We start from the raw sequence: 58,769 nt of genomic DNA on the forward strand, positions 1-58,769 counted from the left end.
TGCATCTGGATTCATTCATAAAAAAAAAGAAGAGGAAGACAGGGTTCACCTAGAGGATCCATCATGGTGGGTTTAATTTCCTTCCCTTCTTGGCATGTCAGGTGGGGGGGGTGAGGGTAGGGGGGGGGGGCTTTCCATCCCGCGCTGTCACGCCGTGGGAACTGGGGAGGTGCGGAGTGACAGTGGCACAGCCTGTACCTATGCCCCCCCCCCCATGTATCTTGGAGTCTTTTTTTCCTCGTTCACCTGTTGTTTATTGAAGGGAGAGGGACAAAGAGCCTCGCTTGGGTCACGTGACCCTCCATTCACAAAAATCCCACGGTTTCCATTGAGATGGGCTGAAAGGATCCAGCCGCGAGGCCGTGGATAGGCGTTTGCAACATTCCTCTCCGGGCGCCCGCTGCCCGGCGCCTACCGCCCTGGCGGGGCGGGGCGGGGGCTACAGAGCGCCTCCGGGGGGGCTTTTTCTGCACAGTAAACCCCGCTGCTTTGACCCCCCAAATCGTGCACCGGCAGCCGGCTTCTGCACGGAGCGGCGCCAGCGGACTGTACGTATCCGGGCCCGGCTGCCCGGCTCGGGGCGCGGGGCGCGCTCGGACGCGCGTGGCAGGCAGGTGCCGCGACGGGGCCTTTGAAACTCTCGTGATCCAGGGGAGACTTCCGAGCGGTCCGTGGGGGGGGCTGGGGCTGCTCCCGGAGCACGGGCGGGCGGGCCAGGGCGTGGGGCAGAGGGGGAAGTCGGGGCGCACAGGGGGGGTCGGGCGTATGTATTGGTCAATGGAAAACGGTCCTCTCCGGGCTCCCCCCCCCGGATGTTACATTCATATTCGTGCGGCGCGGTGATGGCGGGGCCCGGAGAAAAATCCGCCGTTGTGCGGACGGGAACCGGGGAGCGGCTGGGGGGGGAGGGATGCCTCCTGGCTCTGCGCAGCGCTGCCCTGTCCGCGTCCCCCCGCCCCGGTTCTCCCTGATCCCCCCCGGGATCGGTGGGTCCACTTCGCCGCGGTGTCTCTCCTCCGGCGAGCCGTCATGTTTCCCACGGCAACCCGCCGTGATGTCACGCACATGCCTCCAACGCGCCCCGCGATGCTGCGCTGCCGGCCGGGGGGGCCTGGCGTCGCCCCCCATCTGGGACTTTGTTCCGGAGCTTGTCTTGAGAAAAACCTTCATTCATATTCCGGAGCGTCGGAAAGGCCTCGCGCTGGCTCCTGATTGGTGGGAAGAGCTTCCTTCCTTGCATCCTGGTGGTCTGCTGATTTTATGTATTTATTCCCCCCCCCCAGCATCAAATTTCTCCAAGCCCGCAGGGGGGAGAGGGGTGCGGGTGATGGGGGCAGGGGATGGGGGGCAGTGGGATGGGGGTGATGGGGAAAGTGTGATGGGGCAGGAGATGGGGGCAGTGGAATGGGGTGATAGGGGGCAGAGGATGGAGAGCAGTGGGGTGGGAGTGATGGGGGCAGGGAATAGGGGATGGAGCAGGGAATGGGGGCAGGGGATGGGGATGGGAGCGGGGGATGGGGTGATGGGGGCAGGGGATGGGGCAGCGGGATGGGGGACGGGAGCGGGGGATGGGGGATGGGGGCAGGGGATGGGGCAGCGGGATGGGGACGGGAGCGGGGGATGGGGTGATGGGGGCAGGGGATGGGGCAGCGGGATGGGGATGGGAGCGGGGGATGGGGGATGGGGCAGCGGGATGGGGACGGGAGCGGGGGATGGGGTGATGGGGGCAGGGGATGGGGCAGCGGGATGGGGGATGGGGGCAGGGGATGGGGCAGCGGGATGGGGCCGGGAGCGGGGGATGGGGACAAGCAGGGAAGTTTGCATTCTCAGGTTTGTTGTTGCAAAGTGGATGGTTCCCGGCAGGGTCCATGGGGGGAGCCATGAGGCCCACCCGGCGCAGCCGCTCTCCCAGGGGTGGGTGCTGTGGTCCGGCCCCGCCCCTGCCCAGCGCCTTGGTTCCCCTGCCTGTAAATTGGGAAGTGGGCGCCGGGCCAGGTCTGCGAGGGGCTGGGAGCCACCAGCTTGTGGCTGGCCATGGCCTCCAGCCTGCACCCTGGCCCACCTGGCGCACTGGGGGGTTCAGACCAGGGCCTGACTCCCAGGGCCCCTGCTCCTTCCCCAGGGCTGGGACAGGCTCCAGGAATGCTCCCCGCCCCCTTGCCAGTCCCCCCCAGGCGTGCGGCCTCCCCCCGCCTGCCCGCAACCTGCCTGAGTGGCAGGGCGGCTTTGGTGGCCGCAGGGCTCTGTATGTGACTGCGCTACGGGGAGAAATGGCTGCGGGCCGCCCTGAACGCCAGGCTGCCCCTGGGGCGGCCACTCAGGACAGGCACCTCCAGTTAACGCGCTCGCCCCACGCGTAAAGCAGCCAGAGCCGGGGGTGCATGAGAAAGGGGGGGCTGGGAAGCTGGGTGTCAGCGGGGCGCTTGTGTTGCACGGAGCACGCGGAATATTGTTTGTGCCTCCAGCCCCATCTGTGGGGCAGAGGTTAGAACATGGGCTGGAAGCCAGTAGGCCTGGTCTCCATGCTGGGGAGTGTTGGCTAGTGGTCAGAACGTGGGCTGGGAGTCAAGACTCGTTTCCAGGGCTCGTTTCCTGCCTCAGGGAAGGGAGTAGGGGACTGGTTCCGTACATGGGCCATGGTTCTGGGGCAGGAGGTGAGGGGGTGGGACATAAGGGGCAGTGCCACAGAAAAGGGCAGTGTGGCAGAGTGGCTAGCGCAAGGCCGTGCCTGGCTTGGGCACTCGCTCCCACCACACGTGCTGAGAGACACTGGGACGTGCACTGAGGTCCTCGGATGGCTCCTGCGCAGATGCAGAGTGTTGGGCCTGCTGGGCCGTGGGGCCGGTGTGAGCGCAGCTGTCTGCCTCGGGACGTGGGCGCCTCCCAGTCAGAGACGAGCACCCTGTTGTGCTGCGTCAGTGAGCTGCCAGGCTAAGTACCACTTCTTCCTTCAGTCTAATCTGTGCCATGGATTAGCTGTACAGACCTCTTCTCCCTTTTCCCTCAGTCCTGCTGGGCTCTTTGGCTTTCGGGATCATCTTGTGGCAAGGAGTTCCACAGGTGAACAATCCATGGCAGAGAACAATGTACCAAGTACCAGTGCCACATCTGTTGCCATGCGGAGTGCCCTTGTTCCACAGCACGGGGACCTGGAGTGGTTTCCAGAGCAAGACAGGAAACGGGAAACATGCCCGGAGCAGCGGGGAGCCGCGTGGGAAGGGCTGGCCCCGGGCGGGCAGGGTGGGAGAGGCGCGAGGACAAGGAAGAACTGGAGAAGGAGCTCAGAGGAGCTGCGCCAGGGGCTGGGGCGCGTGGGGACGCGGAGCGGGTGTCTAAGTCCCTCTGCAGGGTGACACAGGGGTGTGAACAGGCGTCAGCATGGTAGCGAATCACAGTGGCTGCACACGGTGGGCTCGGCCGGAGACAGCTCGGCCCCGCGTTCGGCTGCGGAGCCCACGACGAAGCCGCCCTGGCAGCCGGTTGCATGGAGCCGGCCCCGTTCCCCGGCGAGCCTCAGCCCTCGCCTAGGCTAGGACATGCCTGGTACCGCCCAGTGCCTCTCGCGAAGGGCCCAGTGAGGTCGGGGAGGCCCCGCAGCCAGACACGGCCCCTGGCTCGCCTGGATCCGGCCCCTGAGGCTCAGGCTCCCCCCGGCATTGGGGAGCCCGCGCTGGCGCTCCAGCCACCTGGCGACCCGCCACAGGGCTGGAGCCCCAAATCTACGTGCCTGGGCCTCCCAAGGCTCTGGCGTGCGAGGGGAATGCGGGGAGGGCCCGTCCCCCCCCGGCGCTTTGGTTGGGTTTTTTGCTTCTCACTCGTGTGCGGCCCCCGACTGAGTTCTCGGTGGGTCAGTGGCGCCCGGCCCTGCAGTGGGCAAAGCGAGACCAGCTCCGGTTGGAAGGCAGGGGGTGGTCTGTAACGGCGCAGGCGCTGGCACGTGGCCCAAGCTCCCGCGGGGGCCGGAGTGCTGCCCCCGGCTCCCTTGCTGGACGGGACGCTCGGGGGCCCCTTTAGGGGTGGGATGGTCCCCTGTGGCCGTGAGCACCGAGAGGCACAGCACCCTGACTGGGCCCCCGGGCGGCCCGGTGGAAGCGCCTCGAGGGGAGGCTGGTGAGGCCGTGGCAGGTGCGGAGCGAGGCTGCGGTGTGAGGAGCCAAGCACCGGCGAGAACTGGAGAGTGTCCCTTTGCCTGCCTTGTTGGGGGAGCCGAGACTACCCGGAGAGCCTGGCCTTTGGGGCATGAGAACTCGGCGTGGCCCGGTGGCCCTGCTGCCTCGGACGCGGGCGCAATCAGGGAATCTGCCGACCATGGCGGGCGACCTGCCGGGCTCCATGCGTGGCTCGCGAGACGTGGTGTTAGCGCCGGGCTGCCCGACTCCGTGGGCTTCCGGCCACGCCGGGTTTTCCTGCCAGGGCACCCACGGAGCGCCTGGGCCGTGGCGCGAGGTGGGGGTGGGCTGCGCACGACACTGACTGTGGGAGCCGTGCACACCCGCCACCTCTGATCGCACGGGCGCTGGGCTCCCCTCGCCCGGGCCCGTCCTGCCCTCGTGCGGCCCGGCGCTGGCACGAGGGAATCTGGCCCTGCCCCAGCTCACCTGCTGGTCCGGTGGCCCAGGGAGCCCGGCGCCTGCAGCTGTGGCAGGATGGCGGGGGAGGGGGGCTGGAGCACCAGCACAGGCTGGGCGCCGGGGGTGCAGGGGTTGGGTGCAGTCCAGGTGCCGCAGCCCCGGGGGCGGGAGGGCCATGAAACCCGCAGGAGCGGCTCGGCTGTTTCTGAGCGCAGCGGTTGGGGGGCTGCCTTCGAAAGGGCTCGTCCCGGAGCAGGCCCTGGCCCTAGGGGGCAGAACTCCCAGGAGGGACCCCACAGCGGCTTTGTGTCCCTTTTGCTGAAATCGGTTCGGGCTCCGCCAAACCGCCCTCCTGTTCCAGTCCCGGCAGCGGCTCCGCCCCTGCACACACCAGAAAGTGCACCGCTCGCCGGCGGCCTGGGGCCTCTACCACCCCCCGCTCAGGCCTGGGGGCTGGCTGTGGCCCCAGCTTGCCTGGGTCTGGGCCCCATGACTCAGCCCCCCGCCCGGCTTGGGGAGCCTGTGCTGGTGCTCCAGCCCCCGTCCCCCGCCATCCTGCCACAGCCTACTAGGCTGGGCCCCGGGCTCTGGTGCGGCAGGGGAAAGTGGGGAGGCTCTGCACAGGGCTCTGTATGGGGCTCTGCACAAAGCTCTGCACAGGCACTGCATGGGGCTCTGTACGGGGCACTGCACGGGGCACTGCATGGGGCTCTGCACAGGCACTGCACGGACACTGCACGGGGCTCTGCACGGACACTGCACAGTCACTGCATGGGGCACTGCACAGGCACTGCACGGACACTGCATGGGGCTCTGTACGGGGCACTGCACGGGGCACTGCATGGGGCTCTGCACAGGCACTGCACGGACACTGCACGGGGCTCTGCACGGACACTGCACAGTCACTGCATGGGGCACTGCACAGGCACTGCACAGTCACTGCATGGGGCTCTGTACGGGGCACTGCATGGGGCACTGCATGGGGCTCTGCACAGGCTCTGTACGGGGCACTGCACGGGGCACTGCATGGGGCACTGCATGGGGCTCTGCACAGGCACTGCATGGGGCACTGCACGGGCACTGCATGGACACTGCACGGGGCTCTGCACGGACACTGCACAGGCACTGCATGGGGCTCTGCACGGACACTGCACGGGGCTCTGCATGGACACTGCACAGTCACTGCACGGGGCTCTGAACGGACACTGCACGGGGTTCTGCATGGACACTGCACAGTCACTGCATGGGGCTCTGCACAGACACTGCATGGGGCACTGCACGGGGCTCTGAACGGACACTGCACGGGGCTCTGCATGGACACTGCACAGTCATTGCATGGGGCACTGCACGGGGCACTGCATGGGGCTCTGAACGGACACTGCACAGTCACTGCATGGGGCACTGCATGGGGCTCTGCACTGACACTGCACAGGCACTGCATGGGGCACTGCACGGGCACTGCATGGCATCTGGCAGCATCCCCTCAAGCCAAGCGCTGCACCGGCGCTGGCGTGCTCAGATGGGCGCAGGCTGCCAGGGCCCTGGCTGCAGTATGGAGCACAGCTGATCTGGGGGCGAGGTGGGAGTACCTGGTGTGATGGCGCGTCGGGGACCCCCGACCCTGCACCCCCGTAGCAGCCAGATGTGACTCCGCCAGCCAGTCGAACAGGGAGGTTCGTTGCTTCTCGGAGATGCAGCCCGGCCCGGGTGGACAGCGGAGTGAGGGGCAGGCAGCCTCAGACCCCTTGGGGCAGGGTACCCAGGCCCCCGAACCCCTCGCACTCGGCTTAGTCTGTTCTCTCTATGTTTGCCCAGCCGAGACCGCCCCCCCCAGCCCCCGCACACTCCCCCCCCAGGCAGCCCCCCCCTTTGTTCAAACCCCTCCCTCTGGCCAGGTGCGGAGTTGCTGGGCCATGGCCAACGTGCCGGTCCCCAGGGCCCCCCCCGGGCAGTGCTACAGACACCCCCTGCATAACCAGAGTGGCCACCCCCCCGCGTCACACCTGGTCCCTCCCCGCAGCCAGGCCGGGCCTGAGCGAGCTGCACCCAGGCCCTGCCCCGACTCCCGTTTCGAGGGGGCTCTGGTTGGCGGCGTTGCAGCGAGCGTGGCCCGGGTGAGCCAGGGGCCCGGGTGCCGTTGTGCCGGGGCCCCCCGGGAGGGTGCATGGTCACTGCCTTCCCCACAGGCCGGGCGCAGCCTCTGCCCAGCCGCTCTGGCCCGGGACGGTCATTCCGCCCAGTTTACAGCGGAGAGGCAAAGTGTCGCAACCGGGGTCACCCAGGGCAGACTGTGGCAGAGACAGGACTTGACCCTAGAGCCCCCTCCCCTCAGCCAGCTTCCCTCCTCCAGCCTGGCCTTGGGGCTCTGCCCGGCGGCCCTGGGTGCAGCTGGGCGTGTGGGGCCCTGCCCGTGCCGAGCCACCTGCCCCCCCCGCCCGGCTCCGCGCCGTCAATGATTAACTCCCGCCCCCGCCGGCGAGCAGGGCCGCTGTGTACGACGCCTGGGCAGCCGAGCTGCTGCTGCGGAGGGGCAGGGGGAGGGGAGCGGGTTAATCAGTGCCCAAGTCAGGCGGTTGGCACCGTGGTGGGAGTGGGAGGAAGGGAGGGATGCTGGGGGCAGGGCCAGGCTGGCGGGGGGGAGTGAGGGGTGGGGCGGGGCAGGGCCGTGGGCAGGGAGCTCAGGGCATTGGCAGCAATGGCCGGGGACAAGCAGCAAGTCGGGCTGGGCTGATGCCAGGTGGCACCGCCCTCTAGTGCCAGGGCTTCTCCAAACGGGTGTCAGCTTTTCCCAGGCGTTTTCCCCGGACACCAGGGTCCTGTGATCTCAGCGCGGCGCCGGCTCCGGGACCCTGGACTCCTGGGTCCTGTGATCTCAGCGCGGCGCCGGCTCCGGGACCCTGGACTCCTGGGTCCTGTGATCTCAGCGCGGCGCCGGCTCCGGGACCCTGGACTCCTGGGTCCTGTGATCTCAGCGCGGCTCCGGGCCCCTGACACCTGAGTTCTGTTCTGGGGCTGCTGGGGAATGTTTTCTTGTGACTCGTTTCCCGCTAGCCGTGTGCGCTTGTGCCCATGTCCGTGCAGCCCATGTCATCTGGCCCTCCCGCCGCCCGGCTGTGTGCCCTGGGGCGTCGGAGCAGCACTGCCCATGCCCACTGGCGCATTAGGCTGGGGTGGCAGCGAATGGGGCCAGGGTGGGCGGGCAGGTGGGGGCTGAGGGTTGGCTGGGGAGGGGACAGGGATCAGCTGGGGGACGAAGAGGGAGGCCTCCCAGATGGTGAATGAACCACTTGATGTGGGATGAGATTGGGGGTCATGCTGGGCCGTCCTCAGCCTCCTGGCTCCACGCAGGGAGGGGGCGGGGGGCTGGTGGCAGCTGTGGGGGAGGGGATGAGGCGTGTGCAGGGGGGGTGATGTGGGGGAGGGGACGAGGCATGTGCAGGTCGGGGGGGCGGAAGGAGCAGGGGAGGGGATGAGGCGTGTGCAGGGGGGTGATGTGGGGGAGGGGACGAGGCATGTGCAGGTCGGGGGGGCGGAAGGAGCGAGGGAGGGGATGAGGCGTGTGCAGGGGGGTGATGTGGGGGAGGGGACGAGGCATGTGCAGGTTGGGGAGGCGGGAGGGGCGGGGCAGGGGACGAGGCATGTGCAGGATGGGGGGCGGGGGAGGCATGTGCAGGACGGGTGCAGGTGTTCTGCAGGGTGGGGGAGGGGATGAGGCATATGCAGGTCGGGATGCTGGTGTGGGGCGGGGGAAGGGACGAGGCGTGTGCAGGACGGGTGCGGGTGTGGGTGAGAGGTGGGGGAGGGGACAAGGCATATGCAGGATGGGGTGCTAGTGTGGGGCGGGGGAAGGGACGAGGCGTATGCAGCTCAGGATGCTGACGTGGGGCGGGGAAGGGACGAAGAGTGTGCAGGACGGGGTGCGGGTGTGCGGTGGGGCGGGGGGACCCCGAAGATACAGGCAGTGCCAGAGCAGGGCCGCGCAGGGAGCAGCCTCGGGGCAGGGGGCAGGCTGCACGGTGGTGGGGCTGCAGGGCCCGTGCATTGGTGCACATCAGACAGGAACGTGCGCAGAACTGAGGCGCGTTTATAGCTGCGTGCAGCATCCAGTGCGTGGGCACCTCTGCGGAGCAGTGCGAGCAGTGGGGCTGTGCAGTGTGTGCCCAGGGGTGAATGTGACACATGAGGCTCCTTTGCACTGTGCGCAGTGCACTGGCAATGCAGGTGGCTGATGGATGTGAGGCAGGAGGAATGTTTGCAGTGTGCGCAGTGTGCAAGCAGTGAAGGGCTGCAGTGCAAGAGGTGCCTTTGGTGTTTGCAGTGTGTGCACAATGGCTGGGGTGCAGTGCCTGTACGACGGTGCACGTGACACAGGCTACATGTTAATGAGGCATACAGAGCATGCGCCGTGGTTGGAGCCTGTGAAACAGAAGGATCTTTTAGCAGGAGACGCAGTGCTTAGGAGACAGGCTGTACATTGGTGGGACATGCAGTGCCCATGTGGCAGGGTTAGATAGTGCCTGTGCCATGGGGCATGTAGGCCTGTGCAATTGGCAAGCGATGGCCAGTGCGCAGTGCCCATGCGATGGGTGCATGTGACACAGGCTGTGGATTGGTAGGGTGTGCAGTGTCCGTGCAATGGAGGGCATGCAGTGTCTGTACGAGGGAGTGCGTGCAGTGCCCAGGTGATGAACCATGTGCAATTCCCATGTGATGGCGTGCATGCAGTGTCCGCGTGATGGGTAAACATGACACAGGCTGTGCAATGGTAGGGTGTGCAGCATCTGTGCAATGGAGAGTGCAGTGTCTGTGCGACGGAGCGCACGCAGTGCCCATGAGATGGAGGGTTTGCAGTGCCTGTGTGATGGAAGGCTTGCCGTTCCTGTGCAATGGAGTGCCTGCAGTGCCCGTGCAATGGGTACACGAGATAGGCTTTGCACTGGTATGTCTGCAGTGTCTGTCTGACAGAATGCATGCAGTGCCCATGAGATGGAGCACCTGCAGTGTCTGTGACATGGGTGCACGTGACACAGGCTTTGCATTGGTAGGTGTGCAGTGCCCGTCTGAGGAGAGTGCATGCAGTGTCTGTTAGATGGTGCATGTGCAGTGCCTGTGCGATGGAGCACCAGCAGTGCCCGTGAGGTGGCGTGTGTGCAGTGCCCGTGCGATGGAGCGCCAGCAGTGCCCGTGAGGTGGCGTGTGTGCAGTGCCCGTGCAATGGAGCACCAGCAGTGCCCGTGAGGTGGCGCGTGTGCAGTGCCCGTGCGATGGAACACCAGCAGTGCCTGTGAGGTGGCGTGTGTGCAGTGCCTGTGCAATGGAGCACTAGCAGTGCCCGTGAGGTGGCGTGTGTGCAGTGCCCGTGTGATGGAGCACCAGCAGTGCCTGTGAGGTGGCGTGTGTGCAGTGCCTGTGCAATGGAGCACTAGCAGTGCCCGTGAGGTGGCGTGTGTGCAGTGCCCGTGCGATGGAGCGCCAGCAGTGCCTGTGAGGTGGCGTGTGTGCAGTGCCCGTGCAATGGAGCACCAGCAGTGCCCGTGAGGTGGCGCGTGTGCAGTGCCCGTGCGATGGAGCGCCAGCAGTGCCCGTGAGGTGGCATGTGTGCAGTGCCCGTGCAATGGAACACCAGCAGTGCCTGTGAGGTGGCGTGTGTGCAGTGCCTGTGCAATGGAGCACTAGCAGTGCCCGTGAGGTGGCGTGTGTGCAGTGCCTGTGCGATGGAGCGCCTGCAGTGCCCGTGAGGTGGTGTGTGTGCAGTGCCCGTGCGATGGAGCACCTGCAGTGCCCGTGAGGTGGCGTGTGTGCAGTGCCCGTGTGATCGAGTGCCAGCAGTGCCCGTGAGGTGGCGTGTGTGCAGTGCCCGTGCGATGGAGCGCCTGCAGTGCCCGTGAGGTGGCGTGTGTGCAGTGCCCGTGTGATCGAGTGCCAGCAGTGCCCGTGAGGTGGTGTGTGTGCAGTGCCCGTGCGATGGAGCGCCTGCAGTGCCCGTGAGGTGGCGTGTGTGCAGTGCCCGTGCGATGGAGCGCCAGCAGTGCCCGTGAGGTGGCGTGTGTGCAGTGCCCGTGCGATGGAGCGCCTGCAGTGCCCGTGAGGTGGCGTGTGTGCAGTGCCCGTGCGATGGAGCGCCAGCAGTGCCCGTGAGGTGGCGTGTGTGCAGTGCCCGTGCGATGGAGCGCCAGCAGTGCCCGTGAGGTGGCGTGTGTGCAGTGCCCGTGCGATGGAGCGCCAGCAGTGCCCGTGAGGTGGCGTGTGTGCAGTGCCTGTGCGATGGAGCGCCTGCAGTGCCCACAGACCTGGTGGGCAGGCGGCCGAGCCTCTCACGGAGCCCCCTTGTGCCCCGCAGTTACATGCTTCGGGTGCGAGCTGTGGTGATGACCCGAGACGACTCGAGCGGGGGATGGGTGCCCATGGGCGGGGGCGGCCTGAGCCACGTGACCATCGGCAAGGTGCGGCGCCCCGAGGAGGCCGGGCGGCGGCGCCAGTACCTGATCTGCGGGGAGCGGCTGCGCGACCAGACCGTAAGCCGGGCTAGGCGGGGGGCGGGGGGGCCGCCTGGGCCCGGGCCCTAACCCTCCCCTCCCCTCCCCCGGCAGACCATCCTGGAGTGCGTGCTGCGGAGGGGTCTGGTCTACAACAAGGTGAACCCCATCTTCCACCACTGGAAAGTGGGCGACAGCAAGTTCGGCCTGACCTTCCAGAGCCCGGCCGACGCCGCGGCCTTCGAGCGCAGCGTGCAGGCCGCCCTCGCCGAGCTGGCCGAAGGTGGGCGCTGGGCCGGGGGGGCTGCAGGGGGCGCTGTGCCGGGGGGGGAGAACTGGGGGGGCGCTGTGCTGGCGGGGGGGAGAGTTGCAGGGGGCGCCAGGTGGCAGGGAGAGCTGGGGGCACCAAGCGGGAGGGGAGGTGTGGGGGGTGCCGGGCAGGGGGTGGAGATGTGGGGACGCCGGGTGGGGAGAGCTGCAGGGGGTGCTGTGCTGGCGGAGGGGGAGGGTCGGGGGGCTGCCAGGCCAGGCGGGGAGAGCAGCAGGGGGCGCTGTGCCGGGGGGGAGAGCTGGGGGGCGCTGTGCTGGCGGGGGGGAGGGTCGGGGGGCTGCCAGGCCAGGCGGGGAGAGCTGCAGGGGGCACTGTGCCAGCAGGGGGGCAGAGTTGGGGGGCGCTGGGCTGGCTGAGGGGCGCTGGGGAGAGGGAAGAGCTGCGGGGGTGTCGGCAGGGGGCCGCGGGGTCAGAGAGCGTCTCTCTGGGGGGGCCGCTCGGCGAGCCCCGGGGCACCAGTCACAGACACACCGTGGCCTGGGCCCCCCATCGCACGGCCCTCTGGCTCAGACAAGCCATCCCACGGCAGCTGGCGCGTCTCCCTCTGCCTCAGTTTCCCCCTGTGCCACTGCGATGCGAGCTCCTCGCGCTACCGATGCCCAGGCCACTCCGGGATCTCAGCTGTGGGCAGAGCCAGAGGGCCAGGCGCTGCCCCTGCCTGGGGGTCCCGGCGGGCGCTGCCCCCCACTGCCCGCCTGGCTCTCACGCTCCTGCCTCTGCTTCCCTCCAGGTTCGCTCTCCTCCTCCTCCTCCTCCCAGGAGGACGCTGACGGCGCGGACGACGCGGGGGTGGTAAGCTGGGGCTGGGGGGCCCTTCGCCTGGGGGGAGGGACAGCCGGGGAGCAGCCCCACGCGTGGCTGGGGGCTCTGCAGCCCTGGCCGTTCGGCGCCCTGCACCCCGGGGGCAGCGTGGGGCTGAGCGGTGGGCCCTGAAGCGGGGCGCCGGGGGATGGGTGAGTCCCCGCTCTGCGGGGGGCAGGCCCGTGGCCGGGCGAGGGGCTGGACAGGCCCCTCCCTCCGAGGCTACGTGTGCACTGCAGGGCTCTTCAGACCGCCGCCGGCTGTGCGGGCAGAGCGCCCCGCGAACCGAGCCCCCGCGCACGGCAGCCGGGCCCCCAGCACTGTCCCCAAAACCCCGAACACGGCGGGAAACATCGCGTGACCCCCCCGTCACTGCGCCTTGAAACCCCCCCCCCTGCCCCGCCAGACACGGCAGGGGAGGGGCTCGGGGCACCGCGAGCCTCACTGGCACCCGGGGATGCCCAGGGGCCCTGTGGCTGACAAAGGCCTGGCCTGGCAGGCCAGCGCTCTCCTTGCCCGGGGAGGGACGGGGGGGCAGAGGGGAGACTGTGGGGGAGGGGACGGGTGCTGCAGACAGCAGGATAGGGGCGCCCTCGCAGCACCATCAGCAGTGACCCCAGTGCCCAGGTGCGGTGCTAGGGGGCGCTGTGCTGCAGGGAGGGGGCCTTGTGCTATGGGGAGCAGGGAGGGGTCTGTGGGGGGCGCTGCAGGGAGGGGTCCGTGGGGGCCTTGGGCTATGGGGAGCAGGGAGGGGTCTGTGGGGGGCGCTGCAGGGAGGGGTCGTGGGGGCCTTGGGCTATGGGGAGCAGGGAGGGGTCCGTGGGGGGCGCTGCAGGGAGGGGTCCGTGGGGGCCTTGGGCTATGGGGAGCAGGGAGGGATCTGTGGGGGGCGCTTCAGGGAGGGGTCGTGGGGGCCTTGGGCTATGGGGAGCAGGGAGGGGTCCGTGGGGGCCTTGGGCTATGGGGAGCAGGGAGGGGTCCGTGGGGGGCGCTGCAGGGAGGGGTCGTGGGGGCCTTGGGCTATGGGGAGCAGGGAGGGGTCTGTGGGGGGCGCTGCAGGGAGGGGTCCGTGGGGGCCTTGGGCTATGGGGAGCAGGGAGGGGTCCGTGGGGGGCGCTGCAGGGAGGGGTCGTGGGGGCCTTGGGCTATGGGGAGCAGGGAGGGGTCCCTGGGGGGCGCTGCAGGGAGGGGTCGTGGGGGCCTTGGGCTATGGGGAGCAGGGAGGGGTCCGTGGGGGGCGCTGCAGGGAGGGGTCGTGGGGGCCTTGGGCTATGGGGAGCAGGGAGGGGTCCGTGGGGGGCGCTGCAGGGAGGGGTCGTGGGGGCCTTGGGGAGCAGGGAGGGGTCTGTGGGGGGCGCTGCAGGGAGGGGTCCGTGGGGGCCTTGGGCTATGGGGAGCAGGGAGGGGTCCGTGGGGGGCGCTGCAGGGAGGGGTCGTGGGGGCCTTGGGCTATGGGGAGCAGGGAGGGGTCCGTGGGGGGCGCTGCAGGGAGGGGTCGTGGGGGCCTTGGGCTATGGGGAGCAGGGAGGGGTCCGTGGGGGGCGCTGCAGGGAGGGGTCGTGGGGGCCTTGGGCTATGGGGAGCTGGGAGGAGTCTGTGGGGGGTGCTGCAGGGAGGGGTCGTAGGGGCCTTGGGCTATGGGGAGCAGGGAGGGATCTGTGGGGGGCGCTTCAGGGAGGGGTCGTGGGGGCCTTGGGCTATGGGGAGCTGGGAGGGGTCCGTGGGGGCCCTGGGCTATGGGGAGCAGGGAGGGGTCCATGGGGGGTGCTGCAGGGAGGGGTCGTGGGGGCCTTGGGCTATGGGGAGCAGGGAGGGGTCTGTGGGGGGCGCTGCAGGGAGGGGTCCGTGGGGGCCTTGGGCTATGGGGAGCAGGGAGGGATCTGTGGGGGGCGCTTCAGGGAGGGGTCGTGGGGGCCTTGGGCTATGGGGAGCTGGGAGGGGTCCGTGGGGGCCCTGGGCTATGGGGAGCAGGGAGGGGTCCATGGGGGGTGCTGCAGGGAGGGGTCGTGGGGGCCTTGGGCTATGGGGAGCAGGGAGGGGTCTGTGGGGGGCGCTGCAGGGAGGGGTCCGTGGGGGCCCTGGGCTATGGGGAGCAGGGAGGGGTCCGTGGGGGGCGCTGCAGGGAGGGGTCGTGGGGGCCTTGGGCTATGGGGAGCAGGGAGGGGTCCGTGGGGGGCGCTGCAGGGAGGGGTTCATGGGGGCCTTGGGCTATGGGGAGCAGGGAGGGGTCCGTGGGGGGCGCTGCAGGGAGGGGTCGTGGGGGCCTTGTGCTATGGGGAGCTGGGAGGGGTCCGTGGGGGGCGCTGCAGGGAGGGGTCGTAGGGGCCTTGGGCTATGGGGAGCTGGGAGGGGTCCGTGGGGGGCGCTGCAGGGAGGGGTCGTGGGGGCCTTGGGCTATGGGGAGCAGGGAGGGGTCCGTGGGGGGCGCTGCAGGGAGGGGTCGTGGGGGCCTTGGGCTATGGGGAGCAGGGAGGGGTCCGTGGGGGGCGCTGCAGGGAGGGGTCGTGGGGGCCTTGGGCTATGGGGAGCAGGGAGGGGTCCGTGGGGGGCGCTGCAGGGAGGGGTCGTGGGGGCCCTGGGCTATGGGGAGCAGGGAGGGGTCCGTGGGGGGCGCTGCAGGGAGGGGTCATGGGGGCCTTGGGCTATGGGGAGCAGGGAGGGGTCCGTGGGGGGCGCTGCAGGGAGGGGTCGTGGGGGCCTTGGGCTATGGGGAGCAGGGAGGGGTCCGTGGGGGCCCTGGGCTATGGGGAGCTGGGAGGGGTCCGTGGGGGCCTTGGGCTATGGGGAGCAGGGAGGGGTCTGTGGGGGGCGCTGCAGGGAGGGGTCGTGGGGGCCCTGGGCTATGGGGAGCAGGGAGGGGTCCGTGGGGGGCGCTGCAGGGAGGGGTCCGTGGGGGCCTTGGGCTATGGGGAGCAGGGAGGGGTCCATGGGGGGTGCTGCAGGGAGGGGTCGTGGGGGCCTTGGGCTATGGGGAGCAGGGAGGGGTCCGTGGGGGGCGCTGCAGGGAGGGGTCCGTGGGGGCCTTGGGCTATGGGGAGCAGGGAGGGGTCTGTGGGGGGCGCTGCAGGGAGGGGTCCGTGGGGGCCTTGGGCTATGGGGAGCAGGGAGGGGTCTGTGGGGGGCGCTGCAGGGAGGGGTCGTGGGGGCCTTGGGCTATGGGGAGCAGGGAGGAGTCTGTGGGGGGCGCTGCAGGGAGGGGTCGTGGGGGCCTTGGGCTATGGGGAGCAGGGAGGGGTCCGTGGGGGGCGCTGCAGGGAGGGGTCGTGGGGGCCCTGGGGTATGGGGAGCAGGGAGGGGTCCGTGGGGGGCGCTGCAGGGAGGGGTCGTGGGGGCCTTGGGCTATGGGGAGCTGGGAGGGGTCCGTGGGGGCCTTGGGCTATGGGGAGCAGGGAGGGGTCCGTGGGGGGCGCTGCAGGGAGGGGTCGTGGGGGCCCTGGGCTATGGGGAGCAGGGAGGGGTCTGTGGGGGGCGCTGCAGGGAGGGGTCCGTGGGGGCCTTGGGCTATGGGGAGCAGGGAGGGGTCCGTGGGGGGCGCTGCAGGGAGGGGTCCGTGGGGGCCTTGGGCTATGGGGAGCAGGGAGGGGTCTGTGGGGGGCGCTGCAGGGAGGGGTCCGTGGGGGCCTTGGGCTATGGGGAGCAGGGAGGGGTCCGTGGGGGGCGCTGCAGGGAGGGGTCGTGGGGGCCTTGGGCTATGGGGAGCAGGGAGGGGTCTGTGGGGGGCGCTGCAGGGAGGGGTCGTGGGGGCCTTGGGCTATGGGGAGCAGGGAGGGGTCCGTGGGGGGCGCTGCAGGGAGGGGTCGTGGGGGCCTTGGGCTATGGGGAGCAGGGAGGGGTCCGTGGGGGGCGCTGCAGGGAGGGGTCCGTGGGGGCCTTGGGCTATGGGGAGCAGGGAGGGGTCCGTGGGGGGCGCTGCAGGGAGGGGTCGTGGGGGCCTTGGGCTATGGGGAGCTGGGAGGGGTCCATGGGGGGTGCTGCAGGGAGGGGTCCGTGGGGGCTATGGGGAGCAGGGAGGGGTCTGTGGGGGGCGCTGCAGGGAGGGGTCGGGGGGCCTTGGGCTATGGGGAGCAGGGAGGGGTCCGTGGGGGGCGCTGCAGGGAGGGGTTGTGGGGGCCTTGGGCTATGGGGAGCAGGGAGGGGTCCGTGGGGGGCGCTGCAGGGAGGGGTCGTGGGGGCCTTGGGCTATGGGGAGCAGGGAGGGGTCTGTGGGGGGCGCTGCAGGGAGGGGTCGTGGGGGCCCTGGGCTATGGGGAGCAGGGAGGTGTCAGCGATGCCCCCAGCCCCACACTGGGGCTCTCTCCCCACCGGCCTGTGCCTTCGCCCCCAGCCGCGCACGGACAGCGAGTCCTCCTCCAACAGCCGCCAGGAAATGCTCCCCAAGCACGTCACCATCGTCACCAGCGAGTCGTCCTCCAGCTGCTACCTGCGCTCGCCCGCCTCTGAGGAGCTCGCCTTCGGCCCGGCGCCGGCCTGCACGCCAGGGAGCCAGGCAGGGCAGGTGGGCCGCGGCGGGGAGGGCAGGGTCCGCCCCGCGCGGGCTGGGTCGCCCTCTCCAGGGAAAGCCGGGGGTTGGGGGAGTGGGGTCTGTCCCTTTTGGAAACGCAGGGGGCATCGGCACCCGCCCTCCCCCACTGGGAGCCCACCTGGGGGTCGTGCGGCTGCATTCAGGGGAGCTCAGGAAAATAGCGGGGGGGGGGGGGATTTTGTGCACAGGGCGGACAGGCTGGGGTCTGGGCAGCGCCGAGGGCCCAGGGCGAGGGTGGGGCGGGCTGGCGGAGCTGCCCACGGTTGCGTGCAGCGGGGGCCCCGGTCTGGCAGCCGGAGGACCCGGGATTCCAGCGCCTGGCCTCTGGGTTCTGTTCCCGCACTCGGAGGGCAGCACGGCCTAGCGGCCAGAGCGGCACTCCCGGGGCGGAGGCGGGCGAGCGGGCCGGGCTGTAGCTCTGTCTCCTCTGCGGCAGGTGCAGCCCCTGCAGCCCCTGGCCCTGCCGGCCGAGGAGGAGCTGGAGGGCATCAGCCCGTGCCGGGCCCCGTGGGGCAGCAAGGGCTATGAGGACTACCGGCGGGCGGCCGTGCCCGAGAAGGCGGGCGTGTGCGTGCACTTCGAGAAAGGCGGCAAGGAGCGCCGCTGCCCGGCGGCGGGGGGCGGCTCCCGGGACCCCAAGGGCTCCCCGTCCTGCCAGATCCACGCCGCGCCCTCGCCCCCCCGGCACAAGCAGGCCAAGGAGCCGGCGCTGGGCGGCGGGGGGGGCGCGGAGGAGGATGCGGCGCCCTCCCGCTGCGTCTATTGCCGGGACGTCTTCACCCGGGAGGAGAACGGGCGGGGCCAGTGCCAGGACGCGCCGGACCCCATGGGCCACTGCGTCTACCAGCTGAGCTGCATGTGGTGCGCCGAGAGCCTGCTGTACCACTGCATGTCGGACTCGGAGGGCGACTACTCGGACCCTTGCTCCTGCGACCTGGGCCACCCGCACTTCTGCGCCCGCTGGCTGGCGCTCGTGGCGCTCTCGCTGGCCGTGCCCTGCATGTGCTGCTACCTGCCCCTGCGCGCCTGCCACTGGTGCGGGGGCCACTGCGGCTGCTGCGGCGGCCGGCACAAGGCCGTGCGGTGAGGCCGCCGGGCGGGCGGCGCTCTGGGCTTGGCGGGGGGAGATGGAGGCAGAGCCTGACGCGGCGGCGGGGGGCTGAGGCCCCTGCTCTTGGGCGCCCCCCCTGCGGAGGGGGAGGGGCGAGGCGGTTTTATTCCGAGGGTCAGGCGTGGCCGGCGAGTTTCAGTGTTTTGTTTCCTTTGAGATTTCCACCGGTTGGGTCCTTTTTAGAAAAACTCTCAGACAAAGGGAGGGAAGAGAGAGAATCCCCAAACCAGCGGCGTCCCGGGGCAGCTGCACCCCTTCCCCCACCTGTGGGGGAGAACAGACCAACCCGGCTGTGTGTACTGGGGGCAGGCCCACAGGCCGTCTGGCCCCTCCTGCCTTTGCAGCGCCCGGCCGGGTCCACGGGCTTCCTGTGAGGGTTTTGAAAAGGGGTACAAAGAACAGCAGAAGGAAAGAGAATATCGCACATGGATACTCGCCGGATTTGTGCTTTGGAGGCGGGAGGGAGGGAGAGGAGCGACGCTGTGCTGAAAAATGCCCCTTTTAAAGATCCCAAAACCTCCCCTGTTGTATTAAGTAGTAAACTGCTGAGAGAGAGAGAGAGAGAGAGAGAGAGGGGGGGGGGGGAGAGAGAGGGAGAGGGAGAGAGGGGGAGAGAGAGAGAGAGAGAGAGAGGGGGAGAGAGAGGGGGAGAGAGAGAGAGAGAGGGAGAGGGAGAGAGGGGGAGAGAGGGAGAGAGAGAGAGAGAGGGAGAGAGGGGGAGAGAGGGAGAGAGAGAGGGAGAGGGAGAGAGGGGGAGAGAGAGAGAGAGGGAGAGAGAGGGAGAGAGAGAGGGAGAGAGAGAGAGAGGTGTGTTCACTCGTGGAACTGCCCGCAGTTTGAGTTCCACAGGCTGAGAAATGGCAGCTTGGCAGCCACACAGCCCCAGGCCGTTCCCTTCACGAGGCGACAGGCAGACGGGGTCCACAAGCTGCAGCAGCCCCTCACTTTGGCTCCCGTAATGGCTCCGAGGCTGGAAGGACGGGGCTCCCCTCGGGGTGTCTGGCGGGAGCTGAGGACGACGCCCCCTTCCCTGTTCACGTCCCCTCCCTGCCTCTGTGGTGCCCAGTCACCAGAGCGCAGAGAACTCTCACCAAGGGTGCCTGACCCACCCAGCGGGACGGGGGAAGAGCCTGAGGGAGCAATGGATGGGGGAGCTCTCTGGCCCCCTGGGACTCTCCTCCCCCCACCAAACGGGCAAGGGGAGGCAGCCTGCGGCCACATGCAGAGGGACGGGCGTTCGTAGGCTCTGCCCAGGGCTGTGCCGGCCTCCCTGGTACCACCTGGGGGGAAGCTGGCGAGCTGCTGGCCCAGGGTCAGAGCAAATCTGCATGGAACCCAGCGGGCGCCTCTCCGCGTGTTAGCGCAGGACAGGGCGGCTGGAGCCCTACGGAGCTGGGGGGAGACGTCAGGACTCCGCCGGGTTCTTCGCCCACCGCGGGGAGGTAGGATCCAGTGGGGAAGGGTTAGGGGGTGGGAAGCTGAGATCTCGTCCAGGGCTGTGGTGGGCAGGAGGCAGGACGCGCTAGTGGCTTGGATCAGTGGGACTGGGAGTCCGGACTCCTGGGTTCTCCGCTCTGTGCTGGGCCTAGTGGTTAGTGCAGGGACTGGGTGCCAGGACTCCGGAGCTCTGTTCCCAGCTCTGCAGCTGCTTTGTGTAGCCTTTGGCATGTCACTTAACCCTGATGTGGCTCGGGTCTCGCTCCATCCCACCCCCGGTCTGCACGTCCCTGTGCAGCCTCCCGGGGGGGCAGGGTGGGAGCCTGCTGGGCTCAGGTCAGACGAGGTGGTGCCAAGCCACCAGGAGTGTTCCCGGGGGGTGGAAGAGCCGGGGCTGAGCTCTGCGAACCTGGGGGCGGCGAAGCGAGCTGCCTGCAGGCACTTTGTCTCACGATCCGTGGGGAGGGGAAGGCAAAAGAAATCGAGCACTGAAAGCCAGGGGGAGCCCAGGGCTCTGAGCCCAGCTGAGGCGCCGACCCCGGGCGGCTCTTCGGGGGCACCGCTGTGACACGGCAGGGGAGGTGTCTGCCTTCCCGCCAGGCACAACTGGCCTCCTGCCAGGGGCACGTCCAATCCCCTTCTGCCATTGCATCCAGCTGGCTCTGGGGTGTGGGTGGAGCTTTGGGCTGTGGGAGGGGCTTGCAACAAGCCCCACCTCTTTTGCATTTCTCTATTTTCTGCCTGGCTTAGACAGCTGGTGGGAGGAGGGGGTGTCCCTGCAGCATGCAGCGGGATAGAAAAGCAGAGTCTGATCCGGGGACAGGTCGGGACCCCTGCGTCTGCTGGCCCAGAGGAGTCAGGCACATCCGGATCGGGGCAGTGCCAGTGGCTCAGAGGAGGGGCAGGCCTGATCGATGGAGCGAATCAGGAGCATTCTGTTTGGCTCCGTGGAGTTACACGAGTATTGAGCGGGGGTCTTGGGTTAAATCAATAGTGTTAAGAGGCAATGAAGAGGCAGCAGGAAGTTGTTCTTCACTCAGCGCACAGTCAACCTGTGGAACTCCCTGCCAGAGGAAGTTGTGAAGGCCAGGGCTTGAACAGGGTTCACACAAGAGCTAGAAAGATTTATGGGGGTTCGGTCCATCGATGGTGTTACCCAGGCTGGGCAGGGAGGGTGTCCCTGGCCTCTGTTTGTCAGAAGCTGGGAATGGGCGACAGGGGAGATCACATGATGTTTCCTGGTTCTGTTCCCTCCCTCTGGGCACCTGGCTCTGGCCACAGGGGGCAGACAGGACCTGGGCTGGATGGGCCTTTGGTCTGACCTGGTCTGGCCGCTCTGATGTTCTTCTGTGTTACACTGGGGTAAATCAGTGTGAGTCTGGAGTAACTTGATTTGAATCAGTGGTGATACCCGGGAGTAACTGGATCAGTGGTGACAAGGAGGCCTTGCAGGCATCTGACCAAGGGGTCTTTGCCCACGAACGCTTCTGCTCCAATCCATCGGTTAGTCCAGAAGGTGCCACAGGACGCCTCGCCGCTGCTGCAGATCCAGACTCACACGGCTCCCCTCTGATACTTGGCTCAACGGGGTAATTACAAGACGGGTGCAGCTTCGGGGGCCAGATTCTCCTTTGACAGTGGTGTAATTCTGGAGTAACACCACAGAAGTCAGTAAACTGAGGCTGGGCTGTTTCTCAGGTATCCGGTGCCTAATACATTGGGCGCCTGACACCTAATCCCTTCAGCTCCCAGCCTGAAAGCTGATATGCTCATTTATGTATTTCTACCCACTGCACAGTTGGTCTGCGGAACTCAGGGACACAAGCCCTCATAGGATCATAGGGCTGCAGGAGACATCTCCTTCGAGGCCAAGAGCTTCGCATCCTCTAGAAAACTGGGGTATTTGTGAAAAGCACCAGGAGCTGGCGGGTCAGGAGGAAAGGGCCCCTACAGGCCAGCCATGCTGAAACAGCAGCTCTTTGCTGGCCTCTATTGGAGACAAGAGAATGAACTAGAACAAAACTAGCTTTGATCTGGCGCCCATGTGAACCCAGTGGAGCCACCCCAGTTTTACCCCAGTGTAGACGAGGTCAGGGCCGGGGCAGGCGGGTTTGCGAGTGTTCAGTTAGCAAACTGGGTCCTAGTCCCATTCCTCCACCCTGGTTCTTTTTTCAACCTCTCCTTGGAGAGCAAGCCGAATCCTCACTGTATAAAGCTGGCGATGCTGTGTGCACCACAGGCCCTCTGATAACCGGGGGGCCATGCACCAGGGAGCCCGGCAAAATACAGAAGGGTGGGCAAGCCGGTCGTGAACGGGACTGCTGGAGGGAGATGCTGTCACTGCTATTTTATATCTAAAACACGTGGAGAGAAAAACCAACCAAGACAAAAGTTATTAAAACAAGAATCATTTTTTGTGATTGCTGAGCTAACTTTCCCTTGTTTAAGTATTTTATCAGATTTGTATATTCAATATTGTAACTTCTGTGTATTTACAAAGGGGGGCGGGAGAGAGGAGAATGTTCTATTTAAAAGTGTATGTTGTATATTAAATCTTAGCAAAAGTGACTCCAATTTCTTCCCCCTCCTTCTGGGGTGGGGGTGTCTGGAGGTGCTGGTTTGAGCTCTCTGCATGTACGGGGCCAGAAAGGGATCATTAGGAGCAGTGAGAGCCAGGTGGCTGGGCACGTGTCCAGGCATTCAGAGATGCCAGTCACAGCCCCGTTCGGCGCTGGCAGCTGCTTTTCTTGCAACACCATCAGGAAGAGTTTGCTCCAGAAGGGGAGGCGCTTCCAGTCAGACGGCCTCCCCGGGCCCCTCACACTAGCGTGGAAACAGGAGACCAGAGCTGCTGCTCCTGCCCCGTGCGGGCCGACGTGCCCCGGCCGGCGGAGGTGCCTGGCGTGTTGACGCCCCTCTCGTTCTGGGCCCTGCGCTGTTGAAAGAGCCCTGGGCCGCTCGAGGTGGTCGCTGCGGACACCGACAGGGCAGCGCCAAGGTGGGAGAGGCCAGGCAAAAGGGGAGTGTGGCGAGGGACGCAGGGCCGGCACGTGAGCAGTGAACCTGGCGCACGCGCTCCCAGGGGGGGTCTTCCCACGCGCTCCCACGGGGGTCTTCCCGCGCGCTCCCAGAGGGGTCTTCCCGCACGCTCCCAGGGGGGGTCTTCCCGCGCGCTCCCGGGGGGGTCTTCCCGCGCGCTCCCAGGGGGGTCTTCCCACACGCTCCCAGGGGGGTCTTCCCGCGCGCTCCCAGAGGGGTCTTCCCGCACGCTCCCAGGGGGGGTCTTCCCGCGCGCTCCCCGGGGGGTCTTCCCGCGCGCTCCCGGGGGGGTCTTCCCACACGCTCCCAGGGGGGTCTTCCCACGCGCTCCCAGGGGGGTCTTCCCGCACGCTCCCAGGGGGGTCTTCCCGCACGCTCCAGCGCTGCTGCCCCCGCCCCTGCAGAAGCTGCCACCCCTGCCCCCAGCGTAGCCCTACTGGCCTGGAAACCTGCCCCTGCCACAGGCACTAAAACAAGCCCAGGCCTGAGGTGGAGGGAAGGGAGAAGTTTTGAGGGGGGGGAGATCTCCCTCTTGGCCTTAGAAAACCCCCAACCTGCCGCAGCCAGGCCCGGGGGGGGCGGGCTGAGCCTGGGGAGTTGGCCCGGGGGGGGGGGGGGGCGATATTAGCAGGGAGGGGCAGGAGCCAGGGGGCCAGCACAAGACCAGCAGGTCTCTGGTGCCCATGGAGGAGGCTCGAGACTTGGCCAGAAGTGGGTGAGAGGGGAGGGAAGACAGGTTGAAAGTGAGGTTATATGGGGGGGGGGGCTCTGACTGGCGGGCAGGCAGGTTATATGGGGGGGCTGTGATTGGCGGGCAGGCAGGTTATATGGGGGGGCTGTGATTGGCGGGCAGGCAGGTTATATGGGGGGCTGTGATTGGCAGGCAGGCAGGTTACATGGCTGTGATTAGGTTACATGGGAGGGGGGCTGTGATTGGTGGGCAGGCAGATTATATGGGGGGGCTGTGATTGGCAGGCGGGTTACATGGGAGGGGGGCTGTGATTGGTGGGCAGGCGGGTTATATGGGATGAAGGCTCCTGATTGGCGGGCAGGCAGGTACGAGAGACTGAAGAGGCTCTGATTGGCTGGCAGGCCGGTTATATGGGAGGAGGGTGCTCTGATTGGCTGAACAATCAGTGATAGTGAAAGGAAGGGTCTGATTGGCTGGGGGGGGGTTGACACTAAAGAAACACTCTGACTGGCTGGAAGGAGTGCTCCTTTCAGCCAATCAACGTCTGTGCCTCTCGGGCCCCGCCCACGCTGTCTCGCCGCCAATCGGGATGCAGAGGGGTGGGGCCCGCGCAGGGCTGATCTGCGCAGGCCGGAGGCTGGGAACTTAATCGGCCCGGGGGGGGCCCGGCCATGGAGCGCGAGGCGGCGGGGTAGGGGCGGAGCGCGAGGGGGGGGGGGAGAGGCGGCCGGGGGGGGATGGTGGGGGGGGGGAAGAGGCGGCCGGGGGGAGATGGTGGGGGGGGGAGAGGCGGCCGGGGGGGGAGAGGCGGCCGGGGGGGGATGGTGGGGGGGGGAGAGGCGGCCGGGGGGAGATGGTGGGGGGGGGGAGAGGCGGCTGGGGGGGGAGAGGCGGCCGGGGGGAGATGGTGGGGGGGGGGAGAGGCGGCTGGGGGGGGAGAGGCGGCCGGGGGGCGATGGTGGGGGGGGAGAGGCGGCCGGGGGGCTGGGGGGGGGAGAGGCGGCCGGGGGGGGATGGTGGGGGGGGGAGAGGCGGCCGGGGGGGACGGAGGGGGGTGGAGAGGCGGTGGGGGGGGGGAGAGGCGGCCGGGGGGGCTGGGGAGGGGAGAGGCGGCCGGGGGGGGCTGGGGGGGGAGAGGCGGCCGGGGGGCGATGGTGGGGGGGGGGAGGCGGCTGGGGGGGGAGAGGCGGCCGGGGGGCTCTCGCGGCGGGGTCCGCGGCTCTGACCCCCTCGCGTGTGCCCAGGAGCGAGGGGCCGCTCTCGGAGGAGAGCTTCCTGCAGCTGGCCCAGGCCGGGGTGCGGAGCCCAAGGTTCACGGGGCTCTGCGCCCGGCTGGTGGGGGAGCTCCGGGCCCTGTGCCCCCTGGAGGAGGACCTGAGCCCCACCAGCGGTGAGTTGCCTGCGGGCCCTGGCTTCGCTCTCACTGGCTAGTCCTGGGGTGGGAGCGCTGCCCAGTGGTCACAGACCCGGGTCCGTTTCCCGCTCTGCCAGACTCCCTGTGAGACCCGGACACGCGCTGCCGCTGCTCCGTGCCTCAGTTTCCCCTGTGCGCAGTGGGGATCGCCGCTCTGCCCGGGGCTCCAGGGTTCACCTCCCCGCTGTGCCGCAGCAGGGCCCGAGGACGCCGAGACCTTCCAGATCGAGCTGAGCGGGCTGCTGCAGGAGCTGCACTGCCCCTACCCTGCGCTCACCACCGGGGCTGTAACCGCCCGGCTGGGCAGCCCCCACGCCTGCCTCCAGCTGCTGTGTAGGTCCTGGCGGGGCGGCTGTGGGTCTCAGTGGCGGGGCGGGGCAGAATCTGGGAGTCCTGCTGCCTGCCCCTGCTCTTACCAGTAATCCCCACTTCCCTCCCAGAGACCCACAGGCTGCTCCGCTGGGTCCGCTCCCTGGCTCTGGGAGGGGAGTGGGGGATAGTGGTTAGAGCGGGGGGGGGGCTGGGAGCCCAGACTCCGGGTTCTCTCCTGACTCTGGGAGGGGAGTGGGGGCTAGTGGGTAGCGCAGGGCTGGGAGCCTGGACTCCTGGGCCCTGGGAGGGGAGTGTGGGCTAGTGGGTAGTGCAGGGCTGGGAGCCCGGACTCCTGGGCTCTGGGAGGGGAGTGTGGGCTAGTGGGTAGTGCAGGGCTGGGAGCCCGGACTCCTGGGCTCTGGGAGGGGAGTGGGGGCTAGTGGGTAGCGCAGGGCTGGGAGCCCGGACTCCCGGGCCCTGGGAGGGCAGTGTGGGCTAGTGGGTAGCGCAGGGCTGGGAGCCCGGACTCCCGGGCACTGGGAGGGGAGTGGGGGCTAGTGGGTAGCGCAGGGCTGGGAGCCCGGACTCCCGGGCCCTGGGAGGGCAGTGTGGGCTAGTGGGTAGCGCAGGGCTGGGAGCCCGGACTCCTGGGCCCTGGGAGGGGAGTGGGGGCTAGTGGGTAGCGCAGGGCTGGGAGCCCGGACTCCTGGGCCCTGGGAGGGGAGTGTGGGCTAGTGGGTAGCGCAGGGCTGGGAGCCCGGACTCCTGGGCCCTGGGAGGGGAGTGGGGGCTAGTGGGTAGCGCAGGGCTGGGAGCCCGGACTCCTGGGCCCTGGGAGGGCAGTGTGGGCTAGTGGGTGATCTGGAGGTGGCCGCTAGGCACGGATGGAGAGCCCCTCATCGGAGGGCTGGCCTCCTGCCCCCCACGGCTCACCCCTGCCTCTCCCCAGACTTCCTGAGCTCGGAGCTGCAGGCCGCCCGGCTCCTGTGCCGGAAGCGCCCGCCTGCACCACCGCAGGGAGAGGGGGCCGATGCTGCCTGGCGGGAGCTGCAGCTCATCTGCCAGGCTCTGGGGGGGCTGGAGCTGGCCCCCCCTGCCCCCCAGCTCCTGGGGGACATAAAATCCAAGGTGAGGAGTCGGATGCGGCGCTTGTCCCTGTGGCCGGGGGGTACCGGCTTGGATCCTGCCCCAGAGCAGGACTGGCGGGGGGAGGGGGGCAGGAGCAGGGGCTTGGCGTCTCTGGGACTGGCTGGGGCGGGGGGAGGGGGGTGCCGGCTCGGATCTGGCTCCGGAGGGAACCAACCGGGCACCTTGAGCCCCCCCATCCCCACCCCTGCTGAGCATGTTCTCCCCTCCCCCCCAGGTGGCGGAGGCCCTGTCTGCGCTGCCCCATGACCACCAGGAGATGGCGCCGCTGCTGAGGGCTCCCCTGATGGCTCCGCAGTGGGTACGGCCGGGGGCCCAGACCTGGCGGCTCCACTCTGGGATTGGCTCCCTGCCCAAGGGAGTTAGGCGCTGAGCGGCTCCCGGCACCAACTCCACTTCCCAGGCCCGCTCAGCCCTGCCCCTCACGTCGCAGGGAGCGTCCAGATCTTCCCTGAAGGGGCCGGGCCCCTGGGTCTGGTGCCCTGGCTGGGGCGGGGCCGGGCCCCTGGGTCTGGTGCCCTGGCTGGGGCGGGGCCGGGCCCCTGGGTCTGGTGCCCTGGCTGGGGCGGGGCCGGGCCCCTGGGTCTGGTGCCCTGGCTGGGGCGGGGCCGGGGCCGGGCCCCTGGGTCTGGTGCCCTGGCTGGGGCGGGGCCGGGCCCCTGGGTCTGGTGCCCTGGCTGGGGCGGGGCCGGGCCCCTGGGTCTGGTGCCCTGGCTGGGGCGGGGCCGGGCCCCTGGGTCTGGAGCCCTGGCTGGGGCGGGGCCGGGCCCCTGGGTCTGGAGCCCTGGCTGGGCCGGGGCCGGGCCCCTGGGTCTGGTGCCCTGGCTGGGGCGGGGCCGGGGCCGGGCCCCTGGGTCTGGTGCCCTGGCTGGGGCGGGGCCGGGCCCCTGGGTCTGGTGCCCTGGCTGGGGCGGGGCCGGGCCCCTGGGTCTGGTGCCCTGGCTGGGGCGGGGCCGGGCCCCTGGGTCTGGTGCCCTGGCTGGGGCGGGGCCGGGCCCCTGGGTCTGGTGCCCTGGCTGGGGCGGGGCCGGGCCCCTGGGTCTGGAGCCCTGGCTGGGGCGGGGCCGGGCCCCTGGGTCTGGTGCCCTGGCTGGGGCGGGGCCGGGCCCCTGGGTCTGGAGCCCTGGCTGGGGCGGGGCCGGGCCCCTGGGTCTGGAGCCCTGGCTGGGGCGGGGCGGGGCCCCTGGGTCTGGAGCCCTGGCTGGGGCGGGGCCGGGCCCCTGGGTCTGGAGCCCTGGCTGGGGCGGGGCCGGGGCCGGGCCCCTGGGTCTGGAGCCCTGGCTGGGGCGGGGCCGGGGCCGGGCCCCTGGGTCTGGTGCCCTGGCTGGGGCGGGGCCGGGGCCGGGCCCCTGGGTCTGGTGCCCTGGCTGGGGCGGGGCCGGGCCCCTGGGTCTGGTGCCCTGGCTGGGGCGGGGCCGGGCCCCTGGGTCTGGAGCCCTGGCTGGGGCGGGGGGCGGGGCCGGGCCCCTGGGTCTGGAGCCCTGGCTGGGGCGGGGCCGGGCCCCTGGGTTGTCCCCACTCCCACTGCACCTCGCTGTCTGGCTTGCAACAGGTTGCACCCCTTCCCCCGCCCTGTGCCTCAGTTTCCTGGCAGCGGGAGGGGGCTTTCTGAGGCTGAGCGGGTCTCTCCGCCCTGGCTAGGCGGCGCTGGAGGGGATCCGGCAGGCCCTGCGCACCGAGTACGAGTGCCGCAAGCGCATGATGGTCACACGCTTCGAAGTCACGCTGCAAGCCTTCCTCTGGTCCGAGCGCGCCCCGGTGAGCGACTGGGCCAATCCCAACCAGGGGCGCAGGGAATGGGGCAGGGGCCTGTCCCCTCTGGGGGGTACTGGCTGGTGGGGGGAAATGGGGAAGGGGTCTGTCCCCTCTGGGGGGGGCTGGCTGGCTGGGGGGCGGGGAATGGGGAAGGGGTCTGTCCCCTCTGGGGGGGGCTGGCTGGCGGGGGGGGGAATGGGGAAGGGGTCTGTCCCCTCTGGGGGGTGCTGGCTGGGGGGCGGGAAATGGGGAAGGGGTCTGTCCCCTCGGGGGGGGGGGCTGGCTGGTGGGGGAGGGGAATGGGGAAGGGGTCTGTCCCCTCGGGGGGGGGGGGCTGGCTGGTGGGGGAGGGGAATGGGGAAGGGGTCTGTCCCCTCGGGGGGGGGGGGGCTGGCTGGTGGGGGAGGGGAATGGGGAAGGGGTCTGTCCCCGGGGGGGGGGGGCTGGCTGGTGGGGGAGGGGAATGGGGAAGGGGTCTGTCCCCTCGGGGGGGGGGCTGGCTGGTGGGGGGGGGAAATGGGGAAGGGGTCTGTCCCCTCGGGGGGGGGGCTGGCTGGTGGGGGGGGGAAATGGGGAAGGGGTCTGTCCCCTCTGGGGGGGGCTGGCTGGTGGGGGGGGGGAATGGGGAAGGGGTCTGTCCCCTCTGGGGGGTGCTGGCTGGTGGGGGGGGAAATGGGGAAGGGGTCTGTCCCCTCTGGGGGGGCTGGCTGGGGGGCGGGAAATGGGGAAGGGGTCTGTCCCCTCGGGGGGGGCTGGCTCCCCCCACCCGAAGGGAGACTGGCTGGCGGGGGGAATGGGGAAGGGGTCTGTCCCCTCGGGGGGGGCTGGCTCCCCCCACCCGAAGGGGGACTGGCTGGCGGGGGGAATGGGGAAGGGGTCTGTCCCCTCAGGGGGGACTGGCTGGGGGGGGAATGGGGAAGGGGTCTGTCCCCTCTGGGGGGGACTGGCTGGCGGGGGGAATGGGGAAGGGGTCTGTCCCCTCGGGGGGGGGGCTGGCTGGGGGGGGAATGGGGAAGGGGTCTGTCCCCTCGGGGGGGGGGCTGGCTGGGGGGGGAATGGGGAAGGGGTCTGTCCCCTCTGGGGGGGGCTGGCTGGGGGGGGAATGGGGAAGGGGTCTGTCCCCTCGGGGGGGGGGCTGGCTGGTGGGGGGGGAATGGGGAAGGGGTCTGTCCCCTCTGGGGGGGACTGGCTGGCGGGGGAATGGGGAAGGGGTCTGTCCCCTCGGGGGGGGACTGGCTGGGGGGGGGAATGGGGAAGGGGTCTGTCCCCTCGGGGGGGGCTGGCTGGGGGGGGAATGGGGAAGGGGTCTGTCCCCTCGGGGGGGGCTGGCTCCCCCCACCCGAAGGGGGACTGGCTGGCGGGGGGTGCTCTGTGCCCGGAGTCGTTGGGCCGGGGGGGTGCAGGGGAGATGCCAGAGCGGATTCCTCCCCCCAGGCCCATGGCGCCGCCCTGCGGGCTGCCGTGTCCCCGCTGCGCCAGGTGGAATCGGCCGCGCCCGGCGTGTCCCTGGCCCGGCTGCTGGCCGCCCGCGCGGACGCCTCGCGCATCGTCAGCGCCAGCACCGGCCGCTGCCGCCACCGCACCAGCTGTGCCATCAACAAGGTAGGTGGGGCGCTCGGGGGGGGGGGGGGGCAGCGTGGTCACAACCCCCCCCACCCGCCTCTTGCGCCGCCAGGTCTGGTGGGCGGGGGCTGGGCCTCTCTCCCTTCAGCTCTGCTGCTCTTTCCCTCCCCGCAGGTGCTGATGGGGGGCGTCCCGGACCGGGGGGGGCGCCCCACTGAGATCGAGCCCCCCATGCCCACCTGGGAGAAGCGGCGCGAGGGGGGAGCAGGCCAGCAGCGCTGGGGCCGGCGGGGCAAGAAGAAGAAGTGAAGCTGGCTCTGGCTCCGTCTCCGCACCTGGCACGGGGCACGGACCCCAGAGCTCTGTGCAGAGGGGCCTGCAGCCGGGTGGGGGCACAGAGGGAGCAGAGGTCGGGAGGCCTGGGTTCTCCCCCAGCCCTGGGAGGGGAGTGGGGCCTGGTGGTTAGAGCAGGGGGGACTAGGAGCCAGGGCCTGGGTTCTCCCCCAGCCCTGGGAGGGGAGTGGGGCCTGGTGGTTAGAGCAGGGGGGACTAGGAGCCAGGGCCTGGGTTCTCCCCCAGGTCTGGGAGGGGAGTGGGGCCTGGTGGTTAGAGCAGGGGGACTAGGAGCCGGGGGCTGGTTCTGTCCCCAGCTCTGGAGGGGAGTGAGGCCTGGTGGTTAGAGCAGGGGGGACTAGGAGCCGGGGGCTGGGTTCTGTCCCAGCTCTGGGAGGGGAGTGAGGCTGGTGGTTAGAGCAGGGGGGCTGGGAGCCGGGGGCTGGTTCTGTCCCCAGCTCTGGGAGGGGAGTGAGGCCTGGTGGTTAGAGCAGGGGGGATGGGAGCCAGGGGCTGGGTTCTGTCCCCAGGTCTGGGAGGGGAGTGAGGCCTGGTGGTTAGAGCAGGGGGGCTGGGAGCCGGGGGCTGGTTCTGTCCCCAGCTCTGGGAGGGAGTGAGGCCTGGTGGTTAGAGCAGGGGGGATGGGAGGCCAGGGGCTGGGTTCTGTCCCAGGTCTGGGAGGGGAGTGGGGCCTGGTGGTTAGAGCAGGGGGGCTAGGAGCCAGGGTCTGGGTTCTGTCCCAGGTCTGGGAGGGGAGTGGGGCCTGGTGGTTAGAGCAGGGGGGCTAGGAGCCAGGGGGCTGGGTTCTGTCCCCAGCTCTGGGAGGGAGTGGGGCCTGGTGGTTAGAGCAGGGGGGATGGGAGCCAGGGGCTGGGTTCTGTCCCCAGGTCTGGGAGGGGAGTGGGGCCTGGTGGTTAGAGCAGGGGGCTAGGAGCCAGGGTCTGGGTTCTGTCCCCAGGTCTGGGAGGGGAGTGGGGGCTAGTGGTTAGAGCAGGGGGGCTGGGAGCCAGGTCTCCTGGGTTCTGGGACTATGAACTTGGGACCGTCCCATGGTGCACTTTGCACGTGCCGGTTTTGGCCGTGGCGTGCGGGGGCGGGGCCTAGGTCTCAGCGGCTGGGCGGGGCTTTGTAAAATGAGGCTGGGGGAGGGGCCGGGAGCTGGGGGCTGTACGTTTCCGGTGGCTTTAAACCCCAGCGCGATGGGGGGATAAAGCAAAGTTCAGTTTGTGCCGGGATTGATTTGTCTCCCCTTGGAATGGACCCAGGGGTGCTCGTGGCCAAGACCCAGGCTGCTGCAGCCCGGGGGGGGGGGGGGGGGGTTGACTGCAGCCGCGGGTGCACGAGGCGAGTTGGGGCCCAGCAGGGGGACTCTGGGGGAGTCTCATGGGCCCGATCCTGCAGTGCGGCCCCCCCGCCCAGGGGAATGGTGCTGGGCCCCAAGGCAGAGGGGGGACCCAGAGGGAAGGTGGAGCTGGGCTGCAGCCAGCTCACCCTGGCCCTCAATCCCCTTCCCCAAAGTGCAAGGGGGTCCCCCTCGCGCCAGTGGGCGGGCACTCCAGTGATGTCATGTGACCGAAGCCTGGGCTGCAGAGCCTTGGATTTTGGGGGGGCTGCAGTGTTTGTTTGGGGACCCCCCACCAGCCCTGACAGACAGATGCTCTCACCTGTACCCTGCCCCCATCTGCACTGTGACCTGCCAGGTGGGGGCAGCCCGAGCCCGGCTGGATGCTGCGCAGTCGGGGCCCTTTTCTCCCAGCCCCAAGAGTTCCAGCCTCGCCAAGGCTGGAAGAGGAGAAACTGAGGCAGGGCTGGTGGTGCAGTGGCCAACAGATGTGCAGTGAGAGGGGGCAGCTGATGGCCTCGCCCAGGCCTGACTACAAAGAGCCATTTGCTTTATTGGGGTGGTGCCCAGATACAGTCAGGAGCTGTGGGGCCAGGCCTCGCTCACTGGGCCCCAGGAGGTGAGAGTCTGCAGCCAGAGGTCCTGAGGCTGTGCCAAGTGCACGGCTCCTCTTGGATCCAGAGATGGGGGGCGGTGGAGCGTTGTCCAGAGGGGGGCGGGGGCGGCGGGGGGGTGGCCGGTGGAGCGTTGTCCAGAGGGGCTGAGTCCGGCGGGGGGGGGGGGGCGGTGGAGCGTTGTCCAGAGGGGCTGAGTCCGGGCGGCGGGGGGGGGCGGTGGAGCGTTGTCCAGAGGGGCTGAGTCCGGCGGGGGGAGCGTTGTCAGGAGGGGGGAGCGTGTCCAGAGGGGCTGAGTCCGGCCGGGGGGGCGGTGGAGCGTTGTCCAGGGGGGCGAGTCCGGCGGGGGGAGCGTTGTCCAGAGGGGCTGAGTCCGGCGGGGGGGGGGGGGGGCCGGTGGAGTGTTGTCCAGAGGGGCTGAGTCCGGCCGGGGGGGCGGTGGAGCGTTGTCCAGGGGGGCGAGTCCGGCGGGGGGAGCGTTGTCCAGAGGGGCTGAGGCCGGCCGGGGGAGCGTTGTCCAGGGGGGCTGAGTCTGGCGGGGGGGGCGGGGGAGCGCTGGCCAGGGGGGCTGAGTCCGGCCCACTACGCCTTGGAGTCATGCTGCAGGTGCAGGGGCCTCCACCCCTTCCAGGAGCAGGGTGAGGGAGGCCTGGCCCCGCGCCCCCCCCTCGGCCTTGCCCCGGCGCCCAGCGGCCTCGCGGGCCGTGTCCTCTGCCTCCAGCTGGGCGTTGCGGCGCCGCAGTCCTGTGTTCTCCAGCAGCAGCCGGTGCCGCTCCTGCGGGGGAGAGAGCCGGGGGCGGGTTGGGGGCAGCAGGGAGCCCCCGTGTCCCAGCCAGCTCCACCCTTGGCCGGTGGGCCTGCCCCCCCCACCAGGCACCCTCTGCTGCAGAAGGCAGGGGGTCAAGTCCTGGCTGTGGGGCGCCCTGTGCAGTGCGCACGGCCCAACCCCTCCCCGCTGAACCCACCTTCGGCCTCTCACCTTCTCCAGCTCCTGCAGCTGCTCCAGGAGCTTCTGGCCCCTGCCGCAGCCGCCCACCCGGCCATGGGGCTCGTGGCCCTCCGCCGTGGGGTCAGTGCCCCTCCGTCTGCGTCCAGGCCTCCCGGGTGCACCGCCAGCCCGTGGGCACCCCCGCCAGTACCATGGCCTGCTCCTCTGCCGGGGGGAAGGGGAAGGCCTCTTCCTCCGACCCCTGCATGTGGGGGGGGAGAGTGGCCCTTTGAATGGGGCAGGCCACGGGCTGTACCACCGTCTGCAAGTGGGGGGGACAGAATGGGCTGTGCCACTGCACCAGTAAGGGAGGGAGTGTCAGTGGCCACTTAGTGAGTCATGCCATGGCCCAGTACATGGTCAGGGAAGAGGGGGGAGGAGAGCCCATGGGTCATTCCACTCTCCCCTAGGGGCAGGGGGAGCTGCCCTGGGCTCTGGAGTCCCACCCCCGTACCTGAGCTGGGGTGCTGTGTGGCGGCAGGCGTGGGCAGCGTGGGGGGTGCCCCCCTCTGAGGCTCTGGAGTGGAACCGTCTCTTGCACTCCAGCTCCACCAAGTCCTTGCACTGCTTGTGGCAGCTCATGCCGCAGTCTGGGGGGGGTGACATGTGTGAGCTGCAGGGACTAGAATGACCCCCCCCAGCAGGAGCCCTCTGGGGGGGGACCCAGCCTCTGCAGCAGAAGGAGAATCCCCCTCCCTGGTGAGCAGTGCAGGGGTCAGGACACACAGCTGTGCTGTTCTAGCCCTTTGCCCCTCCCTGGCCCTAAAACCTCTCCCCCCCCCCTGCCACTTGGGCTACACTTACCCCGACATCTGTACCCCTGCTTGGAGACGCCCCAGAGCTAGGAGAGAGCAGAGCCATTAGCTGTGGCTTGGGAGGGGTGGCAGTGGCCTGGGGTGGGGGAGGCTCACTGGAGCCTGACTTCCATGCTGCCGGTGTCCACAAATACAGGGGTTAACTCACTGCTGCCACCTGGTGAGTGCTGTGGGGCAGGGTTCTTGGGGGGGTGTAAAGCTGCAGGATCTGATGTACCCCCTTTCCTGGCTACTGCAAGGAGGCACTGTGGGCTGAGGTCTTTGGCGTAAGCAGATTCTTGACCCCTGTGGTGGCCACTGGGGGTGGTGTGGGGCTGGACATGCCCTTGTGCTGACCACCAGGGGGCAGTGTGTGGTGGCTGAGGGTGCTCCAGGCCTGGCCACCGGGGGGGCAGTGTGGGGCAGGACTGGGTGCGCCTCAGTCCAGGCCACCAGGGGCAGTGTAGGGCAGGGCTGGGCCCGCCTCTGTCCAGGCCACCAGGGGGCAGTGTGGGGCAGGGCTGGGGCCCACCTCTGTCCGGGCCACCAGGGGGCAGTGTGGGGCAAGGTGGGGGCGTGACTCACGAAGCCGTTGCAGCTGTGGCAGAACGTGGGCTTCTTGAAGGTGGCCTCGTGGAAGTCGTGCAGGAAGCCGAGGCCCAGCTTGGCGAAGACGGCGCAGGCGCGCATGAAGTAACCGGTGATCTCCTCCCGACTGTATGGCCCCTCGCTGCCGGGGGGGCGAGAGTGTGAGGGGGCCCGACTGATAAAGGGGCACAGTGGGGGAAACTGAGGCACAGAGCCATGGCAGGAATTGCAGAAAGTCCTGCTTCCCAGCCCCCTCCGCGCTAACCACTAGGCTCCACTCTCCTAGAACTGGGGGTGGAACCCAGGGGTCACGCCCCCACGTGCACGCACACTCACCGGTCCTTCCCCAGCCCGTAGAAGGAGAAGGGGAAACTGGCCATGATCTTTTCAAAGTCCTCCTGGGAGATGCAGCCGCGCTGGTCGTGGTCGTAGTTCTTAAACACGGACTGCAGGGGAGGGCAGCACAGTGTGACCCCGCCCCACGCAGCCCCTCGTGCTGGCCAGCAGCCCGTGGGGGCGGGGGGCATTTGGTACCTCAGGGCAGCCAATAGACAAATACCCCCCTTTGCCTGCTGGGGCAGAGCCTGGACAGTCCTGAGGGGCCCCACCCCCAAGATGGGCTGCCTGGGCAGGGACCCTCCTCCACCCAGCTGGTCCATATAGGGGATAATAGCCTCCTGCAGCCCAGGTGCGAGTCCTGGCCCCTGCTGGCAGCAGCTCACCTGGCTAAGGCGCCCTGCCCTCAGCTGGGCTATGGGGCAGAGACGATGCCCCCTGTTGGCTCAGAGGCAGGCCTCTCCTGGCCCAGTTAGGGGGCTGCCCCCAGAGTGGGGGACTCCCCACTTACCTCCACCATCTGCTGGACGTGTTTGCTGATGGTGAGCCGGTCGGGTTTTGAGGCCACGCCTGGGGCCCACTCCACCACACCATGGGGGGCTTGAAGGGGGTGGTCGGCTGGGGGAAGGAAGAATGAAGGTCAGACAAGCCCCCACAACAGGGAGTGAGGGTTGGGGGATCAGCTCAGGGCCCCCCCATCTTACCAGGGACTTGGGCAAGCGGGGTTCCCGGGCGTACGACAACTCGTAGATTTCATCGTCCGTGTAGTACAGGTCAAGGGAGAGCTGGGGGGCAGAGAAGGGGTAGAGGCGAGGAGGAGGGTCCTGCTGGGACTAGCCTTCCCAGATACTGGGCTGGGCTTGCTGCCCCCGCTGATCGGGGCACAGCTAGTCGTGCAATTGCACTGGGGGCAGTCGTGCGAATGCACTGCTGTTCTCCGCTGGGGGTTCTGCGTGTGTTTGCACCAGTGCCATGTTCACACCACCAGTGTGTGCATGTGGGGGACACAGGACACTAGCCAGTGCCCCGGAGAACTGCCCCACTGCGGGGCCGGAGGCGGAGAGACAGCAGCCATAGTGCCTGGCAAGCTGGGCCCCCGTGGGGGGGAAGGGCAGGGGCTCCCCCGGCACCCCACCCTTGCTGGGCCTGCTTGCACACTTGACCCCAAACCACGTGCACCCGTCTTGCACACCCAACCCATCTCTTGCACGGGGGCTCACCGTGAGCAGGTGCACCAGGTCCTTGTTGGCGTGGAAGGGCGGCAGGGCCTCCTGCAGCGCCCGCAGCTCCAGCGCCTGCTGGTAGAGACTCTGCAGCTTGGTGAGGTTGAGCAGGGGGCCCAGGCAGTCGGGCAGCGCCTCGTGCAGGGACACCAGGTCCTTGAGGTGCACCCCCACGATGGGGATCTTGAACCCGCTGCACTCGCCGTAGGCCCGCCGGTAGGCGCTGTAGTTACAGCTGGAGGAGAGCAGCTCGGTCATCTCCGCCAGCGTCTGGGGGGTGCGGGAGGGGAGCAGCAGGAAGGGAGGAAGGCGGGTGGGAGCGGGGTGGGGGAGGGGAGGAAAGTGGGGAGGGGAGGGGAGGAAAGTGGGGAGGGGAGGGGAGGAAGACGGGTGGGAAGCAGAGAGGGAGGGGAAGGTGGGGGAGGGGAGAAGGGCGGGTGGAGCAGAGGAGGTGGGGGAGGGGAGGAAGGCGGGTGGGAGCAGAGGAGGTGGGGGAGGGGAGGAAGGGCGGTGGGAGCAGAGGGGCAGGGGAAGGTGGGGGAGGGAGGAAGGCGGGTGGGAGCAGAGGGGCAGGGGAAAGGTGGGGGGAGGGGAGGAAGGCGAGGGGAGGGGAGGAAGGTGGGTGGGAGCAGAGGGGCAGGGGAAGGTGGGGGAGGGGAGGAAGGCGGGTGGGAGCAGAGCGGGAGGGGGAGAGGCCAGTCCGTCAGAGATCAGGCACCTGTCCCCTCCCAGCACAGGGAGGCCCTGGCTAGTTCCCGTCCTGGGGGGGGGGGGCAGGGGACGGTCTGATGGGAGCAACTTGGAGACCCCCCCGCGCAGAGCCCCCCGGGGCGGGGCCCACCTTGGCGACCTCAGGCAGCAGCAGGGCGTGGGTGTCCCTGAGGCGGGCGATGGCGCTATGACACAGCCCCCCCAGCACCGCCATCAGCGTGTTGAAGTTCTGCAACTGGCGCAGCTTCTGTGGGGGGAGAAAGAGGGATCAGGCGCCCCCCCCAGCTCCTGCCAGCAATGCACCGGGGAGCTGGGACCCCCCCAGGTCCAACTAGCCAGGCCCCTGCCGTACCACATGCCTGCTCACAGATGCACGTTTGCATTCGTGTGTGCATTGTCATGTGCACGCATGCATGCACATTTGCACCAATGCACTCGCACGCACACATCCATACATGCTTTTCATGCACACATCCAGGCACACTCACACCCTTTAAATACACTTGTGCATGCGTGTACACACCCATGCAGACTCTCATGCATTTAACACACACTTGTGCATGCACCCTCGTGAACTCTCCTGCACATACCCATGTGCATGTACAATCATGTGCACTTTCACACACTGCATGCGCACACTCATGCTCATGTATGCACCCCTGTGTGCTTCATGCACACACCCATCTGCACAGACACAACTGCACGATCAGCCCCTGTGCATGCGCACACACATGTGCATGCTCACCCATCCTCCTAGCACATGTGAGCCCCTCCCCCCCACCTTCATGATAAACCCCGGCTCTTTCTGCCCCTCCACGGCAAGGCCCCCCCGCCTGGCCAGAGGGCCCCTCACCTGTGTGACGTGGATGAATTTGGTGAAGACCTCGGCGCGCTGCTGCGGCGTGGGCCGGTTGAGGATCATGACCTGCACCCACTGGGAGATGCTGTTGCAAAGAGCCACGGAGCGTTCCAGGGCCAGGTTTTCCTGCACGGAGCCGTGCAGCACATAGTTCCTGTAATCCAGGTACTGCCCGGGGGGCAGACAGAGGGACGGGAGCTTAGCCACCGAGGTAGCTGTTACACTGAGCTGCTCTCAGACCCCGGGAGGCAGAGCTGGCCAAGGGCTAGGGGCTGGTGTCAGCGGTGGGATCTCTCCAGCGCAGCCCGCAGAGCAGACGGGCTGGGGGAGGGGTGCTCACCGAGATGCGGCAGAAGGCTTTGAACTCCAGGTAGCTGAGGTGCTCGGCCAGCTCCGTGGCGTCCAGGTGGTCGAAAAGCAGAGACACTTTCCGCTTCTTGTTGCAGTTGGGGCTGTCCTGGTAGCTGAGCTTGCGGGTCCAGCTGGGGATGGGGGTGGGGGGCTGGTTACACCAGCAGGGGCTTTGGTGCCTGCACATTTGTCCCCGTTGATGCACGTCCCACACTGGTGTGCACATCCCCATGTGCCCATGCACACTCACACCCCATGCACAAATACACTCGCTTGTGCATGCCCCACACACGTGTGCACATTGAACACTCACACCCTGTGCACAAATACACTTGCTTGTGCATGCCCCACACACGTGTGCACATTGAACACTCACACCCCTATGCACAAATACACTCGCTTGTGCATGCCCCACACACGTGTGCACATTGAACACTCACACCCTATGCACAAATACACTCGCTTGTGCATGCCCCACACACGTGTGCACATTGAACACTCACACCCTATGCACAAATACACTCGCTTGTGCATGCCCCACACACAAGTGCGCACATTGAACACTCACACCCTATGCACATATACACTCGCTTGTGCATGCCCCACACACAAGTGCGCACATTGAACACTCACACCCTATGCACAAATACACTCGCTTGTGCATGCCCCACACACGTGTGCACATTGAACACTCACACCCTATGCACAAATACACTCGCTTGTGCATGCCCCACACACAAGTGCGCACATTGAACACTCACACCCTATGCACAAATACACTCGCTTGTGCATGCCCCACACACGTGTGCACATTGAACACTCACACCCTATGCACAAATACACTCGCTTGTGCATGCCCCACACACAAGTGCGCACATTGAACACTCACACCCTATGCACAAATACACTCGCTTGTGCATGCCCCACACACAAGTGCGCACATCCCTGTGTGCCCATGTACACCACACACCCCCATGCACAAATGCACTCTCTTGCCCCACACACCGGTGCGCATATCCCCATGTGCCTGTGCACACCCACACCCCATGCACAAATGCACTCTCTTGTGCATGCCCCACACACCAGTGCCACATCCCGATGCACACTCACACCCTGTGCACTAATACACTCGCGGGAAGGCAAGGGGCCGGGGGGCAGGGCCCATCCTTACCCGAGAGCCGTGTCCACGGCGGGCAGCATGTCCCGTGGCCTTCAGCCTGCACCACCTGCCAGAGCTCGCCCAGGGCCTCCACCAGCTGGGGCTCCAGGCGAAAGGCCTCGGGGTGGTGCGTGAGCCAGTACCTGGGGGGAGGGGCAGGGCTAGGGCATCGGTTCCAGGGGGGCAGGGAGTGCTGGGGAGAAGGGGATGTAGGTGGGGCGGTTGGGGGGCAGGGGTAGGAGGGGGGGTTGGGGGCGGGGGGGGGGGGCGGGGGGCCCCTCACCTGACGAAGTTGCAGATCCGGATGCGTCTTTCCTTCTGGTTCTCCCCCGAGGCCTCCCGGTAGGTGGCTCCGAGTTAAGGCTCCATCCCCCTTGGAATCCCATCCTGCCCCCCCCGCCCCTCAGTGAGCGACCGGCCATCGCAGAGCCCCCCCGCCTCCCCCGCCCGCAGCACCGGGCAGCTCTCAGACCGGCGTGGGGCAGCTGTGCCGGGGGGGCTGCAGGTCGGGAGTGGGGGACCCCGGCGGGGGGGGGGCTGCGGGGCGGGAGTGGGGGACCCCGGCGGGGGGGGCTGCGGGGCGGGAGTGGGGGACCCCGGCGGGGCAGAGGACGGGGGCGCCAGCAGGGCGGGGGGCAGGTCGGGAGTGGGGGACCCCGGCGGGGGGGGGCTGCGGAGCGGGAGTGGGGGACCCCGGCGGGGGGGGGGGCTGCGGGGCGGGAGTGGGGGACCCCGGCGGGGGGGGGCTGCGGGGCGGAAGTGGGGGACCCCGGCGGGGCAGAGGACGGGGGCGCCAGCAGGGCGGGGGGCAGGTCGGGAGTGGGGGACCCCGGCGGGGGGGGGGCTGCGGAGCGGGAGTGGGGGGACCCCGGCGGGGGGGGGGCTGCGGGGGGGGGGGACCCCGGCGGGGGGGGGCTGCGGGCAGGATATAGCGCCAGGAGGTGGCGGGCGAGGTCAGCCGAGGGCACGACCCAGCTGTGCACAGTCAGGGTCATGTTCACGGTGTAGTCGCTCCGGTACAGGCTCCCGGCCGGGTCTGGGGAGGCAAAGGCAGGGGCGGAGTTAAGGGGGGGTCTTGGGGAACAGGAGGGGGGGCACCTTTGGGCAGCTGGATTCCCCCCGTCGGCCACTCAGCCCCTCTCTGGACCCAGGGATTGAGATGTTTCTTGGTGAAACTCTTGGGGCTGCGGGTCGGGAGTGGGGGGCCCTGGCCGGGCAGGGGGGCTGCGGGTCGGGAGTGGGGGATGCCGGCGGAGCAGGGGGGGCTGCGGGTCGGGAGTGGGGGACCCTGGCCGGGCAGGGGGGCTGTGGGTCGGGAGTGGGGGGCCCTGGCCTGGCAGGGGGGGCTGCGGGTCGGGAGTGGGGGACCCTGGCCGGGCAGGGGGGCTGTGGGTCGGGAGTGGGGGGGCCCTGGCCTGGCAGGGGGGGCTGCGGGTCGGGAGTGGGGGACCCTGGCCGGGCAGGGGGGCTGCGGGTCGGGAGTGGGGGACGCCGGCGGAGCAGGGGGGGCTGCAGGTCGGGAGTGGGGGACCCTGGCCGGGCAGGGGGGCTGCGGGTCGGGAGTGGGGGACCCTGGCCGGGCAGGGGGGGCTGCGGGTCGGGAGTGGGGGACCCTGGCCGGGCAGGGGGGGCTGTGGGTCGGAGTGGGGGACCCTGGCCGGGCAGGGGGGGCTGCGGGTCGGGAGGGAGTGGGGGACCCTGGCCGGGCAGGGGGGGCTGCGGGTCGGGAGTGGGGGACCCTGGCCGGGCAGGGGGGCTGCGGGTCGGGAGTGGGGGACCCTGGCCGGGCAGGGGGGGCTGTGGGTCGGGAGTGGGGGACCCTGGCCGGGCAGGGGGGGCTGCGGGTCGGGAGTGGGGGACCCTGGCCGGGCAGGGGGGGCTGCGGGTCGGGAGTGGGGGACCCTGGCCGGGCAGGGGGGGCTGCGGGTCGGGAGTGGGGGACCCTGGCCGGGCAGGGGGGGGCTGCGGGTCGGGAGTGGGGGACACCGGCGGGGCAGGGGGGGCTGCGGGTCGGGAGTGGGGGGACCCTGGCCGGGCAGGGGGGCTGCGGGTCGGGAGTGGGGGACCCTGGCCGGGCAGGGGGGGCTGCGGGTCGGGAGTGGGGGACCCTGGCCGGGCAGGGGACGGAGGGCGGCCGGACGGGGACTGCGGGGGGGGACACCAGCAGGGCGGGGCTGCGGGGAGGTGCCGGACCCGTAGGGTTGCCAGGTGTCCGGTTTTCGCCCGGACTGTCCGTTATCTGGGTCCCCATCCGGTGAAAATCCCGGACACGAGCCCTGAGCGGTGCCGGCAGGTCCTGTTCCCCTCGGCTGGAGGGGGGGGGGCGGGGGGGGACACAACCTTCCCCTGCTGTGTCCAGGGGGCGGGGCGGGCAGTGAGGGGCTCAGCGCCCTTTTTCTTTTGCTTTGCTTAACGACTTTGCCCCCCCCCCCTTTTCTCTTCTCAGCAGAATTTTCCCGGGTGTTTTTCTCCGGGGGGGGCAGTGTTCGGTATTTTTGCTAACCCATCTGGCGCCCCAGCAGCGCTGGGGGGGCGGGACGGGGCCTACCGAAGGAATTGAGGCAGATCTCGACGAGCTGTGGCAGGCTGCAGGCCTTGGTGAGCTCCCCCAGAGCCATGCTGGCCATGGCCTGCTTGATCTCCCGGGGGGTGGGGCAGGTCATTCGGCGCCGGTTCTGCCGCTGGCGGATCTTGCCAGGGACGGGGACGGGGCTCGCCGGGCTGGGACATTCCGCCCGCGACTTCCTGCCAGGCCAGGCGGAGTGGAGTCACCGAAAAGCCACCACGCTTGCACCCTCGCCCCCATGCCCGGCCCGGGCCCAGACCCGCCGGCTGGGCCAGGGGGTAACAGCCAAGGGAACTGGGAGCCAGGGTGCTGGGTTCTGCGTTCCAGCCTCCCCCGCTCTAACCAGTAGCCCCCACTCCCCTCCCAGAACCCTGGCATCCTGGCTCCCAGCCCGTCTGTGTGTTACCCACCCACATGGACCCCCCAGATTGGGCTGCCCCACGGCGCCACTGGGCACGGCATTACCCCCCCCTCGCCCGGGGTGCAGGGAGGGGAACGGCCCCGGCTCCAGTCACCCTGCGCCGGGCTCCCGGCGGCCACCCACCCGTTTCCTGGCAGAGACCGGCCCTGCTTCTGCATTTCCAGCAGCCGCATTGCGCCACGACCGCGCACCGGCCCCTGTGCCCGCCACGCCCAGCGCCTCTTGCCCAACACTGTTCCGGGCCGCCGGGCAGCCCTGCCGGGAATGGCACGGCCTGGCCCGTGGGGGCTTCTCCGTGCCCCTCGGAGGCCCCGCTCTGCCCACTAGACGCCACTGCTCCCTGGCAGCTGTGGCTCCAAGCCCCCCTCCCTCTCTCTGACCACAAGAACCCCCGAGGCTTCCTCCCTGGGGCCACACAAGGAAACAGAAGGAAGGAGACACGTCGGCCATTTCCTGTGCTCGCTCCCCGGGGCTACCCGCACAGGGCCCTGCCCAGCGAGCCCCCTTCCAGGGCCAGGCCCCCGGCCCCACGCCAGGCCCCCAGCCAGTCCCTGCCACCTGCCCGGCCGTCGCCCTGCCCCCCCCCCGGCTACCTGCCCGGCCGCCGCCCTCCCCCCCTGGCCACCTGCCCGGCCGCCACCCTAGCATCCCTGCCACCTGCCCAGCCACCTGCCCAGCCGCCGCCCTCACCCCCCTGGCCACCTGCCCGGCCACCTGCCCGGCCGCCGCCCTGCCCCCCCCCCCGGCCACCTGCCCGGCCGCCGCCCTGCCCCCCCGGCCACCTGCCCGGCCGCCGCCCTGCCCCCCCCCGGCCACCTGCCCGGCCGCCGCCCTGCCCCCCCCGGCCACCTGCCCGGCCGTCGCCCTGCCCCCCCCCGGCCACCTGCCCCGGCCGCCACCCTAGCACCCCTGCCACCTGCCCAGCCGCCGCCCTGCCCCCCCCCCCGCCACCTGCCCGGCCGCCGCCCTGCCCCCCCCCGGCCACCTGCCCGGCCGCTGCCCTGCCCCCCCCCCCGCCTCCTGCCCGGGCCGCCGCCCTGCCCCCCCGGCCACCTGCCCGGCCGCTGCCCTGCCCCCCCCCCCGCCTCCTGCCCGGCCGCCGCCCTGCCCCCCCCGGCCACCTGCCCGGCCGCTGCCCTGCCCCCCCCCCGCCTCCTGCCCGGCCGCCGCCCTGCCCCCCCCAGCCACCTGCCCGGCCGCCGCCCTCCCCCCCCGGCCACCTGCCCGGCCGCCACCCTAGCACCCCTGCCACCTGCCCAGCCGCCACCCTAGCACCCCTGCCACCTGCCCAGCCGCCGCCCTGCCCCCCCCAGCCACCTGCCCGGCCGCCACCCTAGCACCCCTGCCACCTGCCCGGCCGCCACTCTGCCACCCCCCCGGCCACCTGCCCGGCCACCGCCCTCCTCCCCCGGCCACCTGCCTGGCCATCGCCTTGCCCCCCCCGCCACCTGCCCAGCCACCGCCTTGCCCCCTCCCGCCACCTGCCCAGCCACCGCCTTGCCCCCTCCCTGCCACCTGCCTGGCCGCTGCCCTGCTCCCCCCGGCCACCTGCCCGGCCACCGCCTTGCCCCACGCCACCTGCCCGGCCACCGCCCTGCCCCCCCCGGCCACCTGCCCTGCCACCCGCCTTGCCCCCCCGCCACCTGCCCAGCCACCGCCCTGCCCCCTCCGGCCACCGTCCTGCCCCCTCCCCGCCACCTGCCTGGCCACTGCCCTGCCCCCCCCAGCCACCTGCCCAGCCGCTGCCCTGCCCCCTCCAGCCACCTGCCCAGCCACCATCCTGCCCCCCCACCTGCCCAGCCACCACCCTGCCTCCCCAGCCACCTGCCTAGCCACCTCCCTGCCCCCCCACCTGCCCAGCCACCACCCTGCCCCCCCCAGCCACCTGCCTAGCCACCGCCCTGCCCCCCCCAGCCAACTGCCCAACCACTGCCCTGCCCCCCAGCCGCCTGCCCAGCTGCCACCCTGCCCCCCAGCCAGCTCCCTGCCCCCCAGCCAGGCCCTGCCTCCCAGCCTGCTCCACTGCCAGTCTCACAGCTCCCCAGCCATCCCCATGCCCCATGTCCTGGACACCTCCGCTGCCAGGCCCCCAGCTGATGACGTGTCTGCCCCGTGCCCCGAGCCAGCAGCCCCCGACCTGTGAGAGCCGCGCCCGCCAGCGCCCGGAAGGTGCCTCGCCGCACTCCTGGTCTGGTGGGTCTCCCTCCGCTCGCGCCTCGCTCGGCCACTCGGCCGGGCCCCTGCATTCCCGCAGGAGCAGTGCAGCTCTGCCCTGGGCCGTGGGGCAGGCGGGTCTTAAAGGCAGGGAGCCGGCCCCGGGGCATCGGGCTGGGGTGGGGGCGGCCAGAGTCTGCGAGCCCTAATGCTCCCAGCAGCCCCCGCCACCAGGCAGCATCCATGGGGAGAATGAAGTGGGCAGGGCCGGGCTGGCCCAGGGGGGCGGAGAATGGGGCCTGGGGCCTGTCCCCTCTAGGGGGTGCCAGCTCCCATCCGGCTCCAGGGTGGGGACGGGCTGGCCCAGGACGGGGTGGGGGGTTCCACCCTCAATCGGGGCCGGCGGCGTGAGCTGTGCACCCCTGCCCCAGCTCCGCGGCCCTGCCGAGACCCTTACGGGGGGGTGTCTCTCACCAGCCCCCCCACGGTGGCCCCGCGGAGAACCGGCCCTCCAGAGCCCCGGCTGCAGAGCCCTGGCAGTGCCCTGCCCCAGAGGTGGCCGCACTGTGGCCTGCCCCAGGCCACGGGGAGATTGTCACCGCTGCTGCCTGGGGCCGTGGCCGGCGAGTGGCAGTGCCTGCTGGGAAGCGAAAAGTCGCTGTGTGGAGGGGGAGGAGGGACGCTGCTGAACCGCCCGAAAAGGAGAAGCCACTCAGACTGAAACGGCCTGGCGGGGCCGCAAGGAAAGCCCCGGGCGGCAGGAGCCGGCGCCCGCACTCGCACAGCTGCGCCCTTACCTCTTGCTCTCCTTTCGGTTCATGGCCGAGCTAGGCTGGGGCGTGCGCGTCCCCCCGCCCTGCCGCACCCTCACGCCAGGCGGCTGGAGCCCCCGCTGGGCTTCCCTGCAGACATGGGGCCGTGCGCGGGCGCTCTGTGCACCGCGGCACCAGGAGAAAACGCATGAAGCATCCGTCGGCAGCCGCCCGGGGCGGGACCTCGCGCTGCGGACAGACGGGCTGAGTCAGAAGGAACTCACTTTTGTGCTGATGGCTGATAAAAAGGGAACTGCCGCGTCCGTGTGATGTCAGGGCCGTGGTCGGCGTGGGCCAGGGTCTGTCTGTCTGCCCACAGCGGGGGAAGGACCTGGGAACCCTGACTTCCAGGCTCTCTTCCCCTTTGAACCGCCTGCTCATGCTCCCCTGCCAAATCCCAGGAGAAAACTCAGGCATCGCCTGCTCTAACCACTTGGCCCAACTCTCTTCCCGGCGCTGGGGCCAGGCTGGAAGTCAGGGTCCATTATAAACTCTTCATAAAGAGCACTCAAATGCAGCCACTTCTGGGGTGTGGGGAGGCAGCTTTTTACACAAGGATCCCTCACCCAGCCCCAAGATGCAGCCACCTCTGGGGTGGGGTGCAGCAGCAGTTTAACCGTGCACAGAAACTGAGCGGGACCCATCTGCTAGAGCTGAAAAGTGCCTCACCCCGCTCCTGGCCGTGCTGCAGCCCCAGTGGGAGAAGCATGCTCTCTACTGACCCCCCCATCCTCTGCAGCAGCCGGCCTGGCCTTGGAGGGCTCCCGTGGCCGGCAGGGGGCTGTGTCTGCAGAGGTGAAACAAATGGGCCTTTTTTGTCCTCTGAGCTGCAGGAGAAAGGAAGGAAGAATGTTTCAAAATGCCCTGGTGAGAGGCCCACGCAGGAATAGCAGGACCCAGGGGGGCAGACAGACGGGGCGTCGGGATGGCTGGATGGGCGGACAGAGGGCAAGGTTCCCTCTACATGTTTCCATCCGGGTGTGGAATACATTTTGTCCTGTGCGCCGAGGCATGTGGATGTGCACCACCAGGCTGCCGGCTCTGTGGGCTCTGCTACTCAGCTGGGCGGCCGCGCTGGGCGGCCGCCCGAGTGCCCGGCTTCCAGGGCCCTGACAGAGGGTTGGCCATACGGATGGCTGGGGGGGATCACTGGGGCGGGGGGCCGATGCCCGTCTGTGTGCCTGGGGCGGGGCCTGCTGGCTGCCCTGGCATATGGAGGGAGCCATGGGCAGGGGGGCAGCCTCCCCCCAGTCACACAGCCAGGCCCTGCTGCTTGTGAAGCAAAGCACCATGGGATAGCAGTGGGGGGGGGTCGTGGCTCGGCCTGTCTGTCCTGGCGGCCCCTTCTCGGGGGGCCCCCTCCAGTGCGGCAACCCTCTTGGGGGGCCCCTCTCACTTGGGGTCCGCCCCTCCGCCTGGTCACCTGGCCCCTCTTCTCCCCCCCCCGTCCAATGTTCCCCCCTTGCTGGGCCGGTCAGGGTCCCCCCTGCAGCCCCTTGTCTGGCGCCTGCCCGGAGCCGGCCCTGGCCCCTGAGCGGGCCCGGGCACCAGGGCGCTAGACGCCGGCTCCAGTTCCCTGACACAACAAACTGCCCCCCTTGTCACAGTAACCAGTAACACCCGGCACTGAGCCCCCCGCATGCACCCCCCTTTGAACCCCCAAGCCCCCTTCCTCACAGCCACCCTGCATGTAACCCCCTTTGAACCCCCAAGCCCCCTTCCTCACAGCCCCCCGCATGCACCCCCTTTGAACCCCCAAGCCCCCTTCCTCACAGCCCCCCCGCATGCACCCCCCTTTGAACCCCCAAGCCCCCTTCCTCACAGCCCCCCGCATGCACCCCCTTTGAACCCCCAAAGCCCCCTTCCTCACAGCCCCCCGCATGCACCCCCCTTTGAACCCCAAGCCCCCTTCCTCACAGCCACCCTGCATGTAACCCCCTTTGAACCCCCAAGCCCCCTTCCTCACAGCCACCCTGCATGTAACCCCCTTTGAACCCCCAAGCCCCCTTCCTCACAGCCCCCCGCATGCACCCCCCTTTGAACCCCCAAGCCCCCTTCCTCACAGCCCCCCGCATGCACCCCCCTTTGAACCCCCAAGCCCCCTTCCTCACAGCCCCCCGCATGCACCCCCCTTTGAACCCCCAAGCCCCCTTCCTCACAGCCCCCCGCATGCACCCCCCTTTGAACCCCCAAGCCCCCTTCCTCACAGCCCCCCGCATGCACCCCCCTTTGAACCCCCAAGCCCCCTTCCTCACAGCCACCCTGCATGTAACCCCCTTTGGACCCCAAAGCCCCCTTCCTCACAGCCCCCCGCATGCACCCCCCTTTGAACCCCAAGCCCCTTCCTCACAGCCACCCTGCATGTAACCCCCTTTGGACCCCAAAGCCCCCTTCCTCACAGCCACCCTGCATGTAACCCCCTTTGAACCCCCAAGCCCCCTTCCTCACAGCCCCCCGCATGCACCCCCCTTTGAACCCCCAAAGCCCCCTTCCTCACAGCCCCCCGCATGCACCCCCCTTTGAACCCCCAAGCCCCCTTCCTCACAGCCCCCCGCATGCACCCCCCTTTGAACCCCCAAGCCCCCTTCCTCACAGCCCCCCGCATGCACCCCCCTTTGAACCCCCAAGCCCCCTTCCTCACAGCCCCCCTGCATGTAACCCCCTTTGAACCCCCAAAGCCCCCTTCCTCACAGCCCCCCGCATGCACCCCCCTTTGAACCCCCAAAGCCCCCTTCCTCACAGCCCCCCTGCATGTAACCCCCTTTGAACCCCCAAAGCCCCCTTCCTCACAGCCCCCCTGCATGTAACCCCCTTTGGACCCCCAAAGCCCCCTTCCTCACAGCCCCCCCGCATGTAACCCCCTTTGAACCCCCAAAGCCCCCTTCCTCACAGCCCCCCCGCATGTAACCCCCTTTGAACCCCCAAGCCCCCTTCCTCACAGCCCCCCTGCATGTAACCCCCTTTGAACCCCCAAGCCCCCTTCCTCACAGCCCCCCTGCATGTAACCCCCTTTGAACCCCCAAAGCCCCCTTCCTCACAGCCCCCCTGCATGTAACCCCCTTTGAACCCCCAAAGCCCCCTTCCTCACAGCCCCCCTGCATGTAACCCCCTTTGAACCCCCAAAGCCCCCTTCCTCACAGCCCCCCTGCATGTAACCCCCTTTGAACCCCCAAAGCCCCCTTCCTCACAGCCCCCCTGCATGTAACCCCCTTTGAACCCCCAAGCCCCCTTCCTCACAGCCCCCCTGCATGTAACCCCCTTTGAACCCCCAAGCCCCCTTCCTCACAGCCCCCCCGCATGTAACCCCCTTTGAACCCCCAAGCCCCCTTCCTCACAGCCCCCCTGCATGTAACCCCCTTTGGACCCCCAAAGCCCCCTTCCTCACAGCCCCCCTGCATGTAACCCCCTTTGGACCCCCAAAGCCCCCTTCCTCACAGCCCCCCTGCATGCACCCCCCTTTGAACCCCCAAGCCCCCTTCCTCACAGCCCCCCTGCATGTAACCCCCTTTGGACCCCCAAAGCCCCCTTCCTCACAGCCACCCTGCATGCACCCCCCTTTGAACCCCCAAAGTCCCCCTTCCTCACAGCCCCCCTGCATGTAACCCCCTTTGAACCCCCAAAGTCCCCCTTCCTCACAGCCCCCCCGCATGTAACCCCCTTTGAACCCCCAAAGCCCCCTTCCTCACAGCCCCCCCGCATGTAACCCCCTTTGGACCCCCAAAGTCCCCTTCCTCACAGCCCCCCTGCATGCACCCCCCTTTGAACCCCCAAGCCCCCTTCCTCACAGCCCCCCTGCATGTAACCCCCTTTGGACCCCCAAAGCCCCCTTCCTCACAGCCCCCCTGCATGTAACCCCCTTTGGACCCCCAAAGCCCCCTTCCTCACAGCCACCCTGCATGTAACCCCCTTTGAACCCCCAAGCCCCCTTCCTCACAGCCCCCCTGCATGTAACCCCCTTTGGACCCCCAAAGCCCCCTTCCTCACAGCCCCCCTGCATGTAACCCCCTTTGGACCCCCAAAGCCCCCTTCCTCACAGCCCCCCCGCATGCACCCCCCTTTGGACCCTCAAAGTCCCCTTCCTCACAGCCCCCCTGCATGTGACCCCCCTTTGGACCCTCACAGCCCCCCTGCATGTAACCCCCTTTGAACCCCCAAAGTCCCCCTTCCTCACAGCCCCCCGCATGCACCCCCCTTTGAACCCCCAAAGCCCCCTTCCTCATAGCCCCCCTGCATGTAACCCCCCTTTGAACCCCCAAAGCCCCCTTCCTCACAGCCCCCTGCATGTAACCCCCTTTGAAGCCCCAAAGTCCCCCTTCCTCACAGCCCCCCTGCATGTAACCCCCCTTTGGACCCCCAAAGCCCCCTTCCTCACAGCCCCCCGCATGCACCCCCCTTTGAACCCCCAAAGCCCCCTTCCTCATAGCCCCCCTGCATGTAACCCCCTTTGGACCCCCAAAGCCCCCTTCCTCATAGCCCCCCTGCATGTAACCCCCTTTGGACCCCCAAAGTCCCCCTTCCTCACAGCCCCCCTGCATGTGACCCCCTTTGAACCCCCAAAGTCCCCCTTCCTCACAGCCCCCCTGCAAACCCCCGAACTCCCCCTTCCTCACCTTGGGGGGGGCTGTCTCGGGGGGGGGGGGAGCAGACTCAAGGGGAAGGCGCCCAGACAAACTGATTAGTTAGTGCATCAGCCAGCACCTGGGAAAGGTGCCACTAACGAGCAACATCCCCTCCCCCCAGGAATTTACAAATAGATCAGGGGGCGGCTCCTTCTCCTCTCCAGGGTCCCCCATGGGCTGCCGATGGGGGAGCAGTGGGGCCCGCCAGAGCTGGTTTGCCCCTTTCTTTGGGAAGGGCAAGGGGGGATGAGGAGCTAAAAGGGGGCTTCAGATTAGGGGGTGACAGAGTATGATTGGGGCCCCCAAAACCAGGTGGCTGGGGTTTGGGGCGGGGCCAGGCTGAGATTAAGGGGCAGAGTAAAGGTGACTGTGGCCTCTTGCTAAGTGAATGCACCAGGGCCCCCATTTAAAAGTGACGGGGGGGGGGGGTCTAGGGAGATGCTGGGACAGGGCCCCCCACCCCCAGGCTAAGTCAGGCCCTCTGCTCCTCGCCCAGCTGCAGGGCAGCACAATGTGATGCCTCGGCCGTGGCCTGGAGCCCTGCTGGGCCCAGCGAGCCCGGAGCTGGCGGAGGCCTCACCCGCCCCTGCGGAGGCCGGCGTGCGGCTCGGACGCTGGAGGCCCCCGCTGAGCGACGCCCCCGGAAGCGGGGCCGGGCCGGGCCCTGCCTGGCCTCCCTGCAGCTGCATCTGGGGTGGAGCCTGTGGGGGATGGCTGGTGTCAGGTGATTGCTCTGACGAGGGGCTTCCCCTCTGCCTCAGTTCCCCTCTGTCATGGAAACGGGACTCTCTGCCCATCCCCCCAAACAGCTGGGCTCTGCCTGGGCACCCTGGGGCCATGCGAGGGCCCCTCCCCCATCACACTAGCCCGCGGTTCCCTTGTGGCCACAGAGCGTGAAGCAGGATGTGCTGCTTTGTGCGCCGAACGCCGGCTTCTCTGACCCTGTTTCTCGCCCGAACTAGGCCGGCTTGCCCCCGCCCCCGGCCCCGCCCGCTCTGCCGGGGGGCGGAGCTGGCCCCCCCATGACGTGCCAGCTATGGGGGGGCTGGGAGTGAGGGGGCTGCGTGAGGTGGGGCCTTCTGATGAACTGAGCGGCCCTTTGCTGTGTCTCATGGCCCCTCTACTGCCTGCAGCTCAGGGGGAGTCTCCTTAAGGGCAGTGGCAATGGCTAAGCGGGCAGGGAGGCTGGCTGCTGTTGACCACAGCTCTTCCATCCCGGCCGCCTGAGGCCACTCACCGCAGCCTCTGCCCTCCAGCCTGATGCCCAGAGGCTGCGGTGATGGGCACCGGGAGAGCCAGGCGGCTTTGAGCCACGGCCTGGTGGCAGGTCCTGTCTCCTCTTGTTTCTCTTGGTGCCAGTAGAAATCTCCCCAGGCGCCGCCCGCTGCCCGTCACGGCTCACAGGTGGTGCCCACACTCGGCTCCTGGGCGATCCCCCCAACCCCTTCTCGGGGGGCCCCCCCTTAGGCAGTGAGACGGCCCTTTCCCCGGGGCCACTCCACTGCAGCGACCCCCTCTTGGGGGGCCCCTCTCATCTGGGGTCCCACCCCTCTTCCTCCGGGACGGCGCCTCTCAGGGCCTCCAGCCGCCTGCCTCCGCCGTGAGCCCCTCGGGGGTCCCCTGGCCCCGGGCCCCCCTCCCAGCGGGACTAGCGCCCCCCTGCTCCCCAGCCCAGAGCGAGCCCCAGCCAGCGCCCACAGGAGGGCTGTGGAGCTTTGAACAGCAACGGATCCCTCAGGCCAGTCGCCTGGACCCCTCAGTCCACACGTCAGCCTCCCCTGCGGCCGGCTGAGTCCTGCCTGCCCTGCCCTGCCCCCCAAAACAGCCCCCGGCTCCCAGCAGAGCCCCAGCACCCCAGCAACAGCCCCTCCCCGCCAGTGTCTCTCCCCAGGTCAGAGGTCACCGGACCCCTCTTCTCCCCCCCGTCCAGTGTCCCCCCGTCGCTGGGGCCAGCTGGGCCGGTCGCACGGGTCCCCTCTGCAGCCCCTTGTCTGTGTCTGGCCGGAACCGGCCACGTCCTCGGAGCAGGGCCGGGGGCACCAGGGTCCAGACCCCCCGGTTCCGCCTCTGGGCTGTTCGCTGCGCAACAAACTCCCCCCTTGTCACAGGAACCAGGGACACCCGGGCACTGAGCCCCCCGCATGCACCCCCCGAACCCCAAACTCCCCCCTTGTCACAGGAACCAGGGACACCCGGGCACTGAGCCCCCCGCATGCACCCCCTGAACCCCAAACTCCCCCCTTGTCACAGGAACCAGGGACACCCGGGCACTGAGCCCCCCGCATGCACCCCCCGAACCCCCAAACTCCCCCCTTGTCACAGTAACCAGGGACACCCGGGCACTGAGCCCCCCGCATGCACCCCCCGAACCCCAAACTCCCCCCTTGTCACAGGAACCAGGGACACCCGGGCACTGAGCCCCCCGCATGCACCCCCCGAACCCCAAACTCCCCCCTTGTCACAGAACCAGGGACACCCGGGCACTGAGCCCCCCGCATGCACCCCCCGAACCCCAAACTCCCCCCTTGTCACAGGAACCAGGGACACCCGGGCACTGAGCCCCCCGCATGCACCCCCCGAACCCCAAACTCCCCCCTTGTCACAGGAACCAGGGACACCCGGGCACTGAGCCCCCCGCATGCACCCCCCGAACCCAAACTCCCCCCTTGTCACAGGAACCAGGGACACCCGGGCACTGAGCCCTCCGCATGCACCCCCTGAACCCCAAACTCCCCCCCTTGTCACAGGAACCAGGGACACCCGGGCACTGAGCCCCCCGCATGCACCCCCCGAACCCCAAACTCCCCCCTTGTCACAGGAACCAGGGACACCCGGGCACTGAGCCCCCCGCATGCACCCCCGAACCCCAAACTCCCCCCTTGTCACAGGAACCAGGGACACCCGGGCACTGAGCCCCCCGCATGCACCCCCTGAACCCCAAACTCCCCCCTTCTCACAGGAACCAGGGACACCCGGGCACTGAGCCCCCCGCATGCACCCCCCGAACCCCAAACTCCCCCCTTGTCACAGGAACCAGGGACACACGGGCACTGAGCCCCCCGCATGCACCCCCCGAACCCCAAACTCCCCCCTTGTCACAGGAACCAGGGACACCCGGGCACTGAGCCCCCCGCATGCACCCCCCGAACCCCAAACTCCCCCCTTGTCACAGTAACCAGGGACACCCGGGCACTGAGCCCCCCGCATGCACCCCCCGAACCCCAAACTCCCCCCTTGTCACAGGAACCAGGACACCCGGGCACTGAGCCCCCCGCATGCACCCCCCCGAACCCCAAACTCCCCCTTGTCACAGGAACCAGGGACACCCGGGCACTGAGCCCCCCGCATGCACCCCCCGAACCCAAACTCCCCCCTTGTCACAGGAACCAGGGACACCTGGGCACTGAGCCCCCCGCATGCACCCCCTGAACCCCAAACTCCCCCCTTGTCACAGGAACCAGGACACCCGGGCACTGAGCCCCCGCATGCACCCCCCGAACCCCAAACTCCCCCCTTCTCACAGGAACCAGGGACACCCGGGCACTGAGCCCCCCGCATGCACCCCCCGAACCCCAAACTCCCCCTTGTCACAGGAACCAGGGACACCCGGGCACTGAGCCCCCGCATGCACCCCCCGAACCCCAAACTCCCCCCTTGTCACAGAACCAGGGACACCCGGGCACTGAGCCCCCCGCATGCACCCCCCGAACCCCAAACTCCTCCCCTTGTCACAGGAACCAGGGACACCCGGGCACTGAGCCCCCCGCATGCACCCCCGAACCCAAACTCCCCCCTTGTCACAGGAACCAGGGACACCCGGGCACTGAGCCCCCCGCATGCACCCCCGAACCCCAAACTCCCCCCTTGTCACAGGAACCAGGGACACCCGGGCACTGAGCCCCCCGCATGCACCCCCCGAACCCCAAACTCCCCCCTTGTCACAGTAACCAGGGACACCCGGGCACTGAGCCCCCCGCATGCACCCCCCGAACCCCAAACTCCCCCTTGTCACAGGAACAGGGACACCCGGGCACTGAGCCCCCCGCATGCACCCCCCCAACGCCCAAACTCCCCCTTGTCACAGTAACCAGGGACACCCGGGCACTGAGCCCCCCGCATGCACCCCCCGAACCCCAAACTCCCCCCTTGTCACAGGAACCAGGGACACCCGGGCACTGAGCCCCCCGCATGCACCCCCCGAACCCCAAACTCCCCCTTGTCACAGAACCAGGGACACCCGGGCACTGAGCCCCCGCATGCACCCCCCGAACCCAAACTCCCCCCTTGTCACAGGAACAAGGGACACCCGGGCACTGAGCCCCCCGCATGCACCCCCCGAACCCCAAACTCCCCCCTTGTCACAGGAACCAGGGACACCTGGGCACTGAGCCCCCCGCATGCACCCCCTGAACCCCAAACTCCCCCCTTGTCACAGGAACCAGGGACACCCGGGCACTGAGCCCCCCGCATGCACCCCCCGAACCCCAAACTCCGCCCTTCTCACAGGAACCAGGGAGACCCGGGCACTGAGCCCCCCGCATGCACCCCCGAACCCCAAACTCCCCCCTTGTCACAGGAACCAGGGACACCCGGGCACTGAGCCCCCGCATGCACCCCCCTGAACCCCAAACTCCCCCTTGTCACAGTAACCAGGGACACCCGGGCACTGAGCCCCCCGCATGCACCCCCCGAACCCCAAACTCCCCCCTTCTCACAGTAACCAGGGACACCCGGGCACTGAGCCCCCCGCATGCACCCCCCGAACCCCAACTCCCCCTTGTCACAGGAACCAGGGACACCCGGGCACTGAGCCCCCCGCAATGCACCCCCCTGAACCCCAAACTCCCCCCTTCTCACAGGAACCAGGACACCCGGGCACTGAGCCCCCCGCATGCACCCCCCGAACCCCAAACTCCCCCCTTCTCACAGTAACCAGGGACACCCGGGCACTGAGCCCCCCCGCATGCACCCCCGAACCCCAAACTCCCCCCTTCTCACAGGAACCAGGGACACCCGGGCACTGAGCCCCCCGCATGCACCCCCCGAACCCCAAACTCCCCCCTTGTCACAGGAACCAGCGACACCCGGGCACTGAGCCCTCCACATGCACCCCCCGAACCCCAAACTCCCCCCTTGTCACAGGAACCAGGGACACCCGGGCACTGAGCCCTCCACATGCACCCCCCGAATCCCAAACTCCCCCCTTGTCACAGGAACCAGGGACACCCGGGCACTGAGCCCCCCGCATGCACCCCCCCGAACCCCAAACTCCCCCCTTGTCACAGGAACCAGGGACACCCGGGCACTGAGCCCTCCACATGCACCCCCCTGAACCCCAAACTCCCCCCTTGTCACAGGAACCAGGGACACCCGGGCACTGAGCCCCCGCATGCACCCCCCGAACCCCAAACTCCCCCCTTGTCACAGGAACCAGGGACACCCGGGCACTGAGCCCCCCGCATGCACCCCCGAACCCCAAACTCCCCCCTTGTCACAGGAACCAGGGAGACCCGGGCACTGAGCCCCCGCATGCACCCCCTGAACCCCAAACTCCCCCTTGTCACAGGAACCAGGGACAGCCGGGCACTGAGCCCCCGCATGCACCCCCTGAACCCCAAACTCCCCCTTGTCACATGAACCAGGGACACCCGGGCACTGAGCCCCCCGCATGCACCCCCCGAACCCCAAACTCCCCCCTTGTCACAGGAACCAGGGACACCCGGGCACTGAGCCCCCCGCATGCACCCCCCGAACCCCAAACTCCCCCCCTTGTCACAGGAACCAGGACACCCGGGCACTGAGCCCCCCGCATGCACCCCCCGAACCCCAAACTCCCCCCTTCTCACAGGAACCAGGACACCGGGCACTGAGCCCCCGCATGCAGCCCCCCAACGCCCAAACTCCCCCCTTGTCACAGTAACCAGGGACACCCGGGCACTGAGCCCCTCCGCATGCACCCCCCGAACCCCAAACTCCCCCCTTGTCACGAGTGAACCAGGGAGACCCGGGCACTGAGCCCCCCGCATGCACCCCCCGAGCCCCAAACTCCCCCCTTCTCACAGTAACCAGGGACACCCAGGCACTGAGCCCCCCGCATGCACCCCCCGAACCCCAAACTCCCCCCTTCTCACAGGAACCAGGGAGACCCGGGCACTGAGCCCCCCGCATGCACCCCCTGAACCCCAAACTCCCCCCTTGTCACAGGAACCAGGGACACCCGGGCACTGAGCCCCCCGCATGCACCCGCCCGAACCCCAAACTCCCCCCTTGTCACAGGAACCAGGACACCCGGGCACTGAGCCCCCCGCATGCACCCCCCGAACCCCAAAAGCTCCCCCCTTGTCACAGGAACCAGGGACACCCGGGCACTGAGCCCCCCGCATGCACCCCCCGAACCCCAAACTCCCCCCTTGTCACAGGAACCAGGGACACCCGGGCACTGAGCCCCCCGGATGCACCCCCCAACGCCCCCTCCCTCACACTGCCCTCGGGGAAGGGGGGCGTCCCCTCAGGGGTGGGGGGCAGAGGGGAGCTCGGCACCGTTCTGGGATCCGGCTCTTGGGAACTTTGGGGCGGGGCTGGAGAGAGCCTGGCTGGGCGAGAACAGAGCAAGGGACTGGATGGCCCCGGCTGGGGCAGCAGGACAGTCACCCCCCCGTGTGCAGAGCGCCCTGGGGGAACGGGGGGAACGGGGGCTGCCCCCAGGCCGGGCATTGGGCTCAGGGCTCTCTGCAGACTCAGGCCGGAGAGGTGCAGCCACATACAGAGTGGAGCTCTGTGGGGCCCTGCCCCCCCCCGAGGGGCTGTCCTGGAGATCCGGCTCCATCACCCGTCTCAAGGCCCTGGAGGTACGTTCCCCTGCCCCCCCGGATCAGGGCCTGCCCCCTCCCCCACCCGCAGGCTGACTCGTGCGCTGCATCTCGCGCCGTGATAAGGCCCCTGTCAAGCCTGATGGTGGTTAGTGATTGTGCACCAGGATCCGGCACCATGAGGGGGATGGGATCCTGCCTCTGGCCCCCGGGAACCTTCCGCCCTGGGCCCGAGGAGCCGGCAGTGTGTAGCAGGCTGTCCCAGCATGCACCCCGCTCTAACCACTAGCCCCCACTCCCCGCGCTGGGGAGAGAACCCAGAGTCCTGGCCCCCAGCCCCCGATCTAACCACTAAGCCCCCGCTCCCCGCGCTGGAGAGAGAACCCCGGAGTCCTGGCCCCCAGCCCCCACTCTAACCACTAGCCCCCGCTCCCCACGCTGGAGAGAGAACCCCGGAGTCCTGGCCCCCAGCCCCCGATCTAACCACTAGCCCCCGCTCCCGCGCTGGAGAGAGAACCCAGAGTCCTGGCCCCCAGCCCCCGATCTAACCACTAGCCCCGCTCCCTGCGCTGGAGAGAGAACCCAGAGTCCTGGCCCCAGCCCCCGATCTAACCACTAGCCCCGCGCTCCCCACGCTGGAGAGAGAACCCCGGAGTCCTGGCCCCCAGCCCCCGCTCTAACCACTAGCCCCCGCTCCCCGCGCTGGGGAGAGAAACCCCAGAGTCCTGGCCCCCAGCCCCCGCTCTAACCACTAGCCTCCGCTCCCCGCGCTGGGGAGGAGAACCCCGAGAGTCCCGGTCCCCCAGCCCCCGCCCTAACCACTAGCCCCGCTCCCCGCACTGGGAGAGAACCCCGGAGTCCCTGGCCCCCAGCCCCCGATCTAACCACTAACCCCCGCTCCCCGCAGCTGGGGAGAGAACCCAGAGTCCTGGCCCCAGCCCCCGATCTAACCACGAGCCCCCGCTCCCCGCGCTGGAGAGAGAACCTCGGAGTCCTGGCCCCAGCCCCCGCTCTAACCACTAGCCCCGCTCGCTCCCGCGCTGGAGAGAGAACCCCGGAGTCCTGGCCCCCAGCCCCGATCTAACCACTAGCCCCCGCGCTCCCCGCGCTGGAGAGAGAACCCTGGAGTCCTGGCCCCCAGCCCCCTTTCTAACCACTAACCCCCGCTCCCCGCGCTTGTGAGAGAACCCCGGAGTCCTGGCCCCAGCCCCCGCTCTAACCACTAGCCCCCGCTCCCCGCTCCCCGCGCTGGAGAGAGAACCCCGGAGTCCTGGCCCCCAGCCCCCGCTCTAACCACTAGCCCCCGCTCCCCACGCTGGAGAGAGAACCCCGGAGTCCTGGCCTGCAGCCCCACTCTAACCACTAGCCCCCACTCCCGTGCTGGGGAGAGAACCCTGGAGTCCTGGCCCGCAGCCCCCACTCTAACCACTAGCCCCGCTCCCCCGCGCTGGAGAGAGAACCCCGGAGTCCTGGCCCCCAGCCCCCGCTCTAACCACTAGCTCCCGCTCCCCACGCTGGAGAGAGAACCCTGGAGTCCTGGCCCGCAGCCCCCGCTCTAACCACTAGCCCCCCCTCCCCTCACTGGAGAGAGAACCCCGGAGTCCTGGCCCCCAGCCCCCGCTCTAACCACTAGCCCCCGCTCCCCGCGCTGGAGAGAGAACCCGGAGTCCTGGCCCCCAGCCCCGATCTAACCACTAGCCCCGCTCCCCGCGCTGGAGAGAGAACCCCGGAGTCCTGGCCCCAGCCCCCGCTCTAACCACTAGCCCCCGCTCCCCACGCTGGAGAGAGAACCCCGGAGTCCTGGCCCCCAGCCCCCGCTCTAACCACTAGCCCCCCCTCCCCACACTGGAGAGAGAACCCCGGAGTCCTGGCCCCCAGCCCCCGCTCTAACCACTAGCCCCCCCTCCCCGCACTGGAGAGAGAACCCCGGAGTCCTGGCCCCAGCCCCCGCTCTACCCACTAGCCCCCCTCCCCGCGCTGGAGGAGAGAACCCCGGAGTCCTGGCCCCAGCCCCCGCTCTACCCACTAGCCCCCCCTCCCCGCGCTGGAGAGAGAACCCCGGAGTCCTGGCCCCCAGCCCCGGTCTAACCACTAGCCCCCCCTCCCCGCGCTGGAGAGAGAACCCCGGAGTCCGGCCCCCAGCCCCAGCTCTAACCACTAGCCCCCACTCCCCATGCTGAGAGAGAAACCCCGGAGTCCCCGGTCCCCAGCCCCCGCTCTAACCACTAGCCCCCGCTCCCCATGCTGAGAGAGAAACCCGGAGTCCTGGCCCCAGCCCCCGCTCTAACCACTAGCCCCGCTCCCCGCGCTGGGGAGAGAACCCCAGAGTCCTGGCCCAGCCCCCGCTCTAACCACTAGCCCCGCTCCCCACGCTGGAGAGAGAACCCCGGAGTCCTGGCCCCCAGCCCCCACTCTAACCACTAGCCCCCGCTCCCCGCGCTGGAGAGAGAACCCCAGAGTCCTGGCCCCCAGCCCCGATCTAACCACTAGCCCCCGCTCCCCGCGCTGGAGAGAGAACCCCGGAGTCCCGGCCCCCAGCCCCCGCTCTAACCACTAGCCCCCGCTCCCCGCGCTGGAGAGAGAACCCCGAGAGTCCTGGCCCCCAGCCCCCGCTCTAACCACTAGCCCCCCACTCCCATGCATGGAGAGAGAACCCCGGAGTCCCGGTCCCCAGCCCCCGCTCTAACCACTAGCCCCCGCTCCCCACGCTGGAGAGAGAACCCCGGAGTCCCGGCCCCAGCCCTGGTCCACACCAGTCTCTGCAGGGGAGGTGGAGCCGGGGCTGCCCTTGGAGGCTCTAGGGGCTGGGGCCCACAGGGCAGCAGCATCCCCTTGCTCTGGGCTTCCCGCTGCCGCGAGGCTGATGAAATCTGAGGGATGTTGCTACAGACCCCAGCTGGAGCCTTGGGTAACAACCCCTG

General features: G+C 69.2%; 3 protein-coding genes across 4 annotated transcripts; 2 read left to right on the plus strand and 1 right to left on the minus strand.

The window, feature by feature from the left end:
* Positions 1–236: 236 nt before the first annotated feature.
* SPRED3 (sprouty related EVH1 domain containing 3) lies at positions 237–18,374 on the plus strand. Its single transcript, XM_075917980.1, has 6 exons — positions 237–548; positions 10,912–11,086; positions 11,162–11,330; positions 12,109–12,170; positions 16,504–16,674; positions 17,138–18,374. Exons 2-6 carry the CDS (start codon positions 10,916–10,918, stop codon positions 17,786–17,788), a joined length of 1,224 nt encoding a protein of 407 aa, XP_075774095.1. The 5' UTR covers positions 237–548; positions 10,912–10,915; the 3' UTR covers positions 17,789–18,374.
* A 4,963-nt stretch (positions 18,375–23,337) lies between these two features.
* FAM98C (family with sequence similarity 98 member C) lies at positions 23,338–29,758 on the plus strand. Of its 2 annotated transcripts, none has more exons than XM_075917961.1 (8): positions 23,338–23,670; positions 24,224–24,369; positions 24,592–24,726; positions 25,655–25,833; positions 26,069–26,152; positions 27,493–27,609; positions 29,041–29,208; positions 29,344–29,758. In XM_075917961.1, the coding sequence occupies exons 1-8, from the start codon at positions 23,651–23,653 to the stop codon at positions 29,476–29,478; spliced, it is 984 nt and encodes a 327-aa protein (XP_075774076.1). In that variant the 5' UTR covers positions 23,338–23,650; the 3' UTR covers positions 29,479–29,758. The 2 variants fall into 2 exon arrangements, with proteins under 2 accessions (XP_075774076.1, XP_075774074.1); XM_075917959.1 differs by having other exon boundaries at positions 24,589–24,726; positions 29,344–29,757.
* A 2,000-nt stretch (positions 29,759–31,758) lies between these two features.
* On the minus strand, positions 31,759–38,813 carry RASGRP4 (RAS guanyl releasing protein 4). The gene is given in 16 exon segments (XM_075917962.1): positions 31,759–32,070; positions 32,072–32,233; positions 32,438–32,536; positions 32,538–32,646; positions 33,250–33,287; positions 33,826–33,970; positions 34,165–34,274; positions 34,676–34,753; positions 34,756–34,782; positions 34,869–34,949; positions 35,385–35,657; positions 36,229–36,345; positions 36,952–37,125; positions 37,298–37,439; positions 38,480–38,610; positions 38,751–38,813. Coding segments are annotated over 15 exon segments (1,614 nt in total). The 5' UTR covers positions 38,509–38,610; positions 38,751–38,813; the 3' UTR covers positions 31,759–32,040.
* Positions 38,814–58,769: the final 19,956 nt, after the last annotated feature.

This window comes from Pelodiscus sinensis, unplaced genomic scaffold (genome assembly GCF_049634645.1).
Source record: "Pelodiscus sinensis isolate JC-2024 unplaced genomic scaffold, ASM4963464v1 ctg82, whole genome shotgun sequence".
NCBI classification, from domain to species: Eukaryota; Metazoa; Chordata; order Testudines; family Trionychidae; genus Pelodiscus; species Pelodiscus sinensis.

Coding starts and splice junctions, on each gene's coding strand:
- SPRED3 (XM_075917980.1), top strand. CDS start 10,916: ATGCTTCGGGTGCGAGCTGTGGTGATGACCCGAGACGACTCGAGCGGG. Junction 11,331..12,108: donor CCTCGCCGAGCTGGCCGAAG/GTGGGCGCTGGG, acceptor GCTTCCCTCCAG/GTTCGCTCTCCTCCTCCTCC. Junction 12,171..16,503: donor GCGCGGACGACGCGGGGGTG/GTAAGCTGGGGC, acceptor CTTCGCCCCCAG/CCGCGCACGGACAGCGAGTC.
- FAM98C (XM_075917959.1), top strand. CDS start 23,651: ATGGAGCGCGAGGCGGCGGG. Junction 25,834..26,068: donor TGGGGGACATAAAATCCAAG/GTGAGGAGTCGG, acceptor CCTCCCCCCCAG/GTGGCGGAGGCCCTGTCTGC. Junction 26,153..27,492: donor CCCTGATGGCTCCGCAGTGG/GTACGGCCGGGG, acceptor CGCCCTGGCTAG/GCGGCGCTGGAGGGGATCCG.